Below are 60,948 nucleotides of genomic sequence, written 5' to 3'. Positions count from 1 at the left end.
ATCTTGTTTGTTCAAGGCCTCTTCAAGAACATTGTGGCAAAACAAAAAGATTTAGTATTGATGCCTTAAGTTGTAGCTTTCATATTTTCCAGATTCTGTACTGCATTAGTATATAGCTCTGAACTTCATATAAAGTGTTAGCAAGTTCTCTTCACAGTTTGGTTTGTCAAAACAATCCTTTTCCAGCCCGAGAACCAAGGACACCATTGCAGTTCCAGGCCCAAAAAGTATAAACAGTGAATTGAGGAGAGGAATCTGGAAGGATCGGACTTCATAACCTGAAGCTGTAATTGGACAATTAACTCCAAATATGGAAATGGACCAAAACTTATAAAAGTGTGAAAATGAGTGACCATTGTCCATCTTGGGTTCAGCCTCATCCAGACTCTTGTACTGCCCAAGGTGTATCCTTGGAAGGCCATTTTAATAAATACCTACTTTATTTCTTTTACACTGTCTAGCCTCTGTTCCAGGTAGCCTCTCAAGGCATCAGCATCCTAACTCGGGAAAAAAACAAATTACACATTGGCAGTGGATGAAGATTCTCCTTTTATTTTAAAACCTCTGTAAAATCAGAGCAAAGGGACAATTCCAGCATTCAGCCAATTTAATTAGCGATTTCAGAGTAATCATAGTAATGAGCCAAGTCAGCAAAGATGTCATTTGGGTTCCTGCAGTTCAGATTGCAAAAACACGCATTGATCCACAAAATTTTCCAGGAAAACTCAGTTCCATCTGGGCACTGAAACCTCACTTCAATAGTCTTGGACTTGTAGGGTGTGCAGCACCTGTTGTCTGTGCAGACACCACAGTATTTGGGCCTGTATGGACTTTTGCTCACACATCCAGAGATGGTGTAGTTCATGGGTTCATTCGCCCTGTAGACAGCCAAGCATTTCTTCCCAGGCTAAATCAGAGAAGAAAATAAAAACAAAGAGGTTAATAATCAGTGCTGATACCGGTAGAACACAAAACCCACCTTGCTCTTTACAACTACCTGAAAGGAGGATGTGGCAAGGAAGGGGAGATCGAGGGTACAGGGGCTCAGCCCCTTCTACCAGATAAACAGTTTAGGACAAAGAGAAATGGCCTCAAATTGTGCCATGAGAGGTTCAGGTTAGATATCAGGAAAAATTGCTTCACTGAAAGAGCAGTTAAGTATTTGAAAAAGCTACCCAGGGAAGTGATGGAGTCACCATCTCTGGAAGTATTCAAAAACCAAGTAGATGTGGCACTTTGCAGTGTGGTTTACCAAGCATGGTTGTATCAGTCAAAGGTTGGCCTTACTGATCTTGGACATCTTTTCAACATTAAGGAATCTATTAGTCTGTTATATTCCATTCTATGATTCCTGTGTTTAAAGGGATTTGTAGCTGACCTAGGTGGTGTGAAAGATTTTCATGTTTACAGATATGAACCCAAAAGCTGCAATAGGATACTTGTATAATAGATTTCATAGCCATGACCAGACGTGCAGCACTGCTTTTCTGCCAGCTGAGTCCAGGGCTGTCCGAGCCAGAATCGAGCACAGCAGGCTTGGCTTGGCTTTCCTTGCAAGGACCTTTTGGCTGGAGCTAAAACTCTCAGGGAAAGGTTTCCATACCAGCATGGACAGGACACATTTTGGAACCCTCTGCAGCACAGTAAGTCCATGTACAAGTGCAGCCTCATGAGGCCCAAATGCTGCCAAACAAAAGCTGACTCAGAGTCCAGCTAAAAGAATGTACAATGAAACAGTTCCCACCTTGATGTGCTGGGTTATATCCACCTCACAGGGCCTCATGTTGCACAGGCGGCTTTCCTTCAGGAGCCGGCACTGGTCGTTGTCGTTGGAAATCCTGGTGGAGATGCCCAGCCCACAGGTCTTTGAGCAGGGACTCCAGGGCGAGGTGTGCACAATGCAGTTCTTCTGCCAGGCTTCATCCTCTCCCTCGTACGCTGCGGACACAGATTAACCCCACATTATTCAGCCTGGGCAGCTTTACATATTAAACACCCTCTCCACAGCTCATTGCACATTCAGGCCACTAACCCAAATAATTAAACCACAGCGAAGTGGCTCAGCATTCCTGTGAACTCCCTCATCCCACCCCCTTTGTGCTGACCTACTTGTGTCAGACTCTCCATCGCTGCGAGTGCTCGGGGCCAGGGCTCATTCCTTTATTCCCCTTCACAGCCTCATACAAGGGGGTCCTTGTCTGGGACCCCCAGGTGCTGCCACAATATAAACAATTACAGAAGCCTGAGCCAGGGGGAGGAGAAAGGGGATGAGATCTGATCTCACCATGGAGGTTTATTTCTGAGCCCATTCAATTGGTTCCCTGTAGCAGAAAGTGGTCAACAGTCTCTGCTGGAAGGCAGAGGCCTTGGGAAGCAGCCACAGCCTTTCACTGGGAGGAAGAGCAGCTTCAATAGCTCTCAGAGAGAACAGCAGCCATTTGAAGAAAGGGTGGGCTCTGTTCTGAAAGCAGCCAACAACCTCAGTTATGGTTCTGTCCCAGCCTCAGCCAAAGACCCCACTGCTTTACAGCTCACAGCACAGTCCACAGGCAAAACTCTGATAGAAACTGCTGCATTGAGCTTGCTCAGTGTTATTATTATATTAACTATTCTATTTATTGTAATAAATGCTAGTCTGACTTCTATAAGACTTCTTCTTACAGGAGAAAAGTCAGGAAAGCAGAGCTGTGTTTTTTCCGTTTTGGGACACAGGCCATGTGGACGTAAGGCCAGTTTGGTAATAGATGTTTTGAATTTGAACACACCCTGGATTTCAGAGCTATCAGGGACAGAGAAGTGGGGTTAAACGTTGGTGGTTTTAACTCACAAATGAAGACCAAGGCTTTATTATGTGCAACAAAAGTACAGACCGAGGTTTGGGAAAAAACTCTTACCACCAAGGAGCCAAAATATTTGTTTACAACAATCCTATCTCTCCTTGAGCTCTGCTTTTGTGAGATGGTCTCACATTAGCCACATGGAGCTAATGGGGTTAACGTCACTACAGTGTGTCACAAGGCATTTTGACAATAAATTTAAGACATATGGCAAGTTGAGTCCATCTTAATCGTTTGGGATCATGTTTGAGGCAAATGATACCATCTCTGTGCAGTGGGCTACGGGATTGTTACTATAAATGTGAGTGTGAGGACAGAACATATAATGATGCCATCAGTTCAGAACTGATGAAAAGTTGTACTACCACAAAGACAACTTAGCCCAACTCACAGTGGAATTTCTACACAATAACTGCCTTCAAGATGTTGTGTAAGTTTGAAACTCCTAAGATATAGGGGCTTTAAAATTGTACTACAATAGCAATATAAACTGGACAGAAAGCCTCGGTCCCAAATTAAACTGAATCCATTCTCTTTCCCAGAGGGTCCAGACTGAGGGGAAAAAAAAAAAAAAGAAGAATTAAAAAGGACTTTGGACATCTTCAAAGTTCCAGCAGATGTGTCCTTGAAATGGGGCTTTGTCACACAGAATTCCAGGATGGTTGCACCAGCATGTTTGATGAATATCATATTCACAGAACTGTGGCATGGCTTGGGTTGGAAAGGACCTATAAAGATCATCTCAGTCAAACTCCCCTGCCATGGGCGGGGATAGCACCCACTAGATCAGGCTGTTCAGGGCCCCTCCAGCCTGGCCTTGAACACATCCAGGGATGGGGCATCCAGATCCATACTGCTGCCAAGGAGTTCCACTGGTGCTTGCCTGTCCTGTCCTTCAACATGAGCTGTGTGGGAGCCTCTGCCTCTCTCACAAAGGTCAGACACCTTCCAGGTCTGGCAGTACAAGCTGCTACTTTGCCTGTAGGCTCTGCCAGATGGCAAAGGAGAGACCTGCCTCATTCCCGCCATACCTGCGGAGGAGATGTGACGCGGAGATGTCTTCCTGATTTTCCTGGAGTCATCACAAACCCACTGCTCGCAGCACTTCCCTGCCATCTTAATCAGCTTTGGGTTTGGGCACCAGACAAGTGGAGGACGTGAGTTTATGCACATGGGAACACAGCCCACAGCCCCATTAATGCACGTGCAGTTGTATTTGCAGTTGGGCTGAAATGTCTCCCCATTCTTATACCTGACTCCATTGAGGACACATCCTACACCAACAATCTCTGAAAAGAAAGAGAAAGAGAGAAAAACACACAGAGCACCATTAAAATAATGCTGGCAACAAACAGCTCTGACGTGTTCCTTCACTAAGCTGATCTCTGGGCTGGCAGTGCTGCGGAGCGGCATGTTCACCCTGATGCTGAGCCAAGTGTAGTCACACCATCTAGGAAACTGTTTCCATTCTAAATCACAGCAAAAAAAAGAGAACCTTTTAATGCTTCAATGAAAAAATAAGTTAGAATATAAAACAAGTTTTGTTCACAAATTCTTACTTAATTAAAATTAAAACATTTCATAGCACGGTGGTAGGAATTACTCACAGGGGGAGAAATCAAAGTAATTAAAAAAGATATTTAGTGAAATTTTAGGTTTTCAGAGACATATGAGGGGACTTCATGGAGTTGCATATATGACACAGCTGTTCTCAACACTTGTGTATGTCTGAAGCAAAAGGGGAGGACAAACAAGGTAGCAAAAGGAGCACCTAAATTGCACTGGATTCCTGTTTAGGAAACTGGATCTTACCCAGTTTATCACAGAGCAGTTTTCTTGGAAAATGAAATACACGTTATAAAGACACAAAAATAAATATTTGATGCATAATATTTATATAAAATCACTTTAAAAAGTCAAGCCTTTTGATTGTCCATGAACAGGAATCATGGAGCAGCATTTTTTGTTTGTTTATTTCACGTTATAGACAGTTATTTGGAAGCAGTGGCTTCCAATGGAAAATTCAAACTTTATTGTTTGGTCACATGGAGGCACTGCACACGCACTGGTTGAATTGCTTATGTTTTGAGTCTGGTCAGAAATGGAGCTGCTTCAGGAAAACACAAATTGAAGTGCTAGATTAAAATTCTGCAATGGCTTCCTATTTTTGAACCAGCTGAATGAAAACATCAAGCACAAATCCCATCTTCTGCACAAAAATGAGAGCTGTTGGAATTTCAAGCACAGATCTAGATCTCCAGTCCATGCTCAGCTCCAATTTCTGTAATGCTTAAGCCTTTGTACTGAAAAAGGCAATCACTCAGTACTGGAGCTGGGCCTGAGAATTCAGAGAGACTTCTAGGTATGCACACAGATTATGACAATTGAAAAAAATGCTGTATCTTCTGGTGTTTTCCTACAAGCATATTCCTCCTGGATTATGTTACCTTAGTCTCCTGCAGATCTCATAAACCAAGAGGTTCTCCGTGGGAACATCCCCAAACACAGACAAAGGAGCTGTTGAACACCTTTATAAAGAACCTCCCTGAGTCTGCATTAAAATAAAGTGATTTGGAGGCACATTCCTATTCCCAGCCCCACATGCACAACACCTGCCTCACCCCCTGGGCCTGTGCTCAGCACCCTGCTGCCTCTGCTTTGCTGCAGAGAGCGGCAGTGACTCCCAGCAGGTTCCCATTTGATGTCTGTGGAGTTAGATCCTGGGGCACACCTCAGCATGGTAGTCCAAATACAGCCTGAATTTCCCCCAGTTTGACCCCACTTCCTGTCCCAACACATATTCCTAACTCTTTCAGGGTCTTCAGTTGCCATGATGATATTGTTTCTGTAGGCCTTTGCACTGTGGATTCTCTAGATCTAGCTGAAAACATCCATATGCAAAGCCAATTCCTCACAGCAGTCACTCCCCAGCACCCAGCACAGGACTCACAAAGCTGGTGGGCTCAGAGTGGGGTGATGCAGCCTTTATGTGGCCCAGGGTACAAAAAGAACACATCAGCAGACCCTGTCTTGTACCTCTACCTGGGTGCTGAAAACAAGGGAAAGGCCACAGGGTTCTCTGTCAGTCAGAGACAATCTGCCTTCTTCTTGTTCCCTTCAGCTGTGCACTCCATAATGTCCCTCACCAAATAACCATAAATGTCACATAACAGGGGGTGCATTGTCATGGTAGGAGGGAAGTGAAAGCACAGACTGGGAATCCCTGCAGACCTCCCTGGAAAAGCTGGGGGTCAGTCTTCCCTCAGCACAGTGCTGCTGTGATGTGTGGGAGGCCTGCAAAAACCAAAAGACATCCAACTAAGAAAACAATCATTTAAATAAATAAACAAATGCAAAGCAACATGAGGGCCTCTAAAGAGGCCAAGGAAGGCTGATAGCTCTGAGACAACATCCAGCCTGTTTTCCTCTCCCAGCACAGGGCCAGCTGTAGCGCTGTCATTCTTGACAATGTTTGCCTAACCTGCCCTTGCAGACCTCTCATGAATGTTCCACACACACTCCAGACAATGCATTTCAATGATCTCATATCCTCTTTTCTTAACCGTAATCTTTTCTAATCTTGAAAATCACTGTTTAAGCTTACAGCTCCTAGCATGTAACTTCTCTTGTTGTTATTTTGCCTGTATTCTACAAGAATCTGGTTAGACTGCACTTTTTGCATACTTGGTTTCTTTTTTCTTTTTTTATTTTTTTTTATTTTTTTTTTTGTGTCTGAGCCAGTGCAAAGACAAGGTCATTTCTTACTAGACTTCCCACCCTTCTACTGAGTAAGAGCAGTGCCTAGTACCACTTCTGCGAGAATCTGCCATCTTATTCTGAACTTCTTAACTCCTCAGACCGGTCCCTTGGGTAACCTCTGCTCATATTCTAAGTTTATTGAAGGTTGTGAGCTTTTTTCCTCTTCTGTGGATCAGTTGTGCTATCAGTCCATCTCACAGTCAGCGCTCCTCCAGATTTCCTTTTACCTTTACATTTTCTCTCAGATAATTTGTTTTTATGTTCCAGCCCAGAAGCCCTGCATTTAAATGGCTTTTTCTTCTTTATGAACCTACAGCCATGACCATATGTTCTAATAACATACTAAAAAGCAGCCTTTCAGATCAGCAATCTGTGTGGTTGTGCTCATGATCTTTTTTGCTTTTAATCATTCCCAGAGTAACGATTTTCAATAATTTCTGACTTTTATGAGAGCATCAGATTCCTCCTCATGTTCTGGAACTCAGAACAAGTTAATGCACTCTTAATACATAGAACACTAGCTAACTTCTTTTTGGACTTCTTCTTGAAACACATTCCAGCGTCATGGAACCAAGAAATTCTTCTGCCTCATGACAGTAATGTGACTTTAACCATTGTAAATTTAAGGTTTAAACCTCAGTTTGTAACGGACAAGTTCTCATAGGAGATGATTAATTCCTGACCATCTTGACAGGGATCAGACATCCTACAGACCATGTGCTGCCCTTCCAAGTTATTTGCTATAGGGAATTAGCCAAAAGGGTCCCCTTAATGTTATGGTTTTCATGTAGGGGCCCATACAGATTGTGTTTAAATCTGGCTGCCTGACCATGTTTCCTTCATCCCCAACCCACTACAGCACCTCTTCCTATTATAAGTAGTACAGAATAATCTATTTACACATATGGAGACGAAATTAAGTTCTGGCTGGCCTTTGCTCTTGGCTGCAGCCAAATCAAAGGGCAAGAATTCAGATGTCATTTCAGATCCAGCCAACTGCCCTGAGAACAAAGACAGCTACGAGGGAATGGAAGATGATGCACGGAGCAGCTGACGAGCGTGCAGCCAGGTATCTAAAATGAGATAAATCTCAACCCCTGCTCAGACTGACGGGAGCTGCCAGCGTATATCTTAGTCAAAAATATATGTACATCACTTACGTGCACATACTCCTATTTCGTACCTAGGTCTGTCTCCGCTGTAGTCACAGTACAGGCCCCTGTGGAAGTCACAGGTGTCAGCCTCCGTGCAGCTCTCTCCCCGCTGCCTGGCACACGTCTTGCAGCAGTCACAGCCGTCTGTCACCAGGCTGACGCCGGCCGCGCACCGCGGTGGGGACTTGGGGCACTGGCAGGGCCACTTGCAGTACTGAGTCCGTGTGTAGGTCTCTGTCGTGGCTGGGACAGTGCTGGTCATGGTGAGGGAGGTCTGGGCAGTGGCCTGCAAACAAAGAAACACAGCTTGGGGAGTGTTACAGAGAAATGGGGGCTGCAAACCCTGTGCTGCTTAGTCCTCAGTTAAAATCCCCTCAGGTCTAATGAGTGAAAAAACAATCTTCAAGAAACCGGCCTGCAAGTCAGTTCAAAATTTGATAATCAGATAAAAAACCTGATCAAGGTTAGTCAAGGTAGAAAAGAGATTTCATGTAACAGAGTGATGTGATTCCAGGTCACTGTTACTGAGATATTGGAGTTCTGGGACGCCACAGTTCATACCAAAACCCACAGAAGGTAGAGGCTCAGTGCTTTCTCAAAACCCTAGACAACAAGCTCTGGATGACATTTAACAGCATCAGCCACGCTTGTGGTGAAGGAAGAGTGAAAATCAGGCAAGTGACAAAGCAAAGGTTTCATTTTTCTAAGAGGATCACTGCACAGAAAACCTGTGCTATATATGGGGGTCAAGCAGGGCACAGTATCTCGGCCACAGAAACAAATGGAGTTATTCACATGGTGTCAACAGCAGAAGAAACACGGCACTACTTGGGCACACTTGGTCTAGAAACCCTTTATAGTTCTGCAAAAAACAAGTATGTAACCCTAAAAGCTTCAAACAACTCAGACTCTAGAAACTGCTAAGGCAATTCCATCCATTGCTGCCTTCCCTGTACTGTACTTTATATCCCCAGTGTTTTGTCCTCTTTGCAGTTTGAGATGTCTCAAACAAAAGGTTTTCCAAAAACTCTCCATGAAGTAAATGCCTCACCCAAGAGTTTGTGGGAACAGAATTAGGACCCCACAGCTGGTGAGCTATCTATCAGGATATCTCTGCAAAGACCCTTACCGTCTTTTACAGTTTCTTTGTTAGCAGGGTCAGATTTTATTATTCATCTTTATATTTTATTTTATTCATATTTTATTTTATTCATTTCTAAGCCTGCTACTGCTGCATCTGAAGGGTTATTTAAATATCTTAGTAACTGGTTATCCTATATTTAGAATACTAAATTGTGAACACATTGCTAATCACTGCCAAATAGACAATGTGTTTGCTCTGGGCATAATTCCCAATTCCATTAACGCCCCCTTTACAAACAGTTGGCATTAAAGTTGGTTTTAAAACACCTTTAAACTCCTGTTTAAACTAAAACATACCAATATAATTTACTCCCACTTTAAGGCTTCTTGATGCTGTCAAAGTTGTTAAAAGAGGAACATTCAGATCGATGAAAAGCCCTGGCCTTTTAATCTTAGGATTTTTCATTCCACTCACAATCATTTGAGTAGGTGCAATAATCTGCCACTTGACAAGAGAGGCCTCCTCGAGTGCAATAAACCTATTTACTTTGCTGCTGATCATTTTAAAAAGTGCTTAATAATCAGATCCAGATACACAGACGAAAGTCACACAGCTATTTAAAGAGCTCATTGCCACAGCCCAGCCCTGTAAGTAAATCCCTCTACTGTCCCTTGTTCCTATTGTCAGCATGAGCGAGCAAACAGCTTCTCCCTGTGCAGCTATGAAAGTGTCTGTGAGCCAGCACACGTAGCAAAGAGGAGCCCTCATACTCCTGTGGGCTTAGTTAATATGTGAAGGGCTGAGGCTAAATTCCTGTAAAGCACAGAATAGCTGGGAGATGTTTGGTGGCTTGTGATAGACAGGAGTTTTGAGTTATTCAACAGCCCTTCCTCTAGGCCTGACACCTGAGCTGGCCAGGGAGGCCTTTCCAGTGTCCTTACAGTGAGGAACTTTTGTGACTGGCTGAATTTTCCAGTGGTGTGGCTGAGTCCATTGGATGAACACAGTGTGGGCTACATGAGCATCTTCAGATAACCAGTGTGGACAGGCATCGAAGCACTATCACTCCTGGGTTTTACAAACAGGGAAGGCATAGAGTGATGGAGCTGGCATCATGTCCTAGGCTCCATCACCAGCTAAGCAAAACTCAGACTTTGGAAACTGTTGTCCACTGGAGTCTTTAAAAGTGCACAACCTGTACAACCTTGCAGGCTCTCCTCTCCCCTCCTAAGTCCCTCAGACTTTCACTATGGGAAAAAACATTCTGTAGATTAATAAAATTATTTGATTTCCCATTTCCAATCACTGGAATACTTAAGTCTCTTTGGAAAAGTCATTCAGCCCTACTACTTCAATGACCCAGAAAATTTTAGAAAATAGACCCTTCCATTTTAATGAATATGTTGGTTAAATCATCATGACTAATGCTTTCCACAAGTGCTATGAACAGGAAATTGCACTGTAAGAACATTCCCTAATGGCCATCCTTCACTAGAAAAAAACACCAAACAAACAAAAAATCTGCCCATGTAGTTTAAGGTTTCAGGAATCATGTATTTAGGGTCAATATAATGCATAGCAGGACAATGATTTTGTAAGAAATCTGAAACAAGAGCAAAGAGAAAATGAGCACCAGAAGTCACAGTAGTGGGGATTTGACAAGCTTACTTAAAAATGCCAGAAAGTTAAAAGAATATGTCTGTTAGGAAATTAATTTTCCCAAGTACTGGTAATTAACCTGTTTCATTTAATTGTTCTGGGATCTCAGAGTCTGCAGATTTGCTACCTTGGATGCCAAGGAGAAAATATTACACCAAAATTATTCATGAGTTCTAATTTTTCTGCTGTTGGAGAAACAAGCCTATTCTCATTAAAACAAGATGAAGGCTTTCTCACCCTGCTATGCCTGATAACTCTCTATTAAAGTCACTCCTGATTTATGCTTGGCAAGCTCCAAAATTACTTTATTTTTGCATTTGCAGAGCAGATTGCTAGCAACAATTTCCAGCTAATTTCTGTCTTCACGTTCAAGAGAAGAGAAGGAAAAAATAAAAAAAATTACTGTCTGCCATAACCACAAGCTCAGTATTTTTAATAGCCAGGAGTTTTACTACAAAGTTTCAAGATACAGAATGGATAGCAGCCTTTTAGAAGCACATTATTCCTACTGGAAACATATATTTTCCATCTGTTGAAAAATACTACAATTGTAAATATGTTTTAGTTTTGAAAACTGGAAGAACCAAGCTCTGGTGTTGAAATCAGTGTATATAGCCCAAACTACAAGCTAGGCAGATTTATTGCAGCACTTTTACATAATACATGAGAAGCCTCTACCTTTGCATTAGAGCAGCAAAATATCACAATATACTCCTTTACTTCCAGCTTTTACAGACACTTAAAAATACATTCATGTGTATTGATTTTATTGTTTCAGTGCTGCAAGATCTTACTCTTAAACCCTTTTTCTTTCAAGTATTTTTCTCTTCAGTTGGGTGAAGGTTGGGTGAAGCTACCCCTGTTTTTCCTTTCCAGTTTATTGACAGGAAATGTTCAGACAGGATGACTTTTAAATTGGATTCCTCTGGCTGCCAAGAGAGCTGGAGAAGTGGTTCCATAGTAGCAGAAACCTTAGTATTTTATCAGCTTCCACTGTTTTCTCCTTGGTGGTAATTTAGACTCAAAGGAAAACATTTTTATTTCAGTCAGAGATGCCCAAGCTGTGTCTCGCAGGATACATGTTGTTGGGTGGACTACATTTAATTTCTCACAGTAGAATACATTAAAGAAATATTTTTAACCTACATTTCTGATACTGCCCTTCTGAGCAAATGCCAGATGTTGTTGGTGGAGGGATAGGATGTGATCTGGATTATCCTGTTCTCTGTCTCTGACATATTCACAAGTGAAAATTATTAGTGAGGAAATTTTATTAAAACATTATCTGTACTACAAGGTCTGACAACGTCATCCTGTCTCTGTTTAGATGTAACTCCAGATTTGGAGTTTGACTGTTCTAAACAAGAGCACTGAAGTTAAAACCACAATTTTATTCAGACACTTTGGGATTCATCTCCTTGGAAAGGGCTGAGCATTTGTACATAAAGACATCTGCTTTCCCCTGGTTCCACCTGCTGGCTGAACTACTGAGACAGCACAAGCAGAAATGCCTGTAGAGTCAATTCCAGTTCCAGTAACCAACCTAAGTATTCCCATTATCCAAAATTATTTTAAAGGCATCCCAGGAGACTCATGCCCATTCCCAGTTTCTAACACTGACCCGATGTAGCACATTCCCAGGGGAACACAGCATCTGCAGCTCAAGAAATAAGTAAAAAAATGAAAAGACAAAATTGAATATATGGAATCTATTAAATAAAGCCACATACCCTTCCATCCCTCAGCTGTATTTCTGGGCAAGCACAGAGATTGCTTAGCTTCATCCCAGAACTGACAGAAGTTAAAAACTCATAATGCTTGTCAGAGAGATGGCAGTGTAAAACAGGACCTGGCTTACATCAGTGGGCTTAAGTCAGGCCCTTAGGGTAGAAGTTTGGTCTTGATTTTGTTCAGCTAAAACTTCTGTTCTGAATATTTCTGAATATTTGCATTATTATTATACCCAAAACAGATGGGTTAACAGAGAGACAGTTCTTACAGGGAGATCAGCAGTAATCACAGTACCATCAGGACTTCCTCACTGCTAAACTCTTGCAACAAATCCCTAAGTCCCCGTGAATGCTCATAAACTGTCACAAGCTAATGCTAGGGACAAGTAGCATCAGGACAGAGATATAAATCAGATTCTGCAGGACACGTAATTTAATGGTCAGAGTAAAATATGATTATGCAGGGGTCAGCTTCCCCATGCATAAGGTTCTAGATATCTTATTAAAATTGATCCCAGACATGAAATCTTCTGGACAAATTGTGAAATAACAGACTCTGAATCCAGAAAAGATAGTTTTAAAGATATCAGGTGCCAGCTGGACTTATTCTTGCTGTGCATGGTAGGTTGAGCAGAAAGGAACATTCTGCATGAAGCAAAACATTCAATAGCCTAAGAAAATAAAATATCCCCAGTGAGCAACCATTATATGTCTGTGGATCCATGAATGATGAGCAATAAGCTTCCCATAACTTTATTTTGGGAAATGTATCTGTGGGAAGAATGTGGACAGATGTTTGGAATAGTCTTTTCTAACTCAGTTTAGACAATTACAGAGTAAAGATTACATACATTCATCTCTTTGCCAAAAAAATGCTTATACTGGCAAACTCAGTGTGACCTCCCATTTTCTTCATATTTTTCCATGGAGTATTCAGAGGGAAAACTTCTCTGTTGGAAAGCAACCTGATGTTTTATAACTGTTGCCCCAGTAGAAGCACTTATTTAGAACAGGAGGACCTAAAAGTGTTTGGGCATCATTAACAAATTGACACTGTCACCACTGACTCCACAAATAGAGATATTAAACAGCACAATTTCTGTGCCTTATGAGTATTTTAACATCTTGTGCTACAATGAGCTCATCCCATGAAACAAGCTTGAACTGGAGTCTGAAAAATAACAGGGAACATGTGGAGCACCAATGAGAAATGTCTCCAGAAGGTACAAGCAGACAGACTTCAGTTTTAGGAAAGGGAAAATGCATGTGGTCCATCCATGATGAGAGTCTGGAACCATCCTAAAGCTGTAAAGTACAAGATATGGCTGAATCAGCCAAAAGCTGGGTAGCAAAACCAGTATCAGTTCCAGCTGCCAGACAAGAGCAGCCTGCTTTGGCAGAGGTTTTACTTTACAAGTGGCCTTGCTCTGCATTTGCTTATCTCCTTTTCAGTCATAACTTTGAAATCAAAAGGAAGATACTTTTCATCTGCTTTCTCTCTTGGGGACATTCTTTCATGCTGTGCATAAAAAGTAAAGAAAAATGAAAAATCTCCTTTTATTTGTTTGCTTGGTTGTGGTGGTTTTTTCCCCATGGCAAGAACAGTGAAGATTTTATTAAGTTCTTCAAAACTATCTTAGTTTTCATATTTTTTTTTTAAATAAAAATATAAATCTACATTTTCAAGTATCCTGAATTTTCTGTTTCTATTCCAATGCAGAGAATTTTGACTTAAAAAAACTTTTCATTTTTAAATCTCAATGTTATTTAAATTCTCTAATCTGAAACAATTTGCTTTGCCTAATATCTGCTCTTCTCTGGAGCTGCTAAATAACATATGAAGTCATGTATCCCTATTTCCCTTAAATAGCAATTTTCCCTCCGTATCAAGTTTCCACAGCTATTTCTCTCTAGCTCTGAATTTTTGAGTTGGTCACTTTATTTTCCAGCTATCAAAGTTTCTTCTTCCTTGAAATTCATATTAAGTGGTCTCATTTTGCAATTGTTATGCAATTATATATGTTTATTTAGATGCAATATGGAAAAGAATCTGGTCTTGGGAGATATCAGTAGATCAATTAATTTCCTGGACTACCGTTTTGAACCCTTACTTCAAATGGTGTTTCTGGGAATTTTCAGTCTAGAGCATGGTAGCCAAGATGGTCAGAAACCAAAAGGAGAAGACACTGAGGGAGCTGGGCTGCTCTCAGTCCACTCTGCCCAGTGGCAGCAGAGGGTAGAACAATGGGGAGAAGCCACAAAATAAAGCTGGGGAGATTCTGAACACAGCTTCTTTACTAGCAGAGCAGTGCACCAGCAGGACAGGCTGTCCAGGGAGGCTCTGGATTCCCCATCCTCAGGGGATGCACTCAGACCTCCAGAAGCATTCCTGGCAGCCTGTGCATGCACACCTTGCCAAATCCACATGTGGAAAACACCTTCAAACCCAAACAACCTGCAAGGCACCTTCCCCAGTTCATTTCTGCCTTCTGCCTCCTAAAGTCTGCTTCTGGCTCAGGGAATAAAAACTGATCTATTTGTTAAATGGTGCACATAATGCAGACAAAACAATTCTATTTTTCAGGACCCATCCCATCTCCTATTATAAGCCCACCCAAACAAAAGCTATTTGACAGATTATTAATATTTTCTTTGATAACAGGAAACATACCATAAATCTGGTTTTGTAGCTAGAAGATTTCAAGATAACAGAAAGAAAAAGAATCTGCTGCTACTGCTACTTTAATGGCCCCTTTGGAACACAGGGTGTGCATGGCTTCATCCCAAAAACATAGCTGCCATTTAATACAGTGTTGTATCATTATATCAGAGCCCCCTCAAGACTCTCAATGAAAGATAAGCAGTCTTTGCACAGCAATATCCCTGTGGTTAAGTAAAAAACATATGTAGCCTACAACTTGTCTGAATAAACAGCAGCACTTCCAGATATTCCCATCACAAACGGATGCTTTGGGCCAAGTGTGGCATATTTTAGTAACAGTGGCTCATAGTATGTTATGAGATCTGCTAGAAAGAGAATACAGACTGAAGATATAGGTCAGCATCATCCCTAGGGCCAATAGAAGATGCCCGACTTCTACATACTTGAGGAGGACCTGAAACTAATTCACAGTCTGATTGCAGAACATTATGATCCATCTTGAAGTGGTATGTGTTATCTCACCCTTTGCCAGGCAAAATCATGGCAAAAGTCTCTTGTAGCATCTGCAATGAGCTGGTTCTGTGTGTGCAAAAGGGTCAGTGAAGCAGCAGTTGTACATTTGAAGAAAAGGTATTCAAAGCACAGTTCATGGTCCCCTGATCTGGTGTTGTCTGGCCATACTTCTGTGAGGAAAGCAGCTTCTCTTCACAGAATCATGGAACCCAAATGTTCACCCAGACTTTAACTAGTGCCTGTGGCTCTTTCTAAAAAACCAAACCAGGAAAGCAGAGAAACACAGAGTGGGAGAGGAGTATCATCAGATATTATCTTACACCAAGCAGGGGAAAAGAATAATGGCAAGAGTGCAATTCAAAGTACTAGCAATGGCAAACTCCATCCACATGATTGCTGTGTTGTGCTTGCAAGAACAAGACTTGCACCTTGGTCTCCACCACAGCTCAACTCAGCTGGTGATGCTTTCACATCTGTATTGTGAAAATTCAGCAGATATCCCCCACCATGAGTTCCTCTGAGAAAAAAACAGATTAAATTCCAAAGATCAAATGGAATAGTACTTAAATTAAAGAAGGTAAACATGACTTAAAGATGCATCCAGACTGCAAGAGGTTTGAATGATGTTCTGACAAAGAACTAGGCATCTGGAAATCCCTGAAAATAGGACCATGGCAGTGCTAAGATATCTGGGAACTGAATGAGTGTTGTCATCACCCTGAGGGTGCAGAGGAAAAAGAGTTTTACACAGAAGACAACCCACAAAACCCCCTCTGAGTTAAAGTCATATATATGACATGGTTAAGGCAGGGTGAGGGACAAACCATAAACATGAAGTAACTGGAGTGCCCGGGTTGTCACAAAGAGGAAAAGGGGAACTGAACACCTTCTACCTCTTCCCCCATCACCCTCTGGGGGCATCTGATCACACTGACAGCAGGACAGAAACAGCACCATGGCCTATGTACCATAGGCAGGTAGAGACAGTGCATTTCTGAGATAAATGTCCCTGTTCTGGTTCCTGGAGATGAACACAATGCAGTACAGCACAGGGGCAGGGAGGAGGCTGAGGAACAGGCATGGACTGTAGGGTGAATTAAGACCACTAAATACCCCCAAAACCCTCTGACCCACTTCCAGAAAAGTCAAGAACAGACTGTCTGTGCATGCTAAATAATTTCCATAGAAAATGAGAAACTTATCTCCAGGGCAGGGAAGATTTATCAAGAAAATAGTATCCCCATGAAGCCCTGGTGTGTGTGCCCCTGGGACAGCTTATCAGATGGATCACCAGGATTGGTGATGTCTCTCTTCCCTCCTCTCTTCCTTTTTCTCTCTCTCCCCTTTAATGCAATCTCTCTCTTTTTTCTCTATCACCCTATCTCTCCACCCAAACCCCACTGCCATGTGCTTACACTAGGAGAACAGGGACTAACTTATACAAATTCCATGCAAAGTGAGTAATTTACCAACAAAACTTTGACAATTTTCATGGACCCTTTGACTTTTGTCATTGTTTTCCAACATGAACACCCAAGAATCTTGGGTGCTCCCCTGTCTTTGAAGGGTGGGACACCATGTAAGTCCCTTCTGCCTCTTTCCAAATCCCAGATAGTGTTCCCATGACATTTCTCTATACTTTGTGTGAAATTATTCACTCAGACACACGTCTAAGCAATCTTCAGTTCAGTGATCTGAAGAAAAATGTAAAACAACACACAGCACAGAACAGATGCTGCTTTAAATCATATCCTCAAGGAACTGAAGTAGAGAATTCCCTGGGGAGACATTGTCTTCCTAATCAGTTTTCTTCCTAAAGCTGGTATCAAGCTGTTAGCCATATCAGAGATTACCAATGTCAAACAACTACCTCTTAAAATCCCCCCAACAGATTTAATTATGTATTTTGTCACTGTGCTTTAGAATGTACAGAAAAGGTTCTCCAAAGGAAATCTGAAGTGCATTGCAGCAGTGACACCTGATGCCTAAAAAGAGGAGCAAGCAGCAGAATGCTAACACAAGCCTTCGAGTATCTTCTCTTCTGACTTGAAAAGAAAAAACAAAACAACAACATACATGCTAAAAGAGGCTTTTAAATAAAGCCAGTAAATTCAATATGAATGTAGCTGCAAGCACTACATGAGATCAAAGGTACAGAAGACAGTGGTGGGAAGGGAGCCTTGGCCCATGCACAGCAGGTGGGCAGCAAGCCAGACACAGGGTGGTCCTTGAGCTAGGGAAATGATGAATTGCTGTAAGCTCATATTAGAAGTTAAACTGAGATCAGCACAAACAACCTTGCCAATTTTATGGTGAGATCATTTATCAGGATCACAGTGATTAGCTAGAGGCCTGCTTTTCCCAAGCTTTGCTGAGCTTATCTGCCTAAATCCCTGGAACAAGCCCAGCCTATCTGAAGAAATTTACTAGCTCAACATGTGGAGCAGAGACATTATGTGCCAAAACATGTACACAATGACCTTTCCCAATGATGATACCAAAGAGCATTAGGCCTAAAGCTACGAGGATGGAAAGGAACACTAAAAAATCTGTAATTTGTTAACTTCTCTAGATGGTAGTTGAGACACTGAAGTAGATTGGAATACAGGTTTTGTAAGCAGAAAGGAAGAGACTTTAAATTTCAGATACTCAGTGTACTCATCACCAGATATACCAGATCCAGGACAGCCCTGTGCTCAGTTTTTTATGATCTGTTACAAGTGACAAGCCTGCAGAGGCAGTTTGTAGTCTACCAAAACAGACAGTGTCGGAAAGAAGCAACCTCTTTCTTCAAAATCTAGGAAAGCAGATCTAGTGATATTCTTACCCAGCTGCTCAGCTCAGTCTCAGCAGCAGTCAGGTGTGAAATGCTGTACAGTACCTGAATTAAGAGATATGCAAAAGGGCATCAGAAGCCCACAGACTGAATGACATCTAGAATGAAACTTATCCCTTAAAGCTGGCACCAATCTGAGACAGGTGAGCTCTTCATAACAGACTTTAACCTATTTGAGGATCATGCTGGAAATCAACATCAGCACTGCATTTCCAAGAGAGCATCTAATCAGATATGTAAAAACATGAATTGTTTTTACATATTACTAATTTTCTTAATACTGTTATAAACTTCATGTAAGCTACAAGTTCAACCACGAGCAAGCCAACCTCCACTTTTTCTTTAAGAAAGGAAAGGAAAATCTGCTTTCAAGAGAAGCCCATCAGGAGGGAAAAGTTTTGGGGCACACAGTCATTTGATGGTCAATTTATCCCATTAAAGGCAGAAAATAAACAGTTTTCTTCACTCTGAATGTAGAAGCTACTCATTTACACATCCAAGAGGATATCTGACCAGATTTCCCCCAGAAAAGGTAAGAATACACTAGACCAGGTCCTTAAAGCCCCATCCAGCCTGGTCTTGAACACTTCCAGGGACAGTGTGTCCAAAACTTCTCTGGCCAACTGTGTCAGTGCCTTACCACCCTCACAGTAAAGGATTTCTTCCTAATATCTAATGTAAATGTCTCCTCTTCTGATTTAAAACTGTTTCCCCTTGTCCTGTCAATATCTGCCCATGTAAAAAGTCTCTCTCTCTTTAAATAAGCTGCTTTTATAAGCAGCTTCTTTTTAAAGAAGGTCACAACGACTCTACCTTAAAACTTTCTCTTTTCCAGGCTGAAATCTTTCAGCTGGAGAGATAGAGCTGGAGAGAGGAGGAAAAAGGGAGGAAATCAGTTTTGACTGGGACATGGAGATGCCCATACAGTAAGACATAGTTACAAATAAGACTAAAAAAAAGAAATTCCTTTTCTAATGTAGACCACAAAGCCACGTGGTTATTGCATATGGGTGCATCTCTTGTCATAGTCACTACAAATTATAAATGACAGGCAGAACAGCATGACTAAAATATCAATGCCTTAAAAGAATATCTATAATAAAACAAGTCAGACAATTTGTACAGACAAATTAATTTGATCTAGTCCACAAATAAATCCCCTGGCAGTCAAATGTATGAGCATTTTGGCTCCAAAAATGTGCTGGAGCAAGTCACTAGCTCTCTGTGCAGTGGTGTAGAAGATTTCAGGTTTGATTATAATTAGTAGCCACACTTGTGAGACACTCAGTCGATCACTGGGCTTTTTGGCACTGGTGAAATTATTTGTCAAAACCCACCCACTCTCCTGAGCTTTTCTGAGCAAGGAGCTGCATTCACAGCTGCTGGGTGCAAACCCTGGGTCCCTCTCTGCTAAATGCAGAGGAGATCATTGCATTGACCCCACAGGAGACTTGACAGATCTACATAAAATGTCTGATTTTAATGCAGCCAAAGGTAGAGAACATTAACTCTACATTGGAAGAGTAGGGCATGACTTTGTTATTTGAAGTCAGCTGTAACCTCTCTGTGCCTGCAGAACAGGAGTGGTAACAATTCTTTTGCTACAAGGAACAGACCCTGAAGACTGAGAGCTGCCCAGACCATGGAGGAACACGCAGCTGCCAGGGAGAAGGCAATGAATGCAGCTGTGGGAGATCCTGAGGGTTCCCTATGAAGATATCAGTATGGACAGAGTGGCAAGAAACCCAGAGCTGCTCCAAGGGCTATAACCACAGGGCTTTGCTGGTGCTGTGCCTGGGAGGAACAAATTTCTATCCACTCACCCATAGAAATATCCTTATTCAGCTTTTAGTATACTAATTTTTCTGATTATGACTTTCAGACGTGTCTGGAAGAGTTCAAATATGGTGAAACACCACAGCTGAGCACCTTTGAGAAATGTACCTTAGAAACAAAGGGTTTCTCCACAATGATCTGGCAGCCAGCATATTCCTCTGGCTGGATATGCCTGTAGCTCCAGTAGCAGAGAGGTTTCACTCAGGATGGCACAGTCAGATACAACCTGGTCCTCACCAATGGGTATGATGTCAATGCCATCAATTAAATAGGGTGTGATACTTCCAATGCCATCTATCAAATAGTGTGCAGACCCAGAATGAAAACAGACACAGGTGAAGATTTTGTTCTGGTATGAAGGGCTGAAACACCCCTGGAGTGTAATTTATCCCAAGCTGAGGTCTACTAGGCACTTTTTCATCTCATGCACTAAAAATTCTCTTTGCAGAATTCTGGTACATTGTTTTTCTGCTGGTGCTCTTGCCAGGGAATTTAATTATTTCAATTACTGTGGATTAAACTTAGAAGATGTAATTATTTCCCTTCCACAAAAGCAACATGACAAAGCGGGGACTGTGAAGGACAGAAGTGTTTTCACCAACAGCAAGAGGAAGTCCTGATCCTTTTGAATGAAGTGTTAAGCTACATCAGGATGTGCAATGTGTGGGGATGTGCAAAGGGAAGAAGAAGGAGAAAAAAAGAAAGGATGCTCTGGGCAAGCAAGGTAGGAAATTTCCTTCAAGGAATGAAACTGGTGATGCTGAAGGAACATAACTCAGGGGTTAAACTGTGTGTTTACAGAGGCATTCAGTAGGAAACACAGCTGTATCAACAGGAAGCGGAATCTGGAGTCAGAAGTGCATTTTTAAACTTGTCCTTTTCTTTCTCAAACCTACAGAGAAGATTAAGAGTGGAGATTTAACACAGAAAAGAAAGACATCAAGTGTGCAAAGCCTGCAGTAACAGAGGACAGAGAGGGAGAGGACAGGTTCCAGTGTGCTGGCACAGCACTCACCAGCAGCAGCATCCAATCTCCAGCCCACCACGAAGACATAAAGCCTATTCAAGGCTCAAGAAAGTCTCCCATGATGGGAATTTACTGGCATGAAGATGACTGACAGGACCTTGGGTGGAGCTGAGCCAGAAACAGCCAAAATGCTGTGGAGCAGACCTCTGTCCATCTCTCAGCATACACCCCCACATTTTTCCTGGTCTCCAGGCCACTTTTCTCCTCGCTCCCCAACTCTCCATGGTTGATTAACCTTAAAAAGTTATAATTTCAATTCCCTATTTCTCAATTCCTTCAGCCAAGCTCCCAGCCCCAGAGGAGTATACAACTCTCATTGTTTTCAATACAAAACTCAGACACAAAGTAGAGAAAAATAGAGATGTTAGAACATTGATGTGGATCTGTCTCAGGTTCCTGACCCTACACAGAGCTCCCATTAGCTTTCCAAGAAAACAGTTGAATTCAGCATTTTAACTGTAATACAAAAGGACTTTTCTTCCTGTTCCCCCTCTTTCACCACCCCCAATTTCTGATACAGCTCATCAGAACTCTACAAAAATGGCAGGATGTGCATTTGCATTTTTATCAGAAGATGAGTAAAAAAATTTCAAATTTTGTTACACAGCACTTGGAGTGTCCTTCCTACTCAGTCTCTTTTATTAGAAAAAACAAACCACAGAAACACAAGCAAGCCAACCTGTTACAAAGAGACTGATACAAAATGAGGAGGAACAATACTTTATTTTTCCAAATACACTCATTTTGCAAGCCAAGAACCAATAATTTCAAGTCTGCATCAAACTGCATGGTGGTTGGGGGGAGTTTAATGCTGACTTTGAGAGACCCATGCTCACAGAGCCCACAGCTATTAACCCCCCAGGTCAGAAGAGAAAACAGATACTGCCTGGTTGGTAGTGGCTCTGGAGAGAGGATGCCTGGGTTCACATTCACTCTGCTACATCTTTACCTAAATTTCAACCATTAAGAGGGATTTAGATACATATCCTGTTTGCTTGGGGGTTTTATTTCATCTAATTACTCAACTTGGGGCAAATGGTGATGTATCATTTCATGTCATATATTTTAACAGCATCAAAGAATCCACATAGACTGACCAAAAAAAACAACCCAAATAAACAAAAACAAACAACAAAAACAACAAAAACATAAAAAAATGCAACCAAACACAAAAAAACTGTCTTACACTTTAATAGCATCAAAGGGAAATAAGAAAATCACAAAATATTATAAGATTTTAAAAATACCAAAAAGCACTGGGGGTTTCCACAGGCAGAGGCTGAAAATGCAGGGCAACTGCCAGGAGGCAGCAGGTTCATAACATTAAGATAATTCAGAAAGTTTGCTATTCAAAGATCTCAGAAAAATTTATTCAACATTCGTGAGAAGGAAATAAAAGAATGGTTTTATTCCAAAACAGTGTTTCCTCAGCAGCGAACTGGGGTTCATGAGGAAGTTCTCACCAACAGATGTTCTGAGATTGTCTCTGCATCTCAGGTTTAAGGGGAAATCTCTTTTTAATAGTTTGGCTACTTTATAGCATTCTTTAAAGAAAACCTTGAATTCAGATTCAAAATTTTCACCTTGATGTTCTCTCAAATTTGTAAAGTTTCCTTACTTTGTCATGGGAAATTTCTCCACATCTGGTCCGTGTTGGTCTGGATTTCCATAGAGCTCACATTTAAAATTCAACAGACCTGGCACAGGAAAGTTCCTTCTCTTGGCTGTTAGCTCATGGCCAGGAAAAGAACTCTTTCCCTGTCTGAAAATGAGCAGCACTTGGCTGAGAACGTTTGGCATGCAAGGCTTGGATGAAGCAGGTTAAGCCCTCGTGTCAGCTCACGGGGCCATTGCACTGTGCCAGTCCTGATCCAGGACTCGCCGAGGTGAGGGGCTGTGGGTGCCCAGGCCCCGAGGTCACTGACTGGGGTTTGTCTGCCTTGGCAGCCCCACACTGTGGCCCTGGCAGGTAAAGAGTCCCTGGTGCTGACAGGACAACACCAGGGGCTCTCTCAGCCACGTTTTGGCTGCCCAGAGCAGCAGCTGAGCAGAGCATCAAGGATGAGAAACCAGCAGGGATACACAGCCAAAGGGAGCCTGGAGAGAAGATCACCTGGATATGTCTCCCATGAGAGGCCTGGGAGATGGGCTGAGCCAAACCATTTTTCTAAGGGTTAATTTTTTTTCATTTTTAGTGAGAACTGCTCTGGAGGAGCACTCAGCAGAGTGATGGCTACAGGCAGCCTCCTGTCCCATGTGCGATGAAAGAGAAGGATGTGAGGGTGATGAGTCCCTGAACAGGGAGAACAGGCTGCTCCTGAAGATCTGGCCCAGAAACAGCAAAAAGAACAAATTTGTGCAGTGAGAATGAGGGAGAAGAAGTCAGATCCAGCTCTTGAGCCAGCCTGGGCTTTGCACTACAGACTTTATTCCAGATATGCTTGAAGCTCAGATCCTCTTTTAATACACAACAGAAAGACCCAAAAAGCAGCTGTACCTTCCCTCCCATTCCTAACAAAAGCTGACACATTGCAAAAATGGAAGTAAGAAAACAGAGAGAGGCCTTGACTTTTACGAGACTTTGGGGGTAAAACCATAGCTTTTGAATTAAATACAGTGGAAACTACAAGAAAGGAAAAGAAAACACTTCCTGGCACAAATTCACTAAGAAAAAAAGAAAAGGAGTGAAATTATAAATATAGAAAAAGGATTAATTGAGCTGGAGAATTAATCCCCTGAATCCCAAGGTCAGTGGAAACAGAATTGAAATTCAGTGCTTTGGTAAAAAGAGATGCCAGAGAATGAACCTAAAAAATTGATACAATAATTAAATATGAAGGCTGGAACACTTAAAGGTATCAGCTCTCCAACTTGGAGTGCACTCACATCATGTGTACAAGCAAGAAGAGCGTGTCACATTCTGTTTCTAGGAGGGGTTACTCATGGTGGAAAGAGGCAACTTTCATGAGGGTGATATTATTAAATGATCCTGTTCTAATCTGGGGCCCCAGAGGTGAAGTGAGTGCCCCAAAGGCGGACAGGATATCTGTGGCAGAGCCAGAAATAGCAGTTAGATTTCTTGTTCCTACACTGTAACCATACCATGGTCTCTCTTCCTACACACAGCTAACAAATGAAGTCACTGAGCTCTTAGTGGATGCAACAAAGAAATCTTTCCACTGAGCTGCCTCTCCGGAGCTCTCAGCTCAGCAAAGCCAGTTTCTCAGTGCTTGGCTTTCAACCCTCACATGCACCTGATGCCTGAAAAAGGGCAGAATTCTTTCACCTCTCCAACACCTTTAAATCCCACACAACATCAATGATCAGTATTGTAGCTCGATGGATCAGTGCAAGGTGATGAAATGGGCCTTCACACATGATCCCCAATTGCTTGCAGGCAACTCTGATACTGCTGAGGCCCAGGGCTAAACCAAGGAGGTGACAAAAACCGTTTTTGTTATCCAGACACCTGCCGACACAATGAATGGCATAACACAGAAGAAAACAAAGCAAAGCAAAACAGGACTTTGCTCAGGCCAGGGTATTGCTGCCGCTTCCCCGCCCCAAACATCTCAGCCCTTAAAGAGTTAACGCTGCCGCTTCCAGCCAGAGAGGAGGACACCAGCTGTGCGCTTCGCCTCTCGGAGAGAGAATGAATCGCTAATTATGTGGTTATTACATTTGGGTGTCCCACAGCCCCGACACGCGAGGGCAGTGTTGGTGCACAAATGATGCTCCCAGCAGGGCTGCACAGCGCCCGGCTCCTCCCGAGCATCCCCCGGGCCGAGGATGCTCCACGGACACCGCTGGTACCAGAAACACCGCATCTGGGGAGCCTAAGGGAGGTGTTAAACCAGGATATTTACATCCTGTCAGCTCCCACTGCTGTTCCCACAGTTCTCCTAAGGAAGTTTCCCTTGTATGTCAGAGGGTGAGCAATGAAACCACGATCGACCCCTTTATAGTCGTATAGTCACAAGGGAATGAAACAAATTCAATTATTTAATAATTGAGCTATAAAATGTTGCAGTTATTGAGGATATAGAGGTTTTAAAGGAACCTCAGCTTTGCTGCTGTAGTATCCATTTACTCCTCTAATCAAATACTCCAGCCTCCCAAGATGATAATCTGGCAGGCATTTTAATAGAGCTGGGAAAGGGATAAACAGTGAAAAGCGTGCCACAAACATCTCAAGTGCAAGCAGACTCTGTATGATGTGTATGGAAAAACTCACACAAACTAAAAAATTACTAAGGGAGTGGGGGGTGAGTATATGCATATATGTACTTTATATATATATACACACATGTAAACCACACAGAATTAAGCATTTCATCTTTAAAAAGCAGAAACATCTTATTTGAGCCTGAAACTAGGCATGTAATGCATTGTTCCACCACAAAACTGGGAGCTCACCCACACCTAGGCAGCTTTGGTGGGCAAGGAATTCACCAGCCTTCATAAGCAGAATTACACCACCTCTGTGGGGAACCCCAGTGCACTGAGCAAAATTAGCACAGGTTTTGATGCAAAGTCTGGAAATATACGTCAAGCAACCTCCAGAATTCCACTACCTATGACCCTTTTGTCAAGCACACAGACTGCTGTGCCCTCATAGAAATGTTCGAATAAATGTAATTTTAAAAATGTACCCCTGGGACTCTACTAGAACAGTGAAAACTAATAATGAACAGTCTACATAAATGAACTGCAGTGTTAAATAGCAGGAATGTCATTTTATATTTAACTTCTAGGGTCAAATGTGGAAATAAAACTCACAGAAAGGAGCCAAATGAATTTGCCCTCATTCTCTTACATCAATGTTTATCGGCCCACACACAGATGTTGTGGGTATGATCCAGACCTGTAAGTTCAAATCTAGCAGGAAATACTGCCAGCAGTGCTTATCAATAAATCACCTGCTGAATGGCCAAACTAGTTAATGAAACCTGGATATTTTCCTAATTATTGTTTTCTACCCTTTCCCCCCCCCTTATTAAAATGTAACCAAAGAGTTCTATAGTGTAATCCACTTGCAGATTCTTAGCACTGGCTGCAGTTTTTGTGGTTTGATCCTTCCTTGCTAAACAGTTAAAATGACCCAAATGTTAGTCTAAACCCAGGGAACTGGTAGCCTGGGGGCAGCCAGCAACACGTGCCAGCCATTCAGAGGAGAACTTAATTCTCCCCGTATGGATTCAATGTCTTTGCCTCCTTCTCAGCCCAGACACAGAGTTCCTTTTGTCACAGCTGATACATGTTGGTGATCAAAAATATGAGCTATAGCCTGCCTGGTCATCACATGCACGCAGGAATTCACTGGTGGACCAGTATATATATATAAACCAGAAAGGAGGATTTGCAAGTCCAAAAACCTCAGATCCAGAGTGACCTCATGTACCCACAGTTGTGAGAATGCCAAGAACACATCAGGCATGGCAGTGAGAATGGCACAGGGGTGTAGAGCACAGCCAGGAGAAGCTATAGGATAGTCATGGCACTTTCTGTGGAAGTTCCCAGTCTCTCTGCAAAGCCCTGGTATATTATTGCCCACCCAGTGCAAGAAGGCTGGTCCTTACATGATAAAACAAGTTCACCAGAGTCATTGCTTTGTGTGATTAGTGTTGTCCCCAAAAGTCACCAAGCTGTGTTTCAGCAAAGCCATGCTCCACTATTTTTCTCTATATTCTTCTTTTCACAGGCCAAGGATATGTGTGTGGAGAAGAGGAAACTTCAGCAAGAGAAAAAAAAACAAAACCCTTACCCATCCTGCCATCACTTGTAACTCAAAAAGCTTCAGTAAGAAAACAACAAAAAGAAAGCCTGATTGTAGCATGGAAAACTGCTGGAGCATGGAATGAATCAAAACATTTAAGCCACTTGGAAATTAAAGTGTGAGCTGCATTTACAAATTCTAGAAAAGGGAAAGTGGGACAGTTCATGGAGCTATAAATTATTGCTACCTTCTAATGAAAATAAAGAAGAAATGTTTAATAATGATAGTCTGTGAGTCATTCAGAGCAATTTTGGTCAAAGGTGTGAAGCCTGTGTAGGCTGCACTGTTCCTGGTGGTATATTTTCTGTCAGGTACTGTGTCAGGCTGATTTTCTGTCAGGTATTGTACAGAATTGCAAGGTTGGTTACTACTCCTGGCTTTACTGTGTTCTTTTCCTTATATACAGATACTGCAAGGGTGCAATGGGTAATGGTGTTAAACTGAAGGATGGTCAGTATGGGTTAAACATAAGGAAGATTTTTGGAATGGTGGTTGAACACTGGCACTGGTTGTCCAGAAAGGTGGTGGTTGAAGGGCAGGCTGAAGGGCTCTGAGCAACCTGGTTGCATTGAAGATGCCCCTGCTCATTGCAGCAGGGTTGGACAACATGACCTTTAAAAGTCCTGTCCCACCTAAACCATTCTATAATTCTATGACCACAAAAGATATTTACATATTTCAGAATCTAATGTAAATACTGAGTCAAGCTACACAGTTGCATGTTAGAGATGTAATAATAAAACCAATCCATCACATCTAGCTGAAAGCCTTTCACTGGAGATTATTTCAATATGTTTGGAAGAGAAAGGGCAAAATTACTTTAAGATGAGTAGGAGGAATTTCAGTTCTAGGCAAAAGGTATAAAAGCAGCCAAGCACTACCAGGTATTGAGAGTTTTGTACATCTGAGTGTTAATGAAAAGCTGGACCAAGAGATCTTGCTGCTCCTTCCCATCACCAAGCATGAGATATTTTTTTCTAGGAAATCCTGGGAATTTGCAAGGCAAGCTCATAGGATAAGGTCCTTTTGCAGTGCTGGAATTGCTCCATGGCAGCAAAGACTTAACTGTGCAGATGTCCAGCAACATCAGCATCCAGGTGACTCATAACCCTCCGTGGATGAGCCCACAATTATTTCTGCAAATAGCTCTCAGGTTTCCTTTTGGGCTCACTGCACACCATCCTGGATTTCATGAAACTTGGCTTTCCAGCTTGCTCATCTCTCGTTTGCTTTATAGGTTAAGTGGAATGACAGACCCAGGCTAATAAAACAGAAGAACAACGTGGGAGCTATTGAGAAAGAGAAGAGGAACTGAGATGACTACACAGTCCTGGAATGTATTACCAACCCAAGTATTAGAAATTCATTATCTGAGATGTGCCACAAAGCTCAGCTTAAGTGTTATCTTCTTCCACAGCTGTTTCAGCCTAAAGGCTCTCCTTTCCTTCCTCAACCACGAGAATATTTACTTGTGGGACAGAGCCAGTGGTTGGCACCCACAGAGGTAAAAATGCCTTTTTTCCCTTTTACTTTCCCACACCTAGCCAGATGCAAGGTTTACAAAGCCCAGCAGCAGTCTGTGAGAGGATATATGGGATTACAAGGACTCCAGAAGCTTCACCCAGGGTGTCAGAGCACACATAAGGTTTCAGTATGGATGCAATAAATAACAGAGCACCAGCAGAGGTGCATCCCAAAGCTGGGACACCACCAGGCTGTAGGAGAACCTGTGATCCTCACCCATAGCTAGGAAACTCAGAGCAGCACTGGAGAATACCTGCACAGAGCTCCTAAAGCAGCACTCAGAGTCCTTTGACTCTGAAACACATCTGTAAAAATCAGATCTGTTATCTCCTGCCAACCTGCAGCAGTAGGAAGCTGAAGACAGCTCACCTCAGGACACAGCAAACCCAAATTTGCACCAAAGTTGGGTGGCACAACACATGGAGAGGGAATGATGGGGAAATTGGGTGCTGGAAGACCACTCCAACTTGGTGGACATCAGAATACAGAAAGGAAAGTAGGATTTCTTTGGGCCTATCAACTACCAGTCAATGTTTCTACTCGACAGAAAGGGAAGATTGTGCTTCTAAGAAAAGGACCATAAGAATGAGGATGAATATATTGAACTATAGCATATGAAAGCAAAGGGGGAAGCAGGAGGAACAACTTAATCCAGGTCACCTACCCAAACCCCCTACTGACAAATCTGAAAGACTGAGTAAAATTTCACACTGCTTTTTGGTCCACACCATGATACACTGTCAGGTTCAGTATTCAAATGTATCTTCAGCTGAAGATGTGGGTGTCCAGCTTCTGCAAGGCCACAGCTGCCAAGGTTCACATACATGATATTATTTCTTGGGTTTATAAACAGCTTCAATTCCATTCATGCATGAGATCCAGGGCTGTCCAGACAGGAATGCTCAATACCCCTCTGGGACACTGAGACATCCAAAAGGAGCAGTTCTCAGTAAGCTGAGCCCTGGCAAGATGTTAAAGCAGCTCCTAACATCCTAACATGGGAGTCCAGAGTTTCTGAAGAAGACAAATGTCCCATATTGATATAGAGGACTTCTGAAATTTCTGACCATAGCACCTGGGGAAGGCAGGAGAAGCTAAATGTGCCTGAGTCTTTGAATGGACAGACACACACAGAATCATCATATAAATCTCACACTTTTTCTAAAATCCATAGCTGTCACTTTTAACTAATGCTTTCTCCTGGAGAAGCCTCACCTGAAGGCAGAACTGCTGCAGTGTGGGGACAGGACCTGTCCCAGGGGACATAAACAGGCAGTGGCACAACTGTGAAGAGGGTGAGGAAGCCAATCCCTGTCCACAGCTCTGTGGTGGTTGATGCTGGAAAAGATATTGTTTCACACTACCAAAGCAAAATCAGACACTTATAGGAGAAATCATGAAAGAAAATGCATCAGGTTCTGCTTCTCAACAGAAATTCTGTGTTTGTGTGTTTGTGTGTGTGTGTGTGTGTGTGTGTACTTAGGAAGCATCTTCATCAGAAACAGACTTGGGTGTGGGCCTCTGATCCGTGTGAAGAACATTCAGTGCTACCTTCAGGATGTTGCCTTAGCAATGATTTCATTCTGCAGTTGGAAGTGTGAGGGGGGACTGCCAAATGAAAGATCAGCTTTGGGAAGGCCCTGTGCACGATGCAGCCATACCCATGGGAGCTGTGTCTGCCAGCTTCAAGCCTCAAGATGTTAATTTTCATAGCTGAATCTTCAGCTGCTATAACCAGAGCAATTTTAATTGTCATCTGCAATTTATGGAAGTGTAGGATAAGAGCCCTTCTATAGAGAAGTGTATCCATTCTACCTCTGGTAACCAGATGTTGCCAAGCAAGAGGGAATAGTGGGAAGGTTAGAAGGACAAGGCACAGCAACTTTGAACCTCTGCTGCCTGAGATTATTTGTGCATCATTAGCCCTGGTGCAAAACAGAAGCCTTTTGTTAAGAAGCACTTAACAGGTAAATCTCTGCTCACCCTCCCTGAAGAGCCATGGGATTTTTTGCAGGGAAGAATAAACGTGTTATTTTTCTTTATCTATCTAAATCCAATTTTTGTTTTTCTTTGTTTTGGTTTTTTTGTTCATGTTTGGTGAGAATATGTTTTTTCCTGGAAAAGCCCAAGGAAATTTAATATTTTTTTTCTGCTACCAAATCCAAATATTTTAAAGATTAAATTATTGGCTTTATATCTGTAAGATAAATCTCATAAAAGAAGGAAAAAGAACACTTTGTGGTTCTTAACACACAACCTGAGGCATCCCCGAGCCTGGGTCATTATTAGTCACTATGTAGTGAAGTAAGTGTCCACAAAGGAGATGGTGTAAAATAAAACCATCCTTGAGCATCCCTCTCCTCCTTCCCACCCATCAAAGCCAAAAGCTTTGTGTTTGTGCACCATGATTGCCATCACATCAGATAAATCAATGCCTGCCTACTAGTAGATGTGGTGAAGAACAACTTGATTCTTTGCTTTCTTTCTCTATTTGAGAAGTCCACAAGTTTGCATTCACCCTAATATTTTTTATTTTGGATTGTCAGTTCCACACACCACCCATTCCTCAACTTCAAATGTTTTAGAAACCTCCTAAGCTTCTACTAATTTTCTTCAAAGTGCAGAACAGTTTCTTTAATCATCACCCTGGTTTAGGACATTTTGTCCTTTCTGAATAAGTGGTCTCACACTTCTGAGTCATCAGGACTAGAGACTGAAGATGCTGGCTCTGACTCCTCAATGTGCAACACTGAAAGGAGCCAATGCATCCAGTTTTTAAGGCCTTGCTGCAAAAATGACTCAGGCACTGAGGAATTTCAGCCTGTTGAAGGGACTTAGGCTCCCACAGTCTCTGTCCTTATAGTTATGTGGAAAAAAAAAAAAAAAGAAAAAAAAGTATTAAAAGTATTTCAAGAAATTTTTCAAAGCTTATGCCTAAAATTCCAGCTATGTTCAGTTATTTTTTTCTTCACAAGCCTATCACCTGTGCAGTTTTGCCCTAATAAAAACCCCTGATGATAAAACTCTTTAAGAACTCAATAACTGCTTGTAGTTTCAAACAGTACTAGGGGATGCAGAACCTGAGAGCTGCCTTTTGAAAAGCCTTTGAGACCTGCCTGACATTCCTATGTTATCTCCTCTGCCTTTCTCCCTGGAACAATATTATATCTAACCCAGAGGGTCAACTCTCTTCTTTCCCAGTGGAACATCTTCTGTCCATAGCTCTTCCTATACCTGAAGAGTGAGAAGTCTCCAGGGAGACCACAGGGCTTTGCACAATGTGCACAGTGACCTGCCTGCTGCTACCACTCCATGGATGTCTCTGCAGAGCTAGAAAGAGCTCTATTACTGTTCTGATTATGCCAGCAAAGACAAATACTATGGATGATGAGGTGGGGCAGTGTTGAAGCCTTAGCAGGATTCATCTGTTATGACTCTTGTGAATTAACTAAAATATCTCATGAGCAGGTGGCCATGCCAGCTAAATACTCACAATATCCCAAAATCATTTCAATATTCCTTGTTTCTTCATACAGCACCCTTAATCAGACCAAACTAAGACTTCTCTGCTCCCAAAGTCCTTTAAATACTACATAGGCTAATACTCCCTCTCTGATGCTCTTCCCACCCCCTCTCACTGATCCCTGCTGTACACCATTTTCATCCCTGTTTCCCTACTCCCTTTCATATGACAAACACAAACCTGATTTTCATCAGCCTACCCTAATCCCTCATTGCATCCCAGTTCAAGCATGGAGAGGGTCCAGATAAGGCCAGTTCATCACTGGGGAGAAATTATCCCCACTCAGTGGTTTCTAAGCACAGCCTTCCAAGTTCCAGCCCCATGGCTGTGTTCAGGTGATGGTGTCCCTGAATGCTTCAAGGAGCAGCTTCACCTGCTCTGCTCAAGGGAGAGCCTGAGCTGGAACTGCTGAGACCCAGGAGATTTTTAAGGCTATTTTTTATACTGTTTTGAACTCTTTTTAGATATACTTTAGACCAAACATGCTGCTAGCAATATCTGGATTGCACTCACTTGCCTACCCCCTCAGCAAGCACCAGCCTGCATACACTCACACAGATTTTCAAGCCACAGCAGGTTTTTTACAAAAATCTTTGATACCAAGGGAACCAAGGACAACCACTGCACAATTTACAAGGCTCACACAGATCTCCTCTAGCGACAGTGTTTGGGGGCTGGGGGGCACCTCCCTCCCTTTGATTTTTTCCTTGCTGAACAAAAACCAGCTGTGGTAAGAACCAACTTCCCGCAGGAGCGCAAGAGGTGCAGTGTGTTGATTGTCAGTTTTGCGGTGTGTTTTATTTCATAGAAGAGGCCCTGTTATCAGCATCCATGCAGAACTTATCTCTGTGCCATCTGCTGTCACACAGGTGTGCCTGGTGCGCCTCACCACCCGTGCTGCTTTCCTGCTTTAAAGTGTCGCTGTGTCTCACAAAACACGACGATGCCAGCACACAAAATCCGCTGTGCAGGGCAGCCGATGTCACCCCGCTCCGAGCGCTGGAGCTCAGACACACTTACAGAGGAACACCCCACCTCAAGCCGGGTAACCCAAAAAGGGCTCTAAAATCGCTCTCACTGCCAGGGCTCCCCGAGCAGCGAGGACTCCGGGGCTGGGGGAGCGCTCACCATCCGAGGACAGGCGCTGCTCCTCCCGTGGGAGCCTCACCGCTTCCCACGGCTGCTCCCACTCCAGCCCGCTCCCCGGGGAATTCTACCCGAGCACGCACCGGGAAAAGCAAAGCAAAACTCCGGAACCTTTGGGGAATAAGCGGCTTCCCCGGACCGGTTTTTGCAGAGAGGAGGGGCAGGAAAGCGGCTGCTGCTGCGTGGAGATCGGAGGGGGATCCAGCCCTCCTCCCTCCCGGGGGCGGCACCACCTGCGGGAGCGACGGCGGCACCTCCGCCACCCGGTTCTGGTCCCGGTCCCGGTCCCGTCACGGCTTCACCTCGGTCCCGGCACTCCCGGGCACCTCCGCCCGTCGGAACCTCTCCCCTCCGTGCCGGTGCCCTGCCAGCCTCAGCCGCGCTGCTCAGGCAGCATCGCGCCGTCTCCTCATCCTTTCTTTGCTCCATGGCACAAAGAGTAACAATGCAAAGAAAAAAAACCCTACAGTTTTCTGTGCTGATCCGCCTGGATGCTGAGAAGAGCTCAACTCTGACTCTTCTGCATCTTTTTCCTTTTTCCATTTTCCTTTTTCTTTTCCCTTTTTTCTTTTCCCTTTCCTTTCCTCTTTCCTCTTTCCTCTTTCCTCTTTCCTCTTTCCTCTTTCCTCTTCCCTTCTCTCACACCTCCCGAACCTTTCCAGTGCCCACCTTCCCACACGCACCGCGCCCGGCTCTCCCAGCCCACCCTGCATTAAACCCAAGTGTGTTTGCAGAAGACAGGTCTCCCCGGCAGTTTCCAAACTCACCTGCAAAATGCTGCTTGCTGCTAGAATCCAGGGCAAAAGCCACCTCATCCCTGGAAGCCGGGATTAAATACATTTGATTGAACCCAGATTTAGAGCCGTTTTGAACAAAAACACCACTTTGGGGAATGCGGAGCAATCCTGAACTGGCAACCTAGCCTAGGCACTCTGCCTTTTTCTCTTGGCTCTTTGGGGATTTTATTAAAGACAGATCTGACGTCACGGTGAAGGACAAGCCCTGCATTTTTCCTCTGGAGAAACTTTTCCTGCCTTCACTTCTTCATTTTTGTGTGTGGTGTTGTCCCACCTCCCGCATTTCAGTGCATCGCCGTGAGCCAAAGGGCTCTTAAAGGGAAAGCTGCAGCGCCGGGGTCCAACACGCTGCGATTTTAGCACAGCTCAAAAGGCTCAGAGCTCATCCCTCCTGCTGCTGCAGGGGCTCAGACTCTTGCAGTGTAGCTAGTACAGCAAGAAATGTTTGATCTGGCTTTCCTGGTTACAATCAATGACATGACACGTATACAATTGTTCACAGATGTTTGATTTATTTGGTTTTTAAAAAGAGTGACTTCATTTGAAGAGCAAAAGGACATTTGTGCTGCACACCCTGTGGGAAACAATCTGACAACTCCTTTGGGACTCCCCTCTTTACAGAGCAACCCTAGATCACAGGATTCCCCTGCCATGCCACACATCCCTTCCATGATTTCAGCGTTTAGGAGTGTGCATCAGCCCTGGGGCCCAGTTACACTCCTATCCTGTGCCAGCAGTGGGCATGACAAATACTGTCCAGGTACATGGCAGTGCAAATCCCACCCTGAATTCAAACCTCACCCCAAGCTCTCTGATCACTTCTATCCCTGCTAATGTATGCTCTGATTTTAGCTGAGGAATGTCTGATGTATTTTTCTCCTTTTACTTAGGTACAGGTATAGTTTTTTCCCCAACCATACAAAATCTGAATTTGAAAGAATTTCTCTTTCATCCTTAAACTGAAACAGAATATTATAAGGAAAATGAGTGCTAGCAAAGGGAAGGAAAACCCTGTTAAACAGCTTGTGAGGTCTTAAATGCAAGAATTTATTCAGGGGCTAAAATAAGTGTCAAGGTAAATTTAAAAATTGGCAAACCTTTCCTCTTGATGTGACAGGCTGGGCAGTGATGGGTGGGTGAATCACCCTGATGGCCAGACTAGAACAATGATGTGCCCTTAACTTCTGCTCAGCTTTGGTTACCACCTGGAACTCAGGTGTGCCAGGCTGGGTTGGGATGGGCCACTCCCAGCCCCTCACCCAAAGCAAACATCCACATAAGGACATGGAGCTGCTGGAGTGAGCCCAGAGGAGGCCACTAAGATGAGCAGGGATGGGGAATCTCTCCTGTGAGGAAGGGCTCAGAGAGTTGGAGTTCTTCAATCTGGAGAAGAGAAGGCACCAAGAAGACCTTTTAGCACCTTCCAGTGTGTAAAGGGGCTCCAAGAGAGCAGAGGAGGGTCCTTTGGCCTTCATGTAGTGACTGGGCAAGGAGAAATATCTTTATGCTGAAAGAGGCTAGATTTAAGTTAGGTATTAGGGAAAAAATCCTTTCCTGTGAGAACTGTGAGAGATTAGAACAAGTTCTCCTGTGAAACTGTGAATTCCTTGTCCCTGGAAGTGTTCAAGACCAGAGGCTCTGGTCTTCAATGGGCTCTGAGCAACCTGGTTAAGTGGAAGATGTCCCTGCCTACAGAAGGGGGTTTGAACTAGCTGATATTTAAAGTCCCTTCCTACCCAAACTATTCTGATTCTATCCCCGCCCTCTGGGAATCTGGTGCTGTGTGGGGTTTGTTCCAAGGTCTTGGCACAGCTGAATGCTCAAGGCTGGGGCTGGCAGGGGGTGGGGAGGGTGAGAAATCTGCTCCAGTAAGTTCTGGTCACACAGCAAAGTCTATCCTTTCATGCTGTGTGATGTGACATGGGCAGTTTAATGGTTTCTCACCAGCTGGACCAGGGAGCTCTAAATGATCAGTTTGTTTGTCTGACAGTCTGGACAGACTGCTGCTCTGGGAGATGATTCAAATAGAATTAAATGTGAACTGAAGGAAGTTCCATGAGGTGTCTTCTTCCTCCAGCACCTTTGCCCCTACCACAGTCCCTTCCCAGGACTCACAACCCCGAAGACCAGGCTCAGGGTTGTGTTTTCTGTCAGGTTCCTCCATAACTGTGTCTATTCTCCCTCCTCTATATCCTCCCCCTTTTTTCCTCACTTCCTCCTCTGTTTGTTCATTCCAGCTTTTTCTATTTCAGTATTTCTCTCTCACCCTGCTGTCACCAGCACATCCTTCCTTGTACACTGATGATATTCTGCTGGGGAATGTAGAACAAACCCTGCTAAATTGATGTCACCCAGGTGATGTTCATCTGCCTGTGCATATTACTGGGTGCCAGACCTTGGGGCCCAAACCTCCAATACTTTGTGAAAGTAGCATTTTGAGAGTTCAATTCCCCTGAACTAAGTAAAATTACTTTTTTTTTTTTTAAAAAAAAAAAAAAGAAAAAGTGAAACTATTTGGGTTAGCATAGAGAAAAAGGCTCAGATGTAAACCTGAGAGCTAATATTTCATACAAATTGTGATTGCTGTCTTGGAGATGAAGGAGCTGTGATAGCAGGTCTAGCAAAAGTAATTTTCCAAATTAAGGAGGAACAAGAGTTTAAAGTTTCTATGATATCTCAGACTGCAACATCATGGGAAAGAGCATTTTAGAAATGACATAAAAATGGCATTGTGTTGGTTTGGACTTTTTCCCAAAAAACCTTTGGTTATCTCCCTCTCTTTGACTATTTCCTCAGTATATTTCATTGCCTCAGTGAATTCCTTAGAAAATGCTGTGTTCAAGTGTGTCAGCAAGGATGAAGCCCTTGAGATGTTTGATCTGGCTGTTTGAAGCTCCACAGCCCGCCCCAGCTGGTTTGTGAGAGTTTATCATGTGATCATAAACCAGGCACTCTGTCCTAGCTTGGACAAGACTGGGCTCAAGGACTGGGACCCCAGGGCAGGGGTGCTGAGACATCCCAGTGCCTGAGCAGCCTTCCTGATTGTGATTCCTGTGTGGATATGGCACACTGGGGCACTTACAGGTGTGTCTGGGTGTCATGTGATTTCATTAAATCCCAGATCACAAGGAAATTTTGGCTCTTGTTTGATAGCAGCAGCCCAAACCTGGGCTCCTATGAGCTCTCAGGTCCCTCTAAGGATGACAATGCTAAAAGAGATCACTGCAATCCTGTGTCAGCCTGGCTTGATCCTGGGCAGTCTTGTACTGACCCCAGTAAATGAAGGCTCTAAAGACACTTCTCTGTCTAATTCAAAGACTTAAACTTAAGATCTTCAAATGATGGAAAATCCACTTCATGTTTTGATGAGTTCAGTTACATTCACTATTAAACATTTGTGCCATATTTCAGTCTGAGTTTGCTGGTTTCATCTTTCTGCCAATGTCTGCTTGGCTGATGAGAATTCAGCACTTTCTTCCAGCATATAAACATGCAAAAGTTCCATAAATCACTGCTGACTCTTCTTTTTAATAAAACAAGGAAGCCACATTGCTGTTAATTCCCAGTGTAAAATTGTTTTTTGGGAACTTGAATGTAATAATTTTATGACTTTTATCTCTTTCCATGGGCATTATATCTGCAAATGCTACTATCCATTACTCTACAGCCATCCAGTGAACAGGAAACAGGCAGCAGGTCCCAGTTCAAGCTAGCTCTGATTCTGTCAGGCTAATGCTTTAATATCACTTCTTCCTCAATAAATCACTTATGCCTCTCAGCCACATAAACAGGCTTTTCATATTGACTTTATTTTACAGTCTTAGAACAAATAAACTGGGAAATAGATTGATTTATTTTATGCTGTTTGATTTGTCTGACACTTTTACTGAAGGCTGTAGCCAGCCAAAGAATGCAGGGATTACTAAGAACAGAAGGAGAGCTCAGGGAGGATGGATCCTGTTTTCCCTTGCAAATGCATGGCAGGAATAGCTCCTTGCCTGTAGCTGATTTACTTTGTAAATAAGTGAGATCAGAGTTTACCTACAATTCCAAGAGAAAAAAAAAAAAAAAAGAACACCTTGGACTCTCCTGACTCATAAATGGTAAAGGCTGAGTCATGAATCTGACTTTTAAATAAACCAAACCATTAGCTGTGTTAGTTTCCTATCAGGGTGCTTTTTTTTCTGCTTTTCTCTGTGCTGAAGGTGACATCCCTTTCAATCAGCAGAAAGGCTGGGATTCAGGGAGCACATACTGGAATGGAAAGGGAGGTGGAGAAGTCAAACTGCACCATCAATAATTGTTGTTGTTATTGACACTACTTAGGTGGTAGGAAGGAGAGTTACATCAGCCTGGGGCTTTGAAATATCAAAGAACCTTTACAAAGGAAAGTATGAAAACATCTATTTTAGCCGACTCTCGATAACATCAAGCATCTGACCACTCAGCCAGCCCCACTTCAGCACAGGTGAATATCTCATTTTCAGAGCTGCTAGCCTTTGCAGATGAGAACTGACCCCTGAGTGAAAGAAGCTGCAATGCTACAGGAAGACTCACTCTTTTGATGTCTAAAGAGTCTTTCCAAAGAAGGAGATGGACAGGAATCACACTGAGGATAGAGAGCCAAAGCCTCCTTTGCTCCTGTTCTTCCTGGTGTCTCCCTGAAACAATGATGCAGAAGGTACCAGGAGCTAAAGTGGTAAATCCAACACTGAATTCCCTCTTTAGAAAATGCCAGAGGAAGTTATTTACCTTGGAATGTTACTCAGCCCAGGTTTCCATTACTGAGTATGTATGCACCATGCTGTGTGGCTCGAACTCCCTATGCCAGAATATTTGTGAGGCTGATCACACACCCGGCTGCTAAACAGAAAATCAGCTGGTCCTGGTAATCCAGCCTGACTGTCAGCACTCCAGGACCAACTGATCATTTCTCTAAAGTGCTGGTGTAAATCAACCCCACTGATTTAGGTGAGGCAGCAGCCAAGTCTGAAAAATGGAGCATTCAATATTTAATTCATTCATGCAGCCAAAACAATTTATTCCCACCATTTGAGCAGGACTATTGCCTTTGAGGAGACATGACTGTGGTTTTATTCCCCATAAATAAACTCAGATTTATTAGGACAGGTCTTCAGCTGGTGTCAATCTGTGTGATTTCCTTGATTTCAGGAGTACTAATCTGGCTGACAGCATCTGAGCTGTTCCACTGTGAGCAAAAATGTACAGGCGCCAATGACAGTGGCTAAGGAACAAGTCATTAAAATACTGTTTTCTGTAGTTTCCCATATAAAAGATTATAGAACCTTATATCAATTTTCAAATCTGTGTTACATTAGCTTTTCAGTTACTAATCACAGCAAGATTGTGTTTTCTTCATTGCCCTCAATATGAGGACAAAATGGCCTCATTACTGGGTTTATCCATTCTTAAATCCTCAAATTTCCTGATGTACATTTATGTTGGCAAAACACATACTCTGATGGTTTTGAACCACTACCAGGCATTTGTAACAACAACAACAACAACAACAATACCATCCAGTGTTTTTCCTGAGTAACTGTCTGTCTTAATACCTGCACTCAAAGCCCCACCAATTGCTTAATTAAAGCTTTCTAATGGAACTTTGAATAATAATTAAAAACAATAATTTTAAAAAAATCAAACACAAAACCATCACACAAGTAAAATACCAAGCTCTAAAAGTAATTAATGACTAAAATGAGCAGGCCATAAAGAATGAGGAAACTGCCAGAAATATGAACAAACTCTTAAGAGATCCATGCTGTAGTAGTCATCTGTATATAAAAATTTACATAATATTTACTATCCATTTAAAGAAGCTGGCTTAATAATAGATACTGTGTCTGAGCCTCAGCTGGTTTAAGTATGAAGTACTTGGAGTTGCATTGATTTGTGGCATTCATGGGTGCAATGCATTATTCATAAATATTAATTCAACTATTTGGACAAATGCAGGAAGTGCAGGGGAGGAATTAATCTTTGGGCTTGCCCCCTGCAGTTGTTTTTCTTGATGCTCATTAAGAAAGGGGAATATACATTGGCTAACAAACTATGAAAGGATGAAGAATCCTAACAAATATCGCACACATTCCTGAAATGGCACAGCATTCTCCCTTTGTGTGTCTGTCAGCTTCATATCATGGTCTCCTGGACAAGTAATTTTATGACATGCTCCAAAAAGTGATGTCACCCACTGCAGATAATATCCCCATGCTGACAGTTCTATTCTCCAGATGAGTGACCACAGAACTGCAAAATCATACATTAATCTGGCTCTCTTTAAATTGCTATTAATGCTGCACTATTCTGTGTCTCTGGGATGGAGTTGGCTACATAAGGAGGCAAATCTCCTCTGTTCTCCTGGAAATTCTAATCTAGGGAAGACTAGACTCAGATTTGAACTTTTCAGTCACACACTGAGGCTTCCCAGCACTGTAGATATATCTGTGAATTTCCAAGATTGGGTTAGATTACATGTATATTTGATTGGGAAAAAACCCAGCCAAACAAGCCCATGAAATTGCCTTAAATGTATAAGAAGTAAATGAAGTCTTTAAAACAGAACCATCTCCTGTCTGAGATGGCCTGTGGTTTTTTTCATGGAAAGTAGATCTGCTCTTCTAGCCCAAGTGTTTTTAAAATATTTCTTTAATAAATACAGACAAATCATACTGTTTTTTTATAAAAGAAAATAATAATGGATCCTTGTGAGATGTTTAGAAAAGCTATGAATAAATTCACAAGAGATCAAACCTGTTTGAAACATGAAGGATTTGAGGACCAAATATTTTTCCTCCATGGCCCAAGTATCCAAATTCTGCATTCTAACTCTGGTAACATTTTATTCAAAGTTTCCTGTGGTATTTAGTTAGTAAACGTTTCCCTTTCAACAGAGGTGCTTTCAGTCTGTGTTTCCTGGGGAAATGGAGCTTATGCAATCACTTTGTACATGTTCATGTCTGTCTGTCTGTCTGTATGCCTTTGCAGTAATTTTTGAGCCTTTTTGGGCTAAACCAAGCCAAATTTTGTCAGAAAGGTGGGTCTCTCACTGATGATGGCATTCCTGCACTTTGTGGAAGGAGGCACCAAGGAATTTAAGAAGTGCCACAGGAGTATTACACTTTTAGGAAAAGTGAGGTGTTTATTCACACACTATTACAGCCAGAGAAGCCACACAGCTGAGACCTGTCAGACTGCAGGAAAACAACTTCAGCTGGAGTTTGCAGTCAGCCACCAGACACAAATCCGTGGGGAAAGTGGCTTTTATTGATGTAATTCTCACAAAATTACTGCTACACCTGGTCCACAAGCTCTCAAGTTCTCATATTTTTTATTTTTTATTTCTTGCAAGCAGGACTTTACACTTCCTCTTCTCCCACCCCATGCCAATATTTGTTCTTAATTTGATCTTGGTTATAAAAGCAAAAGAGTTGAAAACAAAGGTATCCATTTTCACACTACCACTTTAGGAAGTAAAATACTAAGTCCATTCCAAATTCCTGCCTGGACACTTTCAAAGTGCAAAGATACAGTAGATATAGAGTGGTTCTGTCTCAAGAAGTTGAATAAATTTAAGGTCTGATGATAAGAGCTCTTTTAGACCTCTTCTCAGCAGAAGGAGGTCTAAAATGAGAGCATTCAGAATATACACATTTTTATTACCATTGATAATTGTATTTGAAGCATTTAAAAATGTGACAATGAAGATAATAAACTGCTTTTCCATGCCCTGGAAGGTGTTCACCACAATGTCTGCTAGCATTAAATTTCAGTTCTACAAAATGGGGAGCATTTTCCTTTCGATTTCATTTGTACAGTGTTGCCAACACAACAACCCCAATGCAGGGAAAGGAACCAGTGAGGAGGTGATGTATCACACCTGGAGTGCCAGAGCAGAATCGCTGCCCTAAGCTCTGATCTTTGCCATCAGTTCTACTTTTTTCCATCCCTGCCTACTGTGATAAAACTTTTCTCCTTCTCCTGGTCTGAGGGCACCACACACAGGGATCGCTGTTTCCCTCTGGACTTATTTTTCCTTCCTCTTCTCCTGTCACCCTTTTTGGAGCAGAAGACATGATATAGATTTGTATTCAGCCTGAGGGAAAAGGAGAAGATCAGGCTGGATCAAAGCACTTGCCCCACATGCTCAGGGAAAAGGTTGGTGCAGCTGATGTCTACCTTGACCCAGCAAATGTTTTTCTTCTTCATCAAGTGAAAAAAGTGTTTAATGGGTTCTGGCAGTACTTCTTTCCCTTTAATATGGTTTTGGTCCATCTCCCTTTAGTCTCACCTGAAGTTGTTGAGTCCCTGAGGAACGGCTGGGCTGCACATGTTCAGCCAGGACAGGCTTCCTAAAAGAAATTTGGACAAGGAGGATGTATTTTGAGTCACTATGTGAGACTTCATAGGGGATCCACAACACTGTGCTTCTTAGGCTGCATTAGTTATCCCTGTGTTTAAGCATCAGAAAAATATACACAGGGAAAAGCCTGTAGTTCTCATATAAAACAAAAATTGTGGCAGCATGGTGTCTGGTGTTTGTGTGTTTATTTGTTTGTTTGTTTGTTTGTTTTTCCCAGGAAAACCACCCTTTTCTTTGCACAGCAGGGGCTGTTGTCTTCATCTTCTCTCACCTCCCAAAGGCAACCCAGGAAGAAAAATATCTGACCATTTTGAGACTTAAAGCAGCTGCTGAGATTACAAGTGAGGTGGCCAAGTTAGGAGAGCATTCATGTGTTAAAAACCTCTTGGCACTATTTATTTACTATGTGCTGGGTCAGGGTTCTTGAAATGTGCCCAGGGAAAGTGTCCACACAGGTGATGGAGAGGCCTGGCTTCCATCAGGGTGCCAGTGATGGAGCACAGCTCCTGGGACCTCTTCAGGTGGGAGCCATCACAACCTCTCTCCTGCCTCAGGACTCCAGATTTTGTTGGAGCAGGGAAGAATATGGGCTGAGAGTGGGGCCAAGGTCCTGAGCCTCTAGTGAGCTGACTACAGAGATGAAGAGGAAAAATGGGAGGGAGAGGGAGGCATGGGAATACATCTGAGTACACAGTCAGAGGGCTGGAAGAAACTGAAGGGTTCCTCTCATGTCTTCCTTTTCCCAAGGCACAGCCTGCATTAACTCAATCTCACTGACAGATGCGTGTCTAACCTTGCCTGCAGTGAGCACTGCTCCTTCCTTCTGCTTTCTCTGCAGTGATCTTTCCAAGCCTTTCCTCTTCAGAGAGCTAAGCCCAATCTCTACATGAAATCTCTCTCACTGCAGTGTAGGTCCACTGCTTCTTGGACACACTGGAAAAAAAATCTTCTCTTTTAACTTGATTGCAGAATTTAATGAATTTAAACATATATCCATCCGTATATCCACTGCAGCCTTCTGTCTTTTCCTTTGAGGTGCCCCAAACAGAGCTAGAACTGGGACTAGACAGAGAACTGCTCTTTATTTTTCCTAGAGTTCACTTCCCACTTCCTTCTTCATGACCTAGGTTATTTCTGCAGAAAGGAACCTATTCCCAGAGGTGAATATCCCATTGATCTCCCTCTGGGATCAATGACTGCCAAGCCAAAACAGGCCTCACCTGTACAGCCACAACCCTGTTCACATCTGGGGGAGCCAGTCTGGTCACCACTGCAGTGGAAGAGGGAGGATGTCTGCAACACCACTTAAATCTGCTGGCATAAAATGGTTGAGAAAAGCAACAAAATCTCAGTATCAGCAGCCTTCCTCAGATATGCCCTGGCAGGATGAGTAACCTGCAGGGCTTTACTCCTCCCCATCTCTGTACTTCAGTGCTAAATTTCATGTGATAGGTATGAATCCTGCTAATGCATCTCTGGAGAAAATAACTGTCAGTGTGGTTGATAGAGCTGAGGAACCTGAGACAACTCCATGCCTGCTGTTGTGCTGAACACCTTTATGAAATAATTATTTCATAGGATCTCCATGGGATCTTTATTTTCAAGCCTAGACTTGCATCATCATCAGATGTAGCCCCTATGTGCTGCTGTTCAAGACAGAAAGATTTTGAAAGACCCCAGGCTACATTCCAAAGCCCACTCCAGCTTTTCCTCCAGGAAAAGAAGGCAGCACAGATAACCCCTGCTGACGATCACTCTCCTACAGATAGCCATCCACACTACAGGATAAAATCTGGGTTAGATTCCCAATTCACTTGAGCAAATTTCATGTGCAAGTGGCAAAAACCTTCCTGCAGTCAAAGTGAAATCACACCACAGCAAATTCACCCTCTTCCACTGTACATACTGTGTCTCCCATACCTCCAAAATCTGTCAAGTCTGGTATTCTTTTAATCATGATTTTATTTTCAGAGTGTTCCAAATAGGTCTGTTCCACTTGTTTTAATGGTTTCTTTTCTAGGTGCTGACAGTATGCAACTTGGTTTATAATTCCCTAACTCTTCCTTTCCTATCAGAACATCTGACCCATATCTGCCCCTTTCTCTCCCTCCTAGATCTCACATATCCTTCAAGAGAGTGGCTGGCCAGTTTTGCAATTTGAACCAAAACAAAATAAAATCTGTATTTTTAATGAAATCCCTTAGCCTGTCTTCTGCCTGCTGTCAGTTGAATTGCCCCTCTCCACTCACTGGTATTGCCATGTTAGTTATAGGCTCATTGCAGTTTTAGTGAAAGCTGAAAAGGGAAAGGCATTAACCACTTCAGCCCTCCAGGCATTATCAGCTTTTCTTCCTACAAAGAGAAGGACCAGCTTCTTCCTTCAACTTCCTCCTTCTGCTGAAATATTAATAGGAATCTCTTTGCTATCTTTCATATCCCTTGCTAGTTGTGTTTCATTTTGTGCTTTGGCCTTTATGATTTTGTCCCTACATGCTCCAGCAATTATTTTATAGCCATCTTTAGTAAACTGGCCTAGTTTCCACTTCTTGCATGCCCTCATAGAGCATTTGTCTGACACCTGGAATTGCCAGTCCATACCAGTGTTGGCTGTGCTTCACCTCCAAGATGGGAACTGGGGGAAACCAGGATCCTCTATCAAATAATTTCCACCAGGATGAGGTTGCTAAGAAGAAATGTTCTAGGATCATCTCTTCTGTGAGCAAAGAGAAACCTCAGTATTGCACTGGATTGAGAAGAAGGTGCCTAACAAAGAGTTGTGCCATCAAATGGCAGAAGGTGTCAGCCCTCTGTATCCAATTACAGATGTCTCTTTTTTATACTCCCCTTGGAAACTGAGGCATGGGAATTTTGAAGAGAAATAGGATATTGAATGAGCTCAAATTCATATCCCTATGCATGAATTCCCTCCCCCTCTCTATGATTTTCTTAAAATTTTGCTCTTTTGCTCTAGAAAAGGTCAGAATGGCAACACCAACAAGCCCAAATCTGGCATTTCTTGTGTCATCTCCCCTGTGAGCTGCAAGGACTTGCTGAGGGATGCCTGTTTCCACTGTGCGTTCCTGTGGAGGAGTGTGGTGAAGAAAGTGCTGGAGTAAATTATCTGCTGTTTGAATTATTGTCATGAATGATAAAACAGATGTTTCTTATGCATGAACTTTTCATGATCTTGGGCTGCAGGCTGGTGGGATAATCAAATATTATTACAGCATGGAACAAGGAGTTGTAATGGACATATAAATCCCAAATCTAGCTCCTGATGATATAGTTTTTTCCACAGCTTATCCCTTAAACCACACACGTGCTAGTTCTTGCACATCCAGCAGCATTTTCTGTACCAATTCTTAGCTGGAAGTGAGACTTTTGGCAAATTATTTGGAAAACTCCATAAAATGTATACTTCAGCTTCCTCAGCTAATGCTAAGCTCAGTGCCCTTCAGTGTGCTCAAGGTCTCTGGAAGGTTCTTGGGCATGATTGTTTCTGTTGCTTTGTCCCAGGTGAGAATGTCTATTCTTACACCAACCATTAGCATGCCCTGGGCTTTGCTGGAGAAAATGTATCAAAGCCCTTTGCAGTGCCCCAGGGACACAAAGCAGCTATAAAGCAAGCTAAAGCAGTTAATTGCTCTGCTTCCCCAAAGCAACATAAAGGAGTTGGGGCTCCCTGGAGAATCCAGCATTTAGAGAGTAATTTCTGTTGTATGAAAAGCACAACTCTTAAAATCATGCACATAATGCTCAAAGGGATTTTAGGTCACGCAGTCCAACTTTTCCCTCTGAGGTGGGCTCAGGGTTAGAGGCAGGTTACCACTGATGATGTTTGCTTACACCTTTTTATGAGCCCAAGGTGTTTATACAATATGTGTCTGGAGACAGCTTTGTGCCTGCCCTTGCAGAGTGGCTGAGCTCTCAGAAGAGGATTTGCACACCAAATCCTCAGCCTACTCTCTTTGCTGGGCAGTTTTCATACCAACTGCAGAGCAGCTGACAGGAGCCAGCACTGGACACAGCAGCAGAACTTTATTTTTGCAGTAGCCCCTGGCACTTGAACCTGGATTCAAACTTGTCACTGTATGGAAGATTGTGACCCTGAATTTGGGGTCCAGGCCAAGTCTTCCTCCACCCCATTGAAAGCTGCTTTTCCAGTGAGCTTGAATACATGTAGTTTAGCTGAATATCCCTGCCATTCTGCACATGCTGATCATAGGTCTACTCTAGATTATGTGACTGCCACATCCTCTTGCTGTAAATAGAAAAAAAGAAAAAGACTTTTTGTATAAATGACTCTCATCTTTAGCACTCCCATGCAGCCCTTCCTTGCACTCACACTACTAATCATGAGGTTGAGGAAATACTGCTTGAAAGATGTGGTAATGACTTGGAACCCAGAACAAGCAGTAAAAAATTGCACTGCTTTAAGAAATATTGTCATTATCTTATAAATACCACATATCTGCATAGTCTCTGTCTTAGCACATATGGACCATGGAGAAGAAATTATATTACATCATCACATTATCATGTGTAGTTGGCCAGAAAGCTGTTCCTTAACTCCAGGATCAGATGAGAGCAAAAAGGGGAAAGAAACAAGTGACAGGTAGAGCTGCATCAAGGTAGAATGTTCATTATTTTTTTTTTTAATAATTTTTCATCTGAGACAGTTTTACAGTGGTAGAGATATAAACCCATCTTCCCTCAGTTTGCCCAAAGTTTCTGTGGAATGAAGTTCCTTGTGTGCAGTTTATTCATGTGTTGAAGTTGCTTGGCTGTATCCTAAAATAGCAGAGACATCTATTTTCCTTTACCATATGAAATAAGAGTAATTGCAGCACAGGCCAGAGCAATGCACCCAGTTTGGCCCTGTATGGTATTCACATGCAACCCTCAGCAACAGGGAAGATCTATAGGATGAATAAAGGGTATTGCCAGCATCTGCCATGGTAGGAGGCACACCTGGGCTGTTTGTTGGGTCTGCAGTCACAGCCAGCTGAGCCAGAGGAGGTCATGGGTTGGTTCATCCACCCACACACAGGCGTGTACTCCTGAAGGTGAACCATCCCCTCAACCCCACACTACTGCTTGGTTCTCCATGGAATCACAGCCATAGAATTATGGAATGGTTTGGGTTGGAAGACACCTCAAAGATCCTCAAGTTCCAACCCCTCTGCTGTGGGCAGGGACATCTTCCAGTGGTGGCTCAAAGTTTGACCTCACAGGGAACCTGAGCTGGTTTGGTCACACACAGAGAAGTGCAATGTTTGAGCTCAGAACTACTCACTGACTTCTGCAGGAATCTGCAGGAGTCACCCTTCCATGGAACTGAATGGTTTGGGTGTTTGAATTTGTTTGGGTTTTTTCCATGAGGAAATTTTCTATGTGGTGGAAATGACTCATTGATGGATATGCAATGCCAGATATGTGCAGGGGAGTCTGAGCTAGCAGCCAGGTTTGACATGCTTGATTTCTACCAATAAATGAAGAAAAATAGGTCAAAAAAGAATAGAGAAAATTTGGGCAACTCATATAACCTGCTTCATAATCCCTTGTGAAAAATCAAGATATGCCTACACATATGAATGAATTAGGCTCTGAAATCTCTCTAGAGTAATATATAGATATACCTTATGCATTACCTGTGCAGAGCAGGGCCATTTTTACAGGATTTAAGACTACTTTTCTTGAACCCTGTGATTTGCAAATTTTGGAATATCAACCAGTTGCCTGCAATCTGATCATGCTAAAAGATTATCTTGAAAAGCCTCCAGTCATTGCTGGAAACATCAGGAGACTGAGCAGCCACCACTCCTCTTGCTGACTTGTTTCAGCAATCTAATCAGTCTGCCTTTGCTGAGACTGGTAGATCTTGCTTCAGCCCTAAGCTTGTCTCATCATAACTGATCGTTTTTGTATTCTGCACAACTTCTCTTGGTGTTTTCTCCATTCTTCTAAGCATTCTTCTTACCCAGTAACTTACAGAAACCAAATTTTCTAATAACTTGTTTATTTAATTGTGAGATATTTTCTTGCTTCTCTATTGTTTTTGGGTTTCTATGGCTTTTCTCTGTTTCCTGTGCAATTTTTCTGCATCCCTTTAAAAACAGAGTTATCAGGCCAAGGAGCAGTACTCCAGTACACACTGCTGCTACAAAACCAGGTTGAAATCACATCCCTTCTCTTGCTCACTTTCCTCCCCTGTGTAAGTCTGATGGTCACATCTACGGTGTTATTTCCCCCAGCATCATTCTTAAGTTCAAATTCATCTGTGCATCCAATATCATCTTTAGGTCTGCTTTGGTCTGTGCTTCTAGGACTCAGCTGCCACCTTTATTCACTCACATTTACTTTGAATGGCCCTAATTTACAACAAGTGTCATTATCTCTTTATTATTGTCTAAGCATAGGGAAAAAATTAGGAGTCTGACAAGATTTATGCTATTGGGAAGATCTAGTTTCAACCCCAAAGCTGCTGATAAAAAGTTGAGTTTGGACCAATCTCTGTGAAATCCACTCAGAGATCTTTTGCTTGATAAAACCTACTCACTAAAAAAAAGCAAATAAATTGATAACTGCCAATTAAGTAGTTCTTTAATTCATTAATATTTGTGCTTCAGTGTTGTACAAGGCATATTTTATCACAGTTTATTTAGAAAATTATATGGAACTGAAATCCTAAAATATCTAGAGCATGTTCAAGCTATGCAGTCTCCTAATTCATTTACTGCCACATACAAAATATCCATTTTGTTAAATGAGAGCCATTTTCATATTAATATGCTATTAACAGTCATTAATTGCAGTCCTAGAGCCTTATTGTTGATTTATGAACATGTCTCTTTAACGCAAGCAGCTTGTTGGCTTCAAGCCTATCTTTGCATTGTCTTGTTTGTCTTCAACAAACATTGGCAGAGAATTAACATTTTTCCAGTCATTTGTCGTTTCCCCAGTATTGTGAGATTAAAAGGAAACATCAGGGAGCCAGACACGACATCAGCTTCACTTTAAGATGCCTGAGTCAAAATTATCCAGACCTGCTGTTGTTTCTAGCTCTCTGAACCACTGCAGGCTCAGAAGGTAATTTGTCATCCTCATGTGATCTCAGTGTATCATCCTTGCTCCCAAATCCAGAATGGAAGCACGCTACCTTCACTCCTACTGGCATTTGAGTTGTTCCTGATATACTTAAAAACCCCCTCCTTCTTCTTGCCTTTGGTCCTTTTAACTGGATAGTGTCCAGCTTCTCTTATCGACCACCTAATTAGAGAGAAATCCCAATACATATTCCCAACCTTTTCATTTGTAATAATTTTCATTTCTTATTTGTTTGTACTTATTGCTTTTACTTGCCAGTTCTACTTCTAACTAAAACTAGTGTGGGTTTTTTTTTCTGTTCTGATGTTATGACACATTTTACCAATAAAGCCCAACTTCTATCCCTGATGACTCTTGCTTTTCTTTCTTGCAGTGCATTTTTATTTGTGATACTTGAGTTTATGGGCAAACCTCACTGTTTCCATTTCTGCTATAAAAAATGCTGAACAAGTGATAAAAAGGGTTTGAAACTTCAGGAGGAGAATCCCAGCATCCAGTCTTCTCCAGACACATGGAGCATGCAAAAATAATAACTAAAAAATATAAATTAGTACAAGAAATCTATCAGTGATTTTGTTCAAGCCAGAAGACATCAGAGGAGTGCACAGGGTATTGGTTTGGTTATTGAGATAATTAGGCCACTGGCTGACCTCTGACACAACCCAGTTGTGTGACCACTTTCACCTTTTTCTCTGCATTTCTCCTTTGAAAATGAACAGATAACATTAAATAAATTGTATAATAAATATCTATATTTAAGAAGAGTTCACTGAAGACTGCAGATGCAACCATAAATCTGGTGTTCTTAACCACTGAAGACTTAACTAACAATGAAAAGTTCTCATCTGCATATTTCCCCTTGTTTGTTTGCTTTTTAAATATGCTGTTTCCCAGGAATTTATTTTGTTTTGTTTTTTTGCTGAAGGAAGGAAGCAGCTTTCTTTTCATACAATGTTGTTTGTTTGCGTGGTTTTCTAATATTCTGCTCCCATGGATTTCTCCTTTTTTTTGTGGTGAGAGAAGAATCCCACAATGTTTCTGCATCATTCTCCACACTCAGCAGCAGCAGCACAGCTCGAGCAGTGTCTTGAGCTCCAGAGCAGAGATAGAGCTGCTTTGAAGCCCTTGCAGGAAACCTCTGACCCACAGCCTGCAGGTGTTGAGCAGTGCTGAGCCTGATGTGGTGGGCACAGGTGAGTTTACACAGAGATCTTGTCTTTTTTTCCTTCTGCTTTTATGCCTCTGTACTCCTGTCAGTGGTTCTTTACTGACATAGGCCATGCTTTGTATAACATCAATGTATGTGGCCACACACTCGTGTTCCAGCATTGTTAACTCAGAGAATTTTCTCGAGAATCAGCTGAGACAGAAAAATGCTGGTTTTATTACCAAAGTTCAGCCCAGGCAAATTCATCTGGAATTCCACACAATAAAAGAAAAAGGCAAATCTCTTAACCCTAGCCTTCCTTACAAATTGTTAATGCCAGCAGACAGAAAGGCTCTGCATTTCTCAGAAAGATTAGAACAGTGCAGGAAGTCTGACAAATGTCTCTATAACTCTCCCTGTGCTATGACAGGGTTAGGTTAAATATTTGTGTTGCTCAAATCTTATGCTGCATCACCACTGAGGCTGAGCACGTTGTGACCTCCCAGCTGTGAAGGCAGTGCAGGAGACACAGGGAGCAGAGGAGGCTGCTGATATCTGTGGAGAATTTCATTGCTGATGATGGGATTACTCCTGGCAGGGTATGTTCCTTTCCATAAAGCTATCACTGGCTGATCTTTCAAGGGCTGAGTGCCACCAGCTGTGATCTTCTGTGTTCTACTGTGTTCTACTATGGAATGCTTTTTAGGAAACTACTAAAAAATGTGATTTTCTTTAGTCATTCAAATTAATTACAGATTGAACATTTGTATAGGAAGCTTAAACTCATGGCTGTATTTCCTTACTGCCCTCAGAATTATTTTTAATGGTCTTTTTCTGAAGATGCTGGAAAATAAGTTTTTATTGGAAAGTCTCTTGAAGAGTTGCAAACAACACGTTATCCACCCAAAGTTCTGTGCTTCTCTCTCTGGTTTTGTTTTGGTTTTTTTTCTGAGGCCACTTACTAGTCCCACACTTAAGTTCTTGTTTTGATGATTTCAGCTTGCACAGTGCAAAATTTGAATGACACCAGCAAGAGCCACACGACCTATTGGTTGACCCCAATCTCTGACTGAGGTACTTGTCTGTTTCCACCCTTCCTTAGTAAATATTGGGAGATACATTCCCTCTGTCAGATAACACTACCGAAAATATACTTTCAAGTCCACCCCCTTGATCATTCACCTTGACTTAATACTGATTGTAACTTGTATTTTCTTGTGAACTGTCTCTTCTTGAAAAACAAAACTGTCATGGGGCACAAGTCAGCTTAAAGGTCCTTCTCACTAAACAGGGCAATGTACACAGCTCCAGCCCTCACTCCAGCCCTCCAGCCCTGCATCCTCCAGCACAAACATTCCAGCTCCAAGGCAGGTCATGTAGTCTGATGGCCCATTCCATCAGAACACCCCTGGGCCACACAGTGGTCAACAAACTGCTTCCAGCAGCTGAAGCACACAAGTTAGTAATGATATCTCAGAGACACAGAGCACCTGATGCCAGGAAAACAGCAGTGCCAGCTGCTGTGACAACCAGAGAGTGCCAGCACTGAATGGTGTGGGTTGTTGTGAATGGTGTGAATGTGAATGGTTTCTGCACCATTTGGCTCTGGGCCCATATTTACCCTTGAATGGCTAGAATAGATACATTTAATATACCTGCAGCCTGAAATGTGCTTTCCCGTGAGACTTATGAAGTCTTCCCATTTGAGTCTTCTGTGTCTACTTGTCTAGGCTTAAGAGAGATTTAATTTTTCATTCTTCATAAATTATTCATAATAAACATTTTAAAAGTTGAAATAACCAAACAACATATTTTAATCCATGTCTAACACACACAAATAACCCACTTGATCTTTCACTAAGCAGCCACCTCCATTAGCATAGAATATGCCAGTATCCATAAATGGTGAAAGAACCCTGGAATCCCCAATAGCCACCCAAACAACAACAAAAAAAGACTATTTTCACATTGTGTAATGGGAATGCTATTTGTGATGCATCATACTCTTTACACACTGCAAGAAGCATCCTCTGTTACTTGAATCCCATCATTTCCCTTGGAAAAGGGTAATGGAAATAAAACCAACAAACCTTATGTTTAAATAACATTGTAGGCCTGGCTGCAACCCATGACCGTAATGAAAATGCCTAATTAAGGTTTCCAGTTTACCCCTAATTCACTCCACATTGCTCAAGTATTACAGCACATGTCTCACGTTGTGCTTACAGTGAGATCCCTCAGGGACTGAGGAGCCCCTCCACACCCAGGCAGTTTGGGTCAATCAGGAAGTATTTTATTACCTCTGAGTGATCTTTAATGCTATTTGAATACTGCAGTCTGGGTAGTAGACTCTAGCTCTTACAATAACATTCAAATAATTCAAGGGCAGCCTAAATATGGCAGTGTTATTAACAAAGCTGTTAAAGATTACGGCTTGATTTTTATCTTCTACCACTACAACACACAAAGATAAAGCACTAAACAAAAGTTTTAGGAGACAGGACTTTCTTACAAGGTTTCTAGGTGACTTTGAACTATCACTTAGGTCCACATTTAGCCTGACTAACTTTGATTTGAGGCTACCTCCATTGTCAAAGGATAAGACAAAGTAAAAAAGGTGTATAGGTTTTCAGAGAGAAGCTCCTGCATTAATGAGGATTGTCCAGGTGACCGACCTTCTTTGAAAGTTGCAGGAAGCTTGGGCAGCTGTTTTCCTGCTTGAGGATGTTCAGTCCAGGATGTAAAACAAATAAAAGATATTTGGGCATATGTTTCCAGACAGCAGATCTGTAACTGCCAAACATTTGCCTTTGTGTAATGGGGGAGCATTGCAAAAAATATAGCCTAGAGATCAAGAGATGCTGCATCCACAGCAGCTCAGCTGCTCTAATGCAGTCCTGTCAGCAGGACATGATGTGCATATGATCCTGAAACTCACACAGAGGGTACACTTTTCCCTGGCCTGTGGGCATTACTGTCATAGGGTGGTAGCTCAGAGCACTTTAAATGGAGAGAGGGTACATTTAGATTAGATATTAGGAAGAAACCCTTCACTGTGAGAGTGGTGAGGCACTGGCACAGGGTGTCCAGAGAAGCTGTGGATGCCCCAGCCCTGGAGGTGCTCAACACCAGCCTTGACAGGGCTTTGAGCAACCTGGTCTAGGGGGAGGTGTTGCTGCCCAAGGTGGGAGGAGTTGGAACAGGGAGATCCTTCTGTTCCCTTCCACCTCAAAGTGCTGAATGATTCCATGATGACCAGCCTGTCTGGCATTGCTCTGGAGAGCAGCACCAACCAGAGAAGCACAGCTGAAGAAGAGCTGAAACTTTGCTCTTGCTGTTCTTGTTAGTGCCTGGTTCATCTGGCCTTGTCCAAGATTATGGTTTATGCACTGACATCCTGCTGCTCATTGTAAATTGGTATTTACCACACACACACTTCTTTTACAGTAACCCAAGTTTATTGGAAATTGAATACCATCTAAATGTGAAATGTTTGGATTTGAAAATTTGCTTTGCTGCTATTTTAGCTTTTATTGACAATTGTATTTATTTTTACAGAGACAGTGTTTTTCTTTTCCCATGTCTTGCAACATGACTAAGAGACGCAGAGGATTAACCCTTCACATTCAGACCACTAAAACCCAAAGCACACCCAGCCAAGCTGCAGAGCTATAGACAGACTCATGGCTCATGGAAAAACCACCATACCTGTGAGGGTTCCCAAAACCAAGGGCACCTTTGAACATAGTACACATTTTGCTAGAAGTTTGTGCCCTTAGTGAACCCAATGCAATAAACTATTATTATAACCAAGTCATGATATCTTGGTTCTGACAACTTCCTCAGTGAGTGACTTTTCCTGCCACAGACCCACTGAATCTAGAAACTAATTCCCATTTTGAAGGGGGTCTGTAAGCTATGTGAACAAGTGACAACCACACAGCCTGTAGTTACTCCAGTATGCTTTAAACTGACTAGGACAAGGAGCAACAACCCAGAGCTCTAATGTGGATTTGTTTCCTGAGGCAGATAAACCAGCCTACCCGTAGGCCATCACCAAGCTGTTACTAACACCTGAAGGGGAGTGCTGGTTGGCATGAGACAAAACTGGAATGGCTTTGGTGCTGGCAATTAACCTTTAGGTACAATCATGGCAGTTAGGTCTATTCCCCTGTTTTAACACTACAGCTGTAGCCCCACAAACAAGTCTGAATCCAGCTTGATGCTCCTAATCCTGATGAATGCCTCCAAGTTAGCATAGACACTAAAAATTCCAGAGGGTCATACTTTATTAAGACCTCCTGTTATTTCATGAGGCAGTGTTATTTCATGGCAGCTGAGGCTCACATTTTTACAGGGCATAAGACAAAGGGAGGCTGGTTTGCCAGGAATGCTCATTCCCCCTCCATATATGTATCACAGATGTCTCACAAGACAAAAAGCTAAGACTGTTCTGCAGCAGCACAGATAATTTATGTTCCCCTTCCACAGCTAACTGTCCTTCCTTGATTACAAAATATTTCCTTCTCTTTCTTCCTTAAAAAAAAAGATTTAAAAAGCACTGTTTGGAATGCTTGGTGGGATGATGGAATGTCTGTTACACTGAAATAGGGGACAGTGCTGGCTAAGTATTGATGTGTGGAGTGTAACTTTTATGTCAGTTGTCATCTTTAAACATTTAGCATCTGCTCTTCACATGAGATACCCTCTGTCCCTGCAGAGTGAGAACACAGCAAAGGTTGTGATGCTGAAATATTTTGTGTTCTGGGATTTAGAGTGTCTCTTGGGGCAGGACATAATAAAAAATTAACCTGTGGATGATTAGGAAGTGTTTAACAAGGGTGGGAAGGCAGGCAATGGTTTTTTATTCAACTAAAGCCCCATGATGGCTAAAATAATCTTTCATCCTGAAATGAAATACAGACTTGAAACCCAAAAGAAGAACCTGTGTTGCCAAATACAATTCTGAAACAAAGCTATGGGGGTTTACTGGAACTAAAGCAGTTCATGTCTTCCAAAATAAAGCACAAGCCCAGTCATGGGATGAGAAGTCCATCATAGACTCAGCCATGAAAGATCTAATCATCAGATGTGATGACAAGAGGAAACATCCAAGGGTCGATCTTTTTTTAGTAAAGTTTTTCTTTTTTTCTCATTATAAGACTTGCTAAGGGCAAACCCTTTTTGTCCTCTTCTTATTTTTGTTCCTGGATCATTGCTTATAGGGAATAGGATGGAGACGTTTTATATATGATTCCATGATTTATAGTTCTTGGATTTGAATTTATTTGGGCAAATTATTCATCTGTAACTAATTATATTTTCTTTAATGTCATAAATATATTGTTATAAAAGGGTTTTTCTGTATTTCTTTTTTCTTTACTGTGTAGAGAATATAATTTTTTTCTAAAGAAAACCTCTCCAGAATCTCACAGTTTTTGTTTCTGAATATTTCTTAATCATAAAAATTTGCTCAAGAACTTGATTTAAAATCATCCTTAGCTAAATATCACATATAGCCAGAAAATAAAAAAAGATATGACTGCAATCCATGGTGTTGTCTGTGCTCCAAGTGCTATTCTTTAATAACACAGTATCTTTAATAACACTGTCTCAGCCATGGCATGGAGGATGAGCAAGTTACTGTAAACTCTTCTCCTGTAATCCCAGGTCCATCACTGACTCAAAAAATACAGGAGAAGGCTGACATTAGTATTGCTCCACACTCAGAATTTGGAACTGTTTTCCTTTGCCTGCCACATTTTTGCACAAGAAAATTTGCCTTTTCAACCAAACCATGGGGGTTAGAAATATACTTTTATTTAAAAGAACAGGCAAAGTCTTGCAAAATTACATGACCTCAAAGCTGTCTTTTGAAGGAAAAACAAAAATTATGGGTCATTTGATGATATCATTGTTCTTCCAGGTCTATTCTTACCAGTTTGACAGTTCTTTGCCACTCTTCTTAAATATAACGTAGGATGGAGATCAAGGCAGAATTCATCTATCTGATAAAAGTTAAGATGTCTGAGCTAAAATAATCATCCTGTATATACATTCCAGAGTCACCAGAAGACAGGGAATGGGGATTGAGACAATTTATTTTAAAATGCTATCTTAGTATGAGAACAATTCTCCTCTAGGATTGAATGAAGAGGCATGTAGCTCACCATTTGGAATACAGGCAGAACAGATGCATAATCTAATTATTGTGAGTGACCTTAATTATATTCTATATGCCCTCAACAGAGCCCCCACAAGTTGTGGAGTGTCTTTCAGCATAAAAATGTTCTGAGAAAATACCAACCTTTGCTAAAGGCTAGGGCGGACACCATACATGGAAGAGTGCTCCAAAATAGCTTTGAAGTGGACATAAACAATGTGTGTCCTCTGTGCAAGGACAAATTCCACCATCTCATTCCTGTCCTGTTGCTGAACTTTGGATGTTAAGGGCCTCTGGGATCTGATAATGAGGTTAAAATATTTCACTTATGAAATTAGCTCTCATAACACACATGGTCATCTTAAAAAGGTCCAGTGCTGGAGCAGTACTGGAAGAACAATATATCCACCATGGAAACACCTCCTAAAACTGAGGATAGATTTTTTTGCCCCATGCAAGTGATTGCTACTTGCAGTACATATACATGTCAATTTCTTTGGAAAACAGAAACCCACTGAAAATCTTGTCCACAATCTCCCCTGGTCTGTTGATGAGGTATAAATAAAACATGTGCTTTCTTTCCTCAAGCCAAGCCACAACAATGCACAGTAATGGGTGCTTCCCATGTTATTCTTGCTGTGGGACAGACAGAGTCTAGCTCAGAAGCACTATGGTGAAAAGCACAACCCTAATTGCCTTGAAATTGGGTCTAGAGGGAGCAGTTTCCTGTCTAAACCTGCTGTGCTAATTATAGTTCTGCAAAATGGACATGAACTCTGACCCATGTTTGCAGACAAAGCTCCAAGACAGCCCTTGGCCAGGATCCAGTGGCAATCTCCAGGCAGTGGGTCCCAGAGCTCATGAATCACCAGGAAAGCAGATCCTCCATGTGTACATTGACAGAGGAGAAAAAGAGGTTGGTTGGACAAAGAGATTATGAGCAAAATCTGTAACACAAACAAGGTAGGTGGAAATTCAAGAAGAGTAAAGATGGCAAATGAAGCTTGTGAAAGTATATTTGTCTAAGCAGAGCCTGGAAAAAAAAGATTGTTTTATAATTGAGATATGACATTGAAGAGAGTCCAAGTTCAGACTCTGGTTCTTGTAGACACTTGTTTCATATTTTTCATCTCACTGATTCTATGCTTCAGGGATTAGAAAAGGCTTTGAAGAACAGTGTGCCTGGTGCCCTTCTCCTTGCAAATGGAGAATCTGTAACTCCTCTCTACATGTCTTATTTTTTTGCAGGAGCCTTATTTGTCCCCATAACAAAGGATAGTTCAAGGATGCAGATATAGCTACGGACTTCACATTCATAACTTGTAAATAGAGATTGCCATAAAACTCCAGGTTCTGAAGAAAAGAAAATGATGAATAATAACTTTAAAAAGTCATTTAAATGTGTCCAGAGTTTAATTTCCTGGGGCTTTTTCAGCAATGGCAATATGAGCTGAGCCTTCTTGGATTCTTGGTATTTATCAGGCATCCTGAAACCATACTTGCTTACATCCCATAACTGAGATTCTATATTTGACATATAAATGGAAATTATGTTATTTTAAACATTTGGATGTAAATATCTTAGAGGGCATAAATGAATGAAGAGAGTGTCTGTCAATCCATAAGAAATGTGTCTTTCCACATGGGTCAATAGTGGCATGTAAACTATTCTCAGCAAGTTTTCCTGGAATGGTGTAGCAGAGACATAAATCATTGGACCTGTTCACTAGGACCTTGGGAAATGGAAGCACTTCTCATAGAACCACAGAATCATATCTGGAGTTGCAAGGGACCCATAAGGGCCAGTAAAGTCCTGGGCCTTCAAAGAACTTCCTGACAGTCCCATCATGTGCCTGAGAACATTGTCCAAACATTTCATGAACTCTGTCAGATGTGGGGCTGTGACCACTTCCACTCTGTTCCAGTGCTCAATCAACCTATGGGTGAAAAAACTCCTGCTGATATCCAGCCTGAACTTCCCCTGTCTTTTCTCCAGTCCATTCCCTCGAGTTCTGTCAGTGGTCACCAGAGAGAAGAGATCAGTGTCTGCCTCTGTTTCCCCTCCTGAGGAAGATGCAGACTGCAATGAGGTCTCCCTGCAGTCTCATTCAGGCTGAACAAACCAAGACCTCATCTGCTCCTCCTATGGCTTCTCCTCCAGACCCTTCACCATCCTCACAGCCCTTTGGATGCTCTCTAATAGCCCTATATCCTTCCTACACTGCAGCACACAGAGCTGCACACTTTTTAAAATGAGCATTCTAAACAGGTCAATTAATCCACTGCAGTCAGTCACAAATCACATTCAATTTTCCTTCTAAGCCTGGAAGAAGGTGTTGTAGCCAAGTTGCATGATTAGACATTAAGTATTTAAGGACAGTAGGCTTTTCATTAGGAGGGTTTTCAATAGCATCCAATTTCAAAAGTGTTTTTGAGCCTCCTAGCTAAATCTAAAATGCCTAAAACATGTGTAGGATCATGTTTCATTTATTAATTGATTTCAGACAGAAGTAATGAATGGAACATGTTAAATCAAAATGAGAGCCTGGCCTAAAATTTTCTTCAGTTTTTAATAAGGAAGGCTGATGATTTTTTCTTCAGCTTCAAAAGGGTAATTGTTATTCAGTTCCAAAACTCTTTGCCCTGATAAATCTGAGGGCTGTTTATCAATTCACTCAACTAAATAGATCTGACAGTGGCACGAGGTTCTGAAAGGTTTTGCAGCCAGGATGGGATTACTGGTGTCTCGCCTGTTACCAAAGGGAGCTGGGTACAGCCATCAACACCGGTGACGTGATGACAAGGGGAAACAGCCAAGAGTCCACTGCTTCTTTGCTAAAAGCTTCTCTGAACTTGGCTGTGTGAAAAATTGGAGTAAAGGGAATGCTCAGCTTCCAGGTTTCCAGGTTATGTTAGTCACACTGGAATTAATAACACTGAGAAACAAAATGCCTTCTTGCACAAATACAAAGTTAACTCTGGTAGAAATGAAAATCTTTTCATTAATGCAGGCACTGCACATAATTGAGAATACATCTGTTTTTATCACATGAGAAGCCCACAAAGCATCCAGCATTTTTGGGATTAGGGAATGAAAGGAATATACAGCCATCAGCACCATGGAATTTCCATCACAGCAGACAAGAAACCCATGTTTTCGCATCTCAACACAGAAGAGAAAATGAACGCCTGGAATTATGAAACTGTGGTTGAATTTCCAAGAAATCTTAGCAGCTATGACTGAGCCAAATGCCTCAAGCCAGGAATCCTGATGTGAGCACATTAGATGAGGAGAGAGTGTTTGGGATGCTTGTGGCAAGGAGAGTCTTCAGGCTGAGAGAGGTCGGAGGAGCTGCTCAGAGAGCAGGTCAGGCTGCTGTGCTGGGGAGAACCATGTGGAGAAACAAATGTCCCTCTCAAAGGGACTACAGTGGAAAACAGTCAGAGAGTAACTAAAGTAAACAAGGACTCCTTGATATCATGCATTCATAACTGGCTGATGATTCTGAGCTCCAGGTAGTCAGGTAATAGAGAATCTTCATTCTGAAGAAGAGACTCCAAAAATGATCTTCAAGAGAAAGCCTGAGGGGGAAATTTATCTTTCAGCTCTGTTTTCTGCAATTCCTTGCCCCTTTCTTAGCTCCTTCTCTGGATCAGGCACTCAGATACAGCTCAAAGGAAAAATAACTTTTCATATTAAAATAAACACTAAGATGAAAAAATCAAACCGTGGTAAACCTGTCACTTCAAATTTACATTCAATATGTACTCTAATCTGTCTTCAAGAGAGTGAAGGAAGGGGGAGCTGGAGATAGATAACACTTTATCTGGCATGTGCACAGGCCATACAGCAGATGGGACTGTTAGGATTTCATTTTGATAATTCATCCCAGAGGAGAGACAAACTGAAGTTTTGAAGTCCCCTGCTCACAGGAACATTTAAAGATCATGTGAGACTCCAGTCAAACTGGGGTCCCTTAGCAGCTGCTAATCAGTTTTTAGATTTTTAGGTCATGAAACACCTGAGGCATGAGGTGCATCAGCCCTGGCAAAGGTCCTCAGACCATGCCCTAGGCTGCTCTGTCTCTCCTGTAGGGAACCTCCTGAGCTGGAGGCACATCCTCAGCCAACACCTGGGGGTGGTCATCTCCTTCAAAAAGCTCCAGAAAAACTTACTCCTGACATTTTGTAAATTATAGGGGGAAAAAAAATGAGATGTTACTAGTAAATATTAGAAAATTTAGTTTTCTGTAGTTAATTATTTCCATTAGCTACAGTGGCT

General features: G+C 42.2%; 1 protein-coding gene across 1 annotated transcript; it reads right to left on the bottom strand.

Moving 5' to 3' along the window:
* Positions 1-527: 527 nt before the first annotated feature.
* On the bottom strand, positions 528-34,109 carry CCN4 (cellular communication network factor 4). Its single transcript, XM_015649472.3, has 5 exons — positions 33,834-34,109; positions 7,757-8,036; positions 3,869-4,126; positions 1,745-1,938; positions 528-907 (listed from the first exon to the last, which is right to left on the bottom strand). The coding sequence occupies exons 1-5, from the start codon at positions 33,879-33,881 to the stop codon at positions 608-610; spliced, it is 1,080 nt and encodes a 359-aa protein (XP_015504958.1). The 5' UTR covers positions 33,882-34,109; the 3' UTR covers positions 528-607.
* Between the last annotated feature and the right edge of the window lie 26,839 nt (positions 34,110-60,948).

Source organism: Parus major, chromosome 2, assembly GCF_001522545.3.
Source record: "Parus major isolate Abel chromosome 2, Parus_major1.1, whole genome shotgun sequence".
Lineage (NCBI taxonomy): Eukaryota > Metazoa > Chordata > Aves > Passeriformes > Paridae > Parus > Parus major.
Note: the sequence above shows the minus strand (reverse complement) of the source record. Positions and strands in the feature narration are given on the sequence as shown.

Coding starts and splice junctions, on each gene's coding strand:
- CCN4 (XM_015649472.3), bottom strand. CDS start 33,881: ATGAGGTGGCTTTTGCCCTGGATTCTAGCAGCAAGCAGCATTTTGCAG. Junction 1,939..3,868: donor GCGTCACATCTCCTCCGCAG/GTATGGCGGGAA, acceptor CTGTGTCCGCAG/CGTACGAGGGAGAGGATGAA. Junction 908..1,744: donor ATATAACCCAGCACATCAAG/GTGGGAACTGTT, acceptor TCTCTGATTTAG/CCTGGGAAGAAATGCTTGGC.